The following is a 72089-nucleotide window of genomic DNA, read 5'->3' on the forward strand; positions in this document are numbered from 1 at the left end:
AATGAGATCTCCAATTTATTTGACCAACACACGATATACTTATGCAACATGATATATATGTTTCTGAAGCAGGAACTTCATGCACTTAAGTATCTGCAACCAAATGCACTGCATTCTATTTGTTTTTTTAAATCCTTTTTTATAAACACATCAGTGGTATAGTGAAGGATTAGCTGAATGTATTCTATCCCCCTACATACTCAGATCCTTGGGTCACCCAATAACTACAAGTATTATGTAATGAAATATTCTATGTTTACCTTAGCAGATAATTCTTGACTTTGTACTTATTTGATCTCAATCAGTGCACGTTCTTTGTTTCAGTTTTATGCTACTGTCTTTTACATTATTGAACATATTCAAGTTGTTTTTCAAAGCAATTTTAGATGAGATCCCACTCTACCCTGACAGTGGCTTGCACCTAGACCTTTTCTTGCTTTGATGCTACTGCACCTGGCCTTGTAACTGAGTGTCCTTTGGTGGCAATGAAAGCATTATTGTGTTTTGAACACATAGCAAAGCACAAATGGAGAAAGAGACTAGTTACACGTTTCCTGGATGTAATTTTCATATGTGCATTTGGGGGAAATATTTTCAACTTTTGTTTCTTGTGTGTATAAACGAAAATTCTGAAGCTAGATCCTCTGCTTCTGAGTCAAAAACAGCATCAGGGGCTGAATATATTGTACATGATGGGTTACAAAGGCTCCAGTGAATAAATACAAATGGGTAATTTGGAGCAATTTAAGTACATCAGTCATTTTTATTGAGGAAATTCTGCTTCAGAGCCATTGAGGACATAGAAAGAACATGGAGTACTTGAGTAAATTGAGCCTTAATGTTTTTGTAAGCTGTCCATTATATCAGGAGGGGTCAATGATTTATTTATTTTGAAGTATGAACTGTTCTTCACCATGATTATTCTGGATCTTCTGCCAGTGTATACTACTGCAATGCAAGGGTATAGGTACCATGGGAATAAAATAGGCAGGAAAAGGGTTAAAGGTGACCTATAAAAAAGTGCGGGAGATGGGCCCTTATCCTGGTTTTCTTTCTTTATGATATATAAAGAAGTGCTGAAAGGATGGTGTCTTTTTTGTTTTCCTTCTCACTGTTTGTTACACTACATATTCAGGTCTTATCTACCCTGCAAGACTCTATGGGCAACTAGAGAACTAGTTCTATTGTGATTTCACAAATATTAAAGAAGTTGAACTTCTATAACTGAGAATAAAAGTAATTAATAATCCAACTATTTAAAGCTCTATGCTTTTGTTAACACCTGTTTAACTCAAACACTTGGATAAAAGCTCACTTTGTTAAGAATTCAGTACTCTCACTCTGAGTTAAGGACTAAGAAACATGTCTAAGTCCTTCAGCAAGGACTGGGAAGACAAGATTTACTTTGAGGGGGTCAACAAGCATGTGGACAAGGGGATCCAGTGGATATAGTGTACTTAGATTTTCAGAAAGCCTTTGACAAGGTCCCTCACCAAAGGCTCTTAAGGAAAGTAAGCAGTCATGGGATAAGAGGGAAGGTCCTCTCGTGGATTGGTAACTGGTTAAAAGATAGGAAACAAAGTGTAGGAATAAATTGTCAGTTTTCAGAATGGAGAGAGGTAAATACTGGTGTTCCCCAGGGTCTGTACCGGGACCAGTCGTATTCAACATATTAATAAATGATCTGGAAAAGGGGGTAAATAGAGAGGTACCAAAATTTGCAGATGATACAAAACTACTCAAGACAGTTAAGTGCTAAGCAGACTGTGAAGAGCTACAAAAGGATCTCACAAAACTGGGTCACTGGACAACAAAATGGCAGATGAAATTCAATGGTGATAAATGCAAAGTAATGCACATTGGAAAACATAATCCCAACTATACCAGGATGGGTAGGGATGGTGTCCCTAGCCTCTGTTTGTCAGAAGCTGGGAATGGGCAACAGAGGATGGATCAGTTGATGATTACCTGTTTTGTTCATTCCCTCTGGGGTACCTGGCATTAGCCACTATCGGAAGGCAGGATACTGGGCTAGATGGACCTTTGTTCTGACCCAGTATGGCCGCTTTTATGTTATTATGTTCTTACGTTTCAGGTATTTCTAAGGGGGACGGGGGTGGAATCCAAGCAGAAAAAAAAACAACACTTTAAAAAACACTTTCCGGTAATTTTTATTCTTCATAAAAAGAAAAATGTTGCAATTGAAGAAGTACTCAAAAATCAGGACACCCGCAAGTTAAGTTTGCCCAGACAACCTTCACGTTCTCCTCTTGTGTGTATTTGTTAGAGTACTGGCTCAGGTTCTCCCATTCTTTACACCCCTCAGGAAGTGGTAGAATCAGGCCCTAACTGGCCAGCTGAGAATTCCCTCAGTTTATGTGAGCTCTTGGCTAGCACAAAGCGGCAGAGACAGCTCCTATGCCACCTCCCCGCACTACCCCCCATCCCCGCACACATTCTGGCATAGGGAGCAGGAGGGGCTGTGTTGGAGGTGGGGCACAGGGTATCTGCTATGCCAAGTCACAACTGGAGTAAGGTTTCTAGCCAGTTGGTATAAGTCAGAGCACCTTGCAGGCTACCCTAAACTATATTAATGGGCCAGGGCTGGTACAGATGAACTCTGAGAAGCAGGGAGGTACAGTTTGCTCCCTGGGCCCTCTCTCCCCCTACTCCAAGCAGATCTTAGTGCAGGAGAGAATATAGGCCACTGTATTTAATCACATGATCACATACCCAGACCTGTAGCCAGCCAATCAAAACTGAGATGGCTGGAGGAAGCTTTGGGGAGGCTAAGAAAAAGGAGGTTCGGGGGAGGGTCAACGTCAGAAAATTCTCAGGTCAATGGTGTACTTTCCCAGTGTTTATCTCTATATCTGCATTTGTCTAACTTGTCATCATGCCAAACCTTGTTCCAATACAATGTCAACAAACATACCCTAAAAGCACTGTGCCCTACATGCCCTCTTGCATTTCCTAGTGGCTGCACAAGAAACATACAGAAAAGATATTCAAAAGCCAGCCATGTTTTTGTAGAGAAAAAAACAAGCCTGAGAGTCCCAAACTCATCACCCAGTCCTTAAAAAAGCATGAAATTAAAATAAATAAAGAAATGTGAGGGTTCTTTTTTTTTTTTGCCTTCTGACTTTTGAGCCTTTAGTTTGCACTTGGGTCACATTTTCAAGCTTTCCTACGCAATCGGGAGGGCTGGAAACATACTTATTGTTTTAAATAAATGCTGAGATTGTTTCCAGGACTTTGGGGCTTTAATTAAACCATCCAATATGCAAGACTCACAATAAAATAACACTCACAACACCGCAAAAACAAACATAAAGCTAAAAGCTGTTGCCTCTTCCCATACACAGAGCTACGGAGCTTCCATATTCATAGGAGTGCCGCCAGCTTTTCTGCCGCCCTAGGCGGCGGAAGGTCCCGCCCCAAAATGCCGCCTCCCACAGAGGTGGCGGAAGGTCCGCCACCGAAATACCGCCGCGGTCGTCACCCCCCAAATTATAGTGCCCTAGGCGACCGCATAGGTCACCTAATGGGTTGCGCCGGCCCTGCATATTCACTTTCTACCCACAATCAGGTCACTCCAATCTCCTTGTTTGTCCACATTCACACAGCCTGAAAGGTTCCTGCTGTATAAATCTGATCAAAACAGCAGGGCCCTGATCCTACAGCCAGATCCATGCAGAGGACCCCTGTGCAAGCACCCAGGGTAAGGGGCTACTTGTGTGGATTAGCTTGCAGGATCGGGGCCTAGCTGTACAGTTTTAGGCAACGTTTTGGCACCAAGTTGTCTAATAAAAAATTAATAAATAAAAATGATCCAAACAGAATGCCACATGCTCCACTTTCTATTCCAGTCATGCCAGCTTTCACTGCTGCCTGCTCCCTTTCATTGGCATAGTGTGTATTTTATTTAGACCACAACCTCTTCAGGGCAGGCCCTGCCTGATGTATCAAGTGCCATGCAGATTGCCATATAAATTAGTAAATGACAAAGGGAACTCACTGGGTCTCCCTGTATTTCTCTCCTGCTCCCTCCACAGTTTTCAGTCCCATCTCGCTCTTCTGTCTCCATCTTTTGCAGTTTAATTTTCTGCTCTTCTGTCTTTCTTCCCTTTCCCTCTCTGTCTCAACACTTTCCCCCTGGCTTGGCCCACTCATTTGTTCCCCCCAGTAGAGGTTTCTCTCCCCATTCCTCCTGGGATCTCTCTGCTCATGTCCTGTCCCCCTGGGGCTCACTCCAAATTCCTCTCTCCACTAAGTCAGGGGTTGCTAGTTTCTCTGTCCTGCCCCTTACTCAGGGTGGGGGTGTCCCTGCTTCTCCTTGAGAGTCTCTAGCCCCCCCTCCAGGGGGCACTGACTTCCCCTGTGCTCCTCATCTGGGCTATCCCCACCCCCTTTGTTGGGAGGGAGATGTATATGTGTCTTTGCTCCTTACCGTCTTTCATTGGGAGAGGTTACTAGATCCCCTCACCCACCCCAAGTCTCCCTCATGTTCACACCCAGCTTCCTCAGGGTGGTGGGGGCTAGCTGTCCCTCAGCTCTGCCCTGCAGAGAGGCATGCTGAGTTGGAGGGGAAGCAGCAGCCATCAAACCCAAGGCAGAAGCAGTACCACAGCAAGAGGCCAGGCAGAGCTGTGAAGAATGAGGGAGGGATCCCCCCCAGCCATAGTTAACATACCCCCTAGCAACCACCTCCCCTAACAACAGGACTGGTGCTAACACCCACCTTAGCAATAGTACCAGCCTCCGCTCCTGTGATGAGTTGGCCATGACAGCTCTGCTGTGGTCTTGGGAAGCAGCTTCTCTGGATGCCTGTTACTCACAGGTGCTGCTGTGGTCGTTTTGCTGTTAACTCTGGGTGTGGGGAGCTGTTGCTCTCACTAGTTGTAAGTGGTCTCAGGTGACAGAGGCCTGTGGCTTTAGAACTAAAGGACTAGGGTTCTAGTCCCATTTCCCTCAGTGGGAATCCCACACACAGTAATGGTGCGTGTACTCTGTGGCCCAAGGATACCCTGCAAGGAGATACAAGATTGCCCTACCCAACAGGCCATGTGACTCAGAGTTGTTGATTCTCAAGCTTCTCATCTGTAAACCCACAGGAGGGCCTTGTTTACAAAAAAACCTCAGTTAAACTGGTGTGGATACTCTTATTTTGGTTTATCTCAAACTGGATGTCAGTCGACTTAAGCTAAACCAAAATAAGCCACACTGCAGCTTGAACCGAAATGAGTGACCACACAGAGATTTGCATCAGTTTGATTATGTTGACGTTAATTCACACTGTTAACTAAAAGATACTACTTTCTGTTTAGACAAGCTCTAAGACTTGCTCTCATATGAGGCTCAGTAAGTAGTAATTCCCACAGAGTGACAGGGTACCTTCAACCCCGCACACCTTGTCTGTTTTGGCAGTGCATGTCCAAAGGGCCAGGGACAGACATTTCTCCCAGTGAAGTCAATGCCAACTCTCCCATGGACTTGGATGGCAGTTGGAGCAGGCCCAACAATAACTACAGAACTAAACTACGGTTCTTCCTTCTCACAGAAATGCAGGGCTGGAAGGGATCTCAGCAGGTCATCTAGTCCAGCCTCAGCCCTGAGGCAGGATTAAGTAAACCTAGACCATCCCTGAGAGGTGTTTGTCCTGCCTGTTCTTAAAAACCTCCAGTGACGGTGATTCCACAATCTTCTTTGGAAGCCTGTTCCAAGTCTTAACTAACCATATAGTTAGAAAATTTTTCCCCAATATCAAACTTAAATCTCCCTTGATGCAGATTAAGGCCATTACTTCTTGTCTTACCTTCAGCGGACATGGAGATCAATTGATCACCACCCTCTTTATAATAGCCCTTCACATATTTGAAGACTGGTCTTAAGTCCCCGTCCCCCCTACCCACAGTCTTCTTTTCTCAGAAAAAAAACATGCCCAATTTTTTAAACCTTTCTTATAGGTCAGGTTTTCTAAACCTTTTATAATTTTTGTTGTTCTCCTCTGGTCTTTCTCCACTTTAACCACATCTTTCCTAAAGTGTGGTGCCTAGTGGACACAGTACAGTGGAAGCCTCACCAGTTCTGGGTAGAGGGGGACAATTACTTCCCATGTCTTACATACAACACTCCTGGTAATAAACCCCAGAATGCGATTAACCTTTTTTGCAACTGCCTCACATTGCTGACTCATATTCAATTTGCAAGCTGCTATAACTCCCAGGTCCTTTTCAGTCGTATGACCACCTAGCCAATTATTCTTCATTTTGTAATTGTGCATTTGAATTTTCCTTTCTAAATGAAGTACTGTGCACCTGTCTTTATTAAATTTCAGTTTGTTGATTTCAGACCAATTCTCTCATTTGTCAAGTTTGTCTGAATGCTAATCCTGTCCTCCAGAGTGCTTGCAATCCTTCCCAGCTTGGTCTCATCCACAAATTTTACAAGCATACTCTCCACTCCATTATCCAAGTCATTAATAAAAAAATATTGAATATTACTGGACCCAGAACAGATCCTTGTGGGACCCTCACCAGATTTGTCCCCCGCGTTTGACAGCAAACCATTGGTAACTACTCTTTGAGTACAGTCTTTCATTCAGTTGTGCAACGTACCTTATAGTAATTTTATCTATACCACTTTTCCCTAGTGTGCTTATGAAAATGGCATTTGTGTCAAAAGCCTCATTAAAATTAGGATACATTGCGTCTTCTACTTCCCCCCATCTACTAACTAGACCAGTAACTGATTAACAAGGTGGGTGAGGTAATATCTTTTATTGGACCAGAAAGATATTACCTCACCTACCTTCTCTCTCTAATATCCTGGTACCGACAAGGCTACAGCTACACTGCACATAACATACTGATAGTCCTGATGATTAACATACTACATTTTTAAATTATAATGGATGCTTGTTCTCTCTCTGCTTCCTCCCTTCCTAATTCCTCCCACTCTTGCCTCTCAATTTGCCAAATCCAAATGAGAGAGACAGTGTGAGTTGAAGGTGCAAAGTGACGACACAAAAAACTAACGGCATAAGGAGCTTTTATCACTGTCTGATTAATTTATTTGTTGTAAATAACACGGTCTAGAACTCCAGCTTCATGATTCCACATCTTTGATGGCAGGATAACATAGAAGTGGAAACAAGACAGCACAAGAGCAGCATGGGACAGAGGCAAACTAGGGGTCTAAAGTGGGTGACATACCTTCTACTGAAGGACAGTTGCAAGACATGCACCTAGCAGGGCCAGTTCAGCCATGCCGAACACGAGTCTGTCTATTCTGGCTCATATTCCAGTGCTACATGGGGTGCAGCAGGAGAGGCATCACACGGACTGAGTACACTGAACTGATAGTCACTTGGCAAATCAGGATGTCTCCCTGTGGCTGAGACATAATGCAGACTGCTCTCAGCTCCTGTTTAACATGAATCCCTCATCCTGATCCCTCTAACTGCTGCCACTAACCCACACCCCAGTCCTGAGCCTCCTCCCAATCTGGCATGACACAGACATTGGGTGGAGGTAGGCACAAAAGGTTGCACAATGACCCTTGGGCCTTGTAGCAAGTCAAATGGCTTTGCAGGGCACCCCAAGTTGGCTTGAAGCAGTCAACTGATTTATTTAACATGCAGTTCCTCAACTCTGTTGATAAGGGAACCCCAAGAGGACTGCATCTGTGGTTTGGTTTGTATAATTACCCAAAGAGTTGATTACACAGCTGAATATCATCCAAGCAATCTATCTGAACCTTGAGTCTGTAAAAACAGAGCTGGAGTGCTCTGGGGAAGAGGCTCACAATAGAAATACTCCAAGAACTAGACTTTTTCTGGGGGTATTATGGAACCTTCCCTTCTGATCCTGGCTGGCAAGTGGAAGTGAAAAACCCGACTGGAGGATTTCAGAACCTTCAGAGCAATTCCACGTGAGTTCTGCTCCAGCCAGGAGTAATGGTCTGAAGGAAAGATGGCATTTACTGTTTTCTTCTGAAAATCTTCCTTTCCCACTGTCCTTCATGCAGTTGGAGCCTGCCCACCATCAATTATTTTTACTCCAGAGAAACATTTCATTTAAAAAGCCAACCACTCCCCATCCCTCATTTCAGGCTGATACCAACTGGCAGCACCAGCACGGAACCTAAGGAGCCAAGCAACTGTGTTCTTTGTCACATTTTGGGGAGGTCTACACTTACAGTGCTGCACCAGTGCAGCTGTGCCACTGTAGTGCTTCAGCGAAAATGCTACTATGCCGACAGGAGAGCTTTTCTTGTCAGCATAGTTAATCCATCTCCGCAAGAGGCGATAGCGATGTCGACGGGTGAAGCTCTCTCATATACATAGCACTGTCTACACCAGAGGTTAGGCTAGTACAACTGCATCTCTCAGGGGTAGGGATTTTTCACACCCCAGAAGGACGTAGTTATACTGATGTAGACCATGCCTTAGAAACCTGATCCATTCACTCAGCATGATGGTGCCAGAATAGGCGCCCACTCTGTGCATGGCCGGCTTTAGGAACTGCAGGGCCCGATTCGGCAGCGGTCCAGGTCTTCTGAGGTGGGTCCTACTCGCTCCGGGTCTTCTGTGGCACTGAAGGACCCGCCGCTGAAGACCTGGAGCAAGCGAAGGACCCACCGCCAAAGTGCCAACAAAGACACAGCCCGCCGCCGGGTGAGTAAAAATTAAAAAGTTAGGCGCTCTTCCTTAGGGCGGGGGGCCCTCTTAGGCACGGGGCCCGATTCGGGGGAAATCGGCCTAAAGCCGGCCCTGACTCGGTGGGTGCTCCCACAGAAAAAAATTAGTGGATGCTTAGCACACACTGACAGCCAGCTCCCCCGCAGCGCCTCCCATCTGCCGAAGGCCCCACTGATCAGTTCCTCCACCCTCCCCTCAAGTGCCTCCTGCCTGCCACAGAACGACTGATTGTGGTAGGCGGGAGGTGCTGGGGGTGGGAGGAGCAGGGATGGGGTGTGCTTGGGGGAGGAGGTGGAATTGGGTAAGAAGAGGCAGGAATGGGGCAGAGTGAGGGTGGTAAGAGGCAGGGCAGAGGGGTGGAGTGGGGGAGGGGCCTGGGGCTGACAGAAGTTGAGCACCCCCGGGCAAAGGAAAAAGCAAGTGCCTGTGAGTGCCAAAGTGATCTGGATACGATACCAACAGGCAAAACGTATGATCCCGAGGCATCTTTGCAGAGTTGGACTCTCTCATTAAAGGCGGCTTTGGAACTCATTTGACACACCAACTCTTGCACATGCAGATCTAAAAAAGCTGTGTGCATTTAAAAAAAAAATCCTCAGGCTCTACCTTGCCTATGGGAGGACTAATAAATTTGCTGTTGTAGCAAGTGTTAGTCTCGGGGGGAAATACTGGATGCTGAAGTTTAATAAAGGATAATTCTTAAGCAGAAGAACTGAAAGGGGAACCAGTTCCGATGACAAAGCAAATACAATTTAATTAGCAAAGAAAGTTCTGCACACATAAAACAAGAAAAGCACGGCAGTAAAAACAGTCACTACCCATTTGCACCTGTGGGAATTATAAAACCATCTATTACCAATGTATAGTCAGTCTGAGGCTTCTCATTATCAGTGATATCAGCTCTATGGTCAATTCTGATACCATTGCCCTCTGTTGTGTATATTGTTATGCTGGAAGGTGTTAATGGCTGCCACCAAGCAGGTCTTTGATCTATAGAAAATCACAGGCCAGAGTAAAGCTAAGGGGTGTGCTAAGCACCCTTATTTCAAGCTAAATGCAAGAGCAATTAAGCCCTTTTATGTAGTGATAGCTGGAAACAATGGGAGGCTATCAGCCAAGGCACAGGGCTGCATGGCAAAATATGACCAGAGCAAAGTCTTGTGGGCTGAGTGGTTTCAGCAGAAGCTAGAAGACAGAGGCCTTGGCTACACTTGCGAGTTACAGCGCTGTAAAGCCGCCCCCAGCACTGTAACTCACTCCCCGTCCACACTAGCAAGGTATTTGCAGCGCTGTATCTCCGTGGTTGCAACGCTGCATGTACTTCACGTCCCTGAGAGGAATAGCATGTATTGCGCTGCCGCTTCAGCGCTGCGGTGCTAGTGTGGCTGCCCAATGCGCTGTGACTGACCTCCAGAAGTATTCGGCAGTATCCCACAATGCCTGTTCTAGCCATTCTGGTCATCAGTTCAAACTCTACTGCCCTGGCCTCAGGTAACCAACCATGTGACCCACCCTTTACATTCCCTGGGAATTTTAAAAATCCCCTTCCTGCTTGCTCAGCCCAGTGTGGTGTGGAGTGCTATCAGCGAATCTTTCCAGGTGACCCATGCCTCCACGTGCCAAGCGAGCCCCTGCATGGAGCAATGGCGAGTTGCTGGATCTCATCAGTGTTGGGGGGGGAGGAAGCTGTACAGTCCCAGCTGCGCTCCAGCCGTAGGAATTATGATACTTTCGGGAAGGTATCAAAGGACATGATGGAAAGGGGCCATGACCGGGACTGCCCTGCAATACACGATTAAAGTGAAGGAGCTGCGGCGTGCCTACCGCAAAGCCCACGATGCAAATGGCCGCTTGGGTGCTCCCCCCACGACCTGCCGATTCTACAAAGAGCTGGATGCGATACTTGGGGTTAACCCCACCTCCACTCCGAGCACCACCGTGGACACTTCAGAGCCGGGGGGGGGGGAGGGGGGCGGCAGAGGAGGAGGAGGAAAATGGGAGTGAGGGTGGTGGGCCGGATGGAGACACCCCAGAATCCCTGGAGCCATGCAGCCAGGAGCTCTTCTCGAGCCAGGAGGAAGGTAGCCAGTCGCAGCGGTCGGTACTTGGTGGAGGACAAACAGAAGAGCAGGTTCCCGGTAAGTGTTTTTTTTTTCGGGAAGGAATTTTTTCGGTGCGGGCTGTTTGAGAGAGGAGGGTTAGGCATGCATGCCTAGATGCGGAATAGTGCATTGATGTGGTTTATCACATCATGGTAATCGGCCTCGGTAATCTCCTCGAATGTCTCATCCAGAACGTGTGCAATGCGCTTGTGCAGGTTTATCGGGAGAGCCACCATGGTCCTTGTCCCAGCCAGGCTAACGTGTCCGCGCCACTGTGCTGCGAGGGGTGGGGGGGACCATTGCTGCACACAGGCAAGCTGCATATGGGCCAGGGCAGAAGCCGCATTGCAGTAGAAGACCCTCCCTTGCTTCCCAGGTCACCCTCAGCAGCGCGATATCGTCCAGGACGAACTCCTGTGGAAAATGTTGGGACAGTGTTCAGTGTAGGTGCCCCCTGAAGCTGTTGGCTCTCCCTAAGGCACAGAATCCCAGAGGACAGTGCAGCCCTGAAACAATCAATCCCCCTTACTCACCATTTTGAGGCTCCCGTGGGAAATGTGTGCTCCCCCCCCCCCCCGCCCTCATCCCAGAACTCTTTCCGTTGTGCCCCACTGTCACCTCCAACGCACTTTCCCCAACCTCCGTGTTCTTCACGCCACCTGCTGCCTCCAACACCAGCATCTTCACCACCCAGCCCTGAAAACCACGACCCTTACCCTCTGCACTCAACCCCCATCACCATGCAGTATAGCTATCCTGAAGTGCAGCACTCACTGCACAGCACACCAGACAGGACATACGCGAATCTGTGATTGTACCGTTCCCCACTCCACCCCCTTGTTTATTTTCAATAAATAATTTTTTTTTCTTTTCAATAAATGGATTTTTTGGCTTTGAAAACATTCTTTATTATTGCATAAAGTAAAATACTCCTTAGCCCAAGAAATAAACAGGCACTGCAAGTCTGCTTAGCAAACACTGATTCCCAAAGATTGGAACTACTGCACTTCACTCCCATGCAGGGCACCAGATATCACTGCTGGTTTTCAGCCTCAAATTGCTCCCTCAAGGCATCCCTAATCCTTGCAGCCCTGCGCTGGGCCCCTGTAATAGCCCTGCTCTCTGGCTGTGCAAATTCAGCCTCCAGGTGTTGAACCTCGGAGGTCCATGCCGAGTGAAGCTTTCACCCTTCCCTTCACAAATATTATAGAGGGCACAGCACGGGGATATAACTGCGGGGATGCTGTTTTTGGCCAAGTCCAGCTTCCCATACAGAGATTGCCAGCGGCCCTTTAAACGGCCAAAGGCACACTCCACAGTCATTCGGCACCGGCTCAGCCTGTAGTTGAACCGTTCCTTGCTGCTGTCAAGGCTCCCTGTGTAGGGTTTCATGAGCCACGGCATTAACGGGTAAGCGGCGTCTCCAAGGATCACAGTGGGCATTTCAACTTCCCCTACCGTGATCTTCCACTCTGGGGAAAAAGTCCCAGCCTGCAACTTCCTGAACAGCCAAGTGTTCTGAAAGATGCGTGCATCATGCACCTTTCCGGGCCAGCCTGTGTTAATGTCAATGAAATGCCCACGGTGATCCACAAGCGCCTGGAGAACCATAGAGAAATACCCCTTCTGATTAACATACTCGGATCCTAGATGGGGTGGTGCCAGAATAGGAATGTGTGTCCCATCTATCGCCCGTCCACAGTTAGGGAACCCCATTTGTGCAAAGCCATCCACTATGTCCTGCACGTTACCCAGAGTCACGGTTCTTCTGAGTAGGATGCGATTAATGGCCCTGCAAACTTACATCAACACGATTCCAACGGTCGACTTTCCCACTCCAAACTGGTTTGCGACCGACCGGTAGCTGTCTGGAGTTGCCAGCTTCCAGATTGCAATAGCCACCTGCTTCTCCACTGGCAGGGCAGCTCTCAATCTTGTGTCCTTGCGCCACAGGGTGGGGGCAAGCTCCTCACACAGTCCCATGAAAGTGGCTTTTCTCATCCGAAAGTTCTGCAGCCACTGCTCGTCATCCCAGACTTCCATGACAATGTGATCCCACCACTCGGTGCTTGTTTCCCAAGCCCAAAAGCGGCGTTCCACGGTGCTGAGCATGTCCGTGAATGCCATAAGCAATTTCGTGTCGTACGCGTTACGCGGCTCGATAGCATCGTCGGACTCCTCACTCTCACTGTCACTTTGGACCTTAAGGAAGAGTTCGACAGCCAAACGTCACGTGCTGGAGAGATAAGTCAGCATACGCCTCAGCAGTTCGGGATCCATTTCCTGTAGACAGATTGCGCTGCACAGAAACTGCTGAAAGATGGCGCCAAAGGTGGACGGAAACAAAGGGATTTCTGGGATGCAAAGCGATGCATCACGGGGCGTTGGGACAGGACCCAGAATGTCCCGCACCCACGTCCCCTTCCCCCAGCCACGGCGCCAGAATGGGAAGAGGTGCTTTGTGGGATAGCTGCCCATAATGCACCGCTCCCAATAACGCTGCAATTGCCGCAAATGTGGCCATGACAGTGCGCTGGGCAGCTGTCAGTGTGGACAGACTGCAGCGCTTCCCCTACTCAGCTACACGAAGTCAGGTTTAACTTACAGCACTGTACATCTGCAAGTGTAGCCAAGGCCAGAGCTTCTTGGGCACAGAACTTGCTGGAGAGGCAGGCTTGAGGATTTCTGAACACGGAAACCAGCTATTGTTGTTTGTGTTCAGGGGAAGCAGCCTTTTTCTGTAAGTCTTCATAAATAAACTGCCTCATGCCAAAGTTATATCTGATTCATATCCATTTCTTCAGGCCCTGAATACTGGCTAAAAGCTCGGGCAGAGGGACAAAATAAGCTGGAATTAAAGACCAGCAGATCCTGGCTCCCTGTCCTGTGCTCTAACCACTAGACCAAGACTCTCTGTGTGTGGTTCCAGAACAATGCTTTGAAAAGAGAGCTCATATATCTTTAGAAGATAATTCTATTCCTTTCCGTAGAAGCTTAAAACCGCATGGTATGCCTTGACTGGTAGCTCTGACATTGATGATTTACACTAGATGTCTCATATGCTCTTTCCTGTCCCTTCCCTTTATTTCTGTGGTCACCCATATTGCTAATTTCTTCCTGCCCAGCGATTTCTCAGGGGCATGCTTTTTCCTTGTGCTCATCTAATTAAACTCTGATCGCTATCCCTTTCTCATCAGAGTCATTTCTGCTCCAGATTTCTCCTCGGTGAAGATGAACATCTTTGTCCATGCAGAGTTGAGGCAAGCCTGGCCTTTATATAGGAGCTACCTGGCCTCTGATTGCTGCTTCCTACATGTTCCCCTGTTTTGGGGGATCAAATTGCAGGGAAACCAGGGAACACCTTCTTGTTAAAATTAGAGATGAGCTAAATTCATATCTAAATTCCCACTTTCCCAGTGCTCAGACAGGTCAGAGTCAGGATTTTGTTTTGACCCTTTTTAGAGAAAAGGCCTGAACCAAAGTCTGGATCTAGATAGAGATCTCCATCACGCTGCCTGGAGTGGGGCAGACAGTCAAAAGAAGGGCAGACACCCCAAACTGGTGGTATGTTCTATAATTAGATTTCACTAACACAATAATAAGTGTAAACTCCTGGATCACTAACAGCCTTACCCGGTAAAAAGCAACAGAGGGTCCTGTGGCACCTTTAAGACTAACAGAAGTATTGGGAGCATAAGCTTTCGTGGGTAAGAACCTCACTTCTTCAGATGCAAGAGCCTTACCCTGGAGTCGCAGACAGTTCCCTTGGGCTCTCCAGTCTATCTTAACATAACATCAGAACGGCCATACTGCATCAGACAAAAGGTACCACTAGCCCAGTATCCTCTCTTCCAACAATGGCCAATGCCAGGTGCCCCAGAGGGAATGAACAGAACAGGTAATCATTAACTGATCCATCCTCTGTTGCCCATTCCCAGTTTCTGGCAAACAGAGGCTAGGGACACCATCCCTGCCCATCCTGGCTAATAGCCATTGATGGACCTATCCTCCATGAATTTATCTAATTCTTTTTTGGACCCTGTTGTAGTCTTGGCCTTCACAACATCCTCTGGCAAAGAGTTCCATAGGTTGACTGTGCATTGTTTGAAGAAATACTTCCTTTTGTTTGTTTTAAACCTTCTGATTATTAATTTCACTTGGTGACCCCTAGTTCTTGTGTTATGAAAAGGAGTAAATTAAATTACACTTCCTTATTTACTTTCTCCACACCAGTCATGATTTTATAGATCTCTATTACATTGAACCCTTAGTTGTCTCTTTTCCAAGATGAAAAGTCCCAGTCTTATTAATCTCTCCTCATATGGCAGCTGTTCCATACCCCTAATAATTTTTGTTGCCCTTTTGTGAACTTTTTCTAATTCCAATATATCTTTTTTAAGATAGGGCGACCACATATGCACGCAGTATTCAAGATGTGAGTGTACCATGGATTTATGGAGAGGCAATATGATATTTTCTGTCTTATTATCTGTCCCTTTCTTAATGTTTCCCAACATTCTGTTCGCTTTTTTGACTGCCACTGCACACTGAATGGATGTTTTCAGAAACTATCCACAATGATTCCAAGGTCTCTTTCTTGAGTGGTAACAGCTCATTTAGACCCCGCCATTTTATATATATAGTTGGGATTATGTTTTCCAATGTGCATTACTTTGCATTTATCACCATTGAATTTCATCTGCCATTTTGTTGCCAGTCACCCAATTTTATGAAAAAAGAAGAACAGGAGTACTTGTGGCACCTTAGAGACTAACAAATTTATTAGAGCATAAGCTTTCGTGGACTACAGCCCACGTCTTCAGATGCATATAGAATGGAACATATAATGAGGAGATATACACACACACATACAGAGAGCATAAACAGGTGGGAGTTGTCTTACCAACTCTGAGAGGCCAATTAATTAAGAGAAAAAAAACTTTTGAAGTGACATGTCTGTACTCGGCTAGCTTGATTATCACACAAGTACCAAGGTTTACAATGCAAACACGCAATATAACTTTATACCATGGGCTATAGAGGTGATAAGTGAGATCAATACATGCAGCATCCTACAAGCATATCATAATGTCTAACACTAGCCACATACTTATCAACTTCACATCTAATATCTATTTTAATAATGCTAACACACAGGTAAGCAAAACTGGTTTCTAGCTGCATATTTGTAAGTGTTCAGTGAGGCCTGGGGCCTTGGTATGAGCTGGCACCTGGTCTGCCAGCATTGCAGGCTGGATCCTGATTTCCCCAAAGGTCTGGGGATGTTTGCTCCAGGTCCGGCTCCAGGCACCAGCTAAGGAAGCAGGTGCTTGGGGCGGCCAATACAAAGGGGCGGCACTCCGTCTGCTATTGGGGAGGCACGTCCGGGTCTTAAGCGGGAATTCGGCAGCGGGTCCCTCAGTCCCTCTCTTCCTCTTTGAGCTGCTGCCAAAGTGCCGCTGAAGAGGAGGAGAGGGAGTGAAGGACCCGCTGCTGAACTGCCGCCAAAGAATGGAGCTGCGTGATTGGCTTTTTTTTTTTTCCCCCCCACCACTTGGGGCGGCAGAAAACCTGGAGCCGGCCCTGGTTTGCTCCATGACCAATCTTGTGCGAAGATAAATCACCTACTATAATATCAACAAAAAGAGTTTGAAGGCAAGAGACAGAAGTCCCCTTGTTACATATTTACTAATGCTCTGTAATAAAGGGTGGTCCTATTGGGCTGCCCCATTCACATCACCATGCCTTATATGTTCTTCCCCCAGAGTACACCACAACATGCATCCTAATTAGTTACCCGTCTCAGGACTGCTGTTTCAATCGCCATAGGCCCTTTAGATACTGCCTCTCATCTCCTCACGCTTTGCCCACGCAAATGTGCATGGTCTGTCGTACAGAGAGCATCACTTGAAATGGGGCAGACCCATCAGGGTTTTACAACATCCCTGGGAACCTGTCCTCATTTGGTGTTCGACCCTTTTGATGGATGTTCACTGCTTGTTGCTCCTGCCCCTTCCCAAGGTGCCTTCCCTTTTCCTGTGCCCAGTGACCATGCTTACCTACTTGCCTGAGATCCCCAAAGAGCAGCCAGAGGATAACTGTTTCAAAGATTCCCCTGTCTGGCACTTGTCTAGCTCAGCTGCTCTGACTGTGTGTGCAATAGCAATGTGAAACATCGACAGGCAACCACAGTGACTTGCTTTTTATTACTTAGCACTTCCTTAGAGCTCCCACAGCACTGGCTGTAAACATGGCCTTGGCCTGGGTTTGAATACGTCAGATGCTTGGGTCACCCGTTAGGAGGCTGAAGCATCATCTCATGTGTTTCAGTGCAGGACTCTTCCATTCCTATATCAGCACCAGAGATAGTCTTTTTCTCACAGCCTTGGAAACAAATGACTCCTATGGATTTCTGTGGATATGAAGAGCAGAAACATAAAGATAAATAAAGTATGCACCTTCAGGCTCAGAGGTTAAAGTAAGGGAGTGGTGGGCATATGGCTTCCCCTCGTTTAAAGCAGAGGAAGATCTCACCCTCTTCTCTGGCCAGAGTGTTGAAAGCTCCTCCTTAATCGACTTTAACCATTGTTCAGACCTCACTACCTAGATACTGTGGGCCTGATTCTCCTTGGGCAGTTATTTATACCATATGGGGAGTAAGATGCACTCATTGCACTGGTGTGAACACTACAGAGTGCAGGGCAATGGAGAATCCGGCCTTTTCTTTCTCTAACTAGCTAGGTCACTAACTGCATGGCGACCTAGCATCAGAAGTGACCAAGCCACTCCATGAGGATCTAGCTAAATATGTGGTGACCCCCCAGTTGTGCTGTCTTGTATAGTGGCCCCTAGAAAGGGTCATACTCTGATCCCCAGGGCACTCCAGTCTAGCTCTATGCAGAGGTGTCCATGTAGCAGGCACCAGCAAGAAGCCACCATGTTGACTAATACTTGACTTCAATGGGCTTTGAGGAGCAGGACTAGACCGTGTTCATTATGTGGCAACTGAACTTTGCGGCTAGCTAGTGGTACAAAGATTATAAGAGGCACCCAAAGGTTTGTGGGCAAATGGTCTATCCCAGTGACAAATTATTACCTCCCATGTCATACTGGTTCAGCTCTCCTGGCTGGGACATTGGGGACTGGATCCAAAGCTTCACCTACTCCCTGCTCCTGTAGTGGTAGTAGCAGGTACATAGTGCCCTTTCCCCCTGCCCGCCCACACACCTATCTGCTGGTAGGCCAGGTAGTTCTCAGGGTTTCATCCAGAGGCAGGGATGCAAGCGGCACAAACGCCCAATGGTAATAATGGCCCTGGGCAGTACAGCTACAAGAGTCCAGCTTTGAGATGAGCTCTGAAATTCCCAAGTTGCTTTCTTTCTAAACAGACACCCCTTTTTCTTTTTATTATTCATTAACATTTGTATCAAAGCCTCATTCCTCAGTAATCAGAAAGCTTTAGTAACCATTTTGACATTTTCCATGAAAAATGTCATGAAATTTTTCACAAACAAGAAAAATACTGAAAAAGTCAACCGCTTTTCACAAAAAAACCCCAACAAAACAACAAAAACAACGAGGAGTCCGGTGGCACCTTAAAGACTAAAGGATTTATTTTGGCATAAGCTTTCGTGGGTAAAAAACCCACTTCTTCAGATGCATGGAGTCACTAAACCAAAAATATCGCCTTTGAAATAATTCAGCCATGTTCACAGGGATGCCTGTAGATACTGTTCACGGGGCCTCCACCTCCAAGAGCAGGGACTGCTCTTATTTGAGGTAATGACCTGCATCCTGCTGGACTTTTAGTAGCAGACTCATAGCCGCTTCCTGTGCTTTAGCCACTAGAGGGGGACAAAGAGCCACACTGTATTATGGTAGATCACACAGAGACGCAGTCCAGGCACAATCTAGTTCTTAGTTATGGTCCTTATTTACTAATAATTCAGCAGCTTAGCCTATAGTTTAGGAGTGCTCTTGGATTCCTCACTGATGCTAAGCTCTTTCATAGCAGCAGCCACAAGTAACATTTTCTATCATCTCTGGTTGGCTAGGAAAGTCCATCCCATCCCAGCAGGTGCCTGGCTCAGTTATTTGCTCCTTTGTCACCTCTCAGTGGAACTACAGAAATGTGACATAGCTGGGCATGAAGGCATCCTCCCTTAGGAAACATTAACTAGCACAGACTGCTGCAGAACATCTCCTCAGCAACGCAGACAACCACTAACACATCAAAACTGGCTTCTGCGCTCTGCACTGGCTTCCCATGGACTAGAGAGTCTAGTTCAAAAGTCTCAGTCCATATCTTTGAGGAACTCCACACCCTGAACTCAGGGTATTTAAAAGAGCTTAAAGCTGTGGGATGGGTCCCATGGTCAAGAAGTGCCCTCATCAGGCCCAGTGGAACTATCCACCTCAGGGCGTGGGCCAAGGCTGTGGAACAAACTCAGTTAGGAACTAAGCACACCTTCCTCTCCATGTGCCTGGCGCACTTCTCCAACCTGCCTTCACTTCACTAGTAGAAACACAGGGCAGTACAGCCATTAAAACAAACACCACCACCACCCCCCAACTCAAAACAGAGCCCTACCAAAACAAAACACTCACTGCACACACATTTCTCCCCCTGGAGAGAGGATGAGGAGACTGAATCACACCCGACAGATGTTAGTCACATTGCTTAATGCACTACTGGCTGGAGCTCAGATACTAGAGTATGGTTTAAGAGACTTGATAGAATAACTTATTTTCCCAGTATGTGAGGCTGACTGTGACAATATTTTCCTTTGAGAGCCCACTTACTCTTATAGCTATTTCTGCTCATTTCTCTTCTCTCCCACCCCACATCCTCTTTTCTCAGTTTCTCTCTCTCTCTCACCTGCCTGACTCTTCTGTTCTTCCTGCATTTCTTGCCCTGCAGCAACTTCCAAATTCCACCATGTCAGCTTCACTCCCACCCACTCAGTCCCCCAGCTGCTGAAATGATTGCCAATGATGTACTTAATGCTGACAATTACTAACCCAATTACATTCATGGGGCGTGATGAGTGTTCACACCTCTCAGAGCTATTGTTTCAGGCTGTCTGCAGACTCTGGCAAATGTCACTGTCATTTATGCTTGGGTCATATACAGAAGCTTTTCTTTGCAATAAAGAGGGCTAGAAGTTTACTTTTTAGATGAGAGAAAACAGAGATTATGCAGAATCTGAATGTGTCATGCAGGCCACATAAGTACATCAAACAGGTCAGATCTGCCAGGGGTTTGACACTGATTACGTCTTGTATTTGTTTTTATTTATGATTAGGTTTATCACAATTGTTTGTTGTTTGTTTTTTTAAATGTCTCGTAGAGCCATTTATGGGGCTGAAATAGCATGAGATCTGGTCTCCTCTCAGCTTTTCAGCTGAGGTAACCCATGATCAGACCTCATGTTATTTCAAGTGGTAAAACAATCCAATGAAAAACAAACTCAAACCATCCACACTTGGTTTTGTAGGAGTTCCCACTGCATCTGCCGCTGATTAAACTGAAAAGATCCTCTTCTCACCAACACTTGTACCAAACTCAACCACTCAAACCTCTCTGGAACATGAACCCAAACAATCAGACCCGCAGCAAGCTCATTTCAAAATCAGGATGAAAACTGATGGGATATTCTTTGAATTTCACCCCCATCTCCGAGAAAGACACAGACAAATGAACCAAGACCATTCAATATTATAATCCGACTTTCAGTGGCCATTCGTCCTCCTCTCTTCACGGGATATTTCTTCCACACATTTCACTCTATACTGGATCCTGCTGTTTCCCATGTAGTTACCCAGGAGACAGAATGAGCCAAGGGGACACACTTCACAGGCACTCCTGAGGGAGCTTGTATTTGTGCTGGTTTCTCTGAAAATTCATTAAGCCAGCTGAGGTGAGGATTTTAAAAACCAATGTTCTTCACCTATCATGATGGCATCCTGTGGCTGACAGACATACCAGAAGCCAAAGGAACCACAGAACAGTGAACCTTATGTTGTGATCTTATCAGGTCTCTCACACTAACCAGGCTTGGGCCTGATCGGGGCTGGGCTGGGAAACTTCCAAGACAACCCAGATGCTGCAGAGGGTGGGATGGTTACTTCAGCAGGTGGTGCTATTCCCTCCAGTCAGTCCTGAACCAGTCCCCCAGCAGGGTGCTCGGGAGCACTCTCTATCCAGATACTTACATGGCCCTCATCGCCATAGTAACTAAGCACCTCAGGACCATGAAGGGATTTATCCTGGTTAGTGTGAGAGACCTGTGAGGTGGGGCTGTATTAACCCCATTGGGCAGATGGGGAACTGAGGCACAGGGCAGATGAAGTGACTTTCCCAAGATGTCTGTGGCTGAGCTGGGAAGTGAATCCAGATCTCCTGAGTCCCCAACCACTAGACCATCCTTCCTCACCTGCTGCTGCTACAGGAGTTGTTTTTCCACACGAAACGCACCACTGAAGTCCCCCGACCACTCTGAGCTCCGAGGCCATAGGTGTTAATTCTGCCCCAGGGGAACATTTATATGCTGCCTCCTTGGCATACCCCATCTTTTCCATCGGGTACTGGCCTTTGATCTCCTCTCCCTTCCCAGGGATGCAGCCCCTAGGCTTCTTCAAAAGGAGTGATGTCATAAAGAGCATAGCACCCTGGCAACTAGGGCCCTCCCTCTGACTGCCAGACATCCTCTTAACACACACACACACTCTGCCTGACTCCCATTGGCCTGCTTTCCAAGCACACTGTAAACCAGCTGTGTGCTGTTTAAGGACCAGACCGCGAAGGCCCCTTCCTGGCCACCGAAGGAGACACCATGGCTGGGCCCTCGGTACAAGGAGAAAGTGGAAAGCCAGCACAACCTAAACACAGGTCAATGAGGAGTCAGGCAGCACCTTAAAGACTAACAGATTTGTTTGGGCATAAGCTTTCATGGGTAAAAAGCCCCAAAGAAGTGGGGCTTTTTACCCATGAAAGCTTATGCCCAAATAAATCTGTTAGTCTTGAAGGTGCCATCGGACTCCTCATTGTTGTTTGTGGATACAGACTAACATGGCTACCTCTCTGATACTTAGAACACAGGTACCACTCTTCCTCCCAAATGCCAATTAGGGCTGTCAGAGCGATTTGTGACATTTTATGCAAATAAATTTAGTGAGCTCACTTGCATGTTTTGCAACAAGTTTGCATATAACCATAAACAATCTAACTAAGGTACTTCAGTGGCCCCTCCATCCATCACCTGAGCATCTCACCATCTTCAATGGCTGTTATCCCCATTTTATAGATGGGGGAAACTGAGGCACAGAGGCACTAAGTGACTTACCCAAGGTTGCACAGGGAGTCTGTGGCAGCAGAGACTTGAACCCATATCTTTATCTAGCGCCCTAACATCTGGATCATTCTTCCTCTGCCAGATTTAAAAATGCAAGTTTAAAAAAATAGTGCTTATACTCAGAGCTAGTGAAAGGCAGGGACCAGAGAGCCCTCGCCAATGAAGCCTTCAGTTTATCTACAGGGCAGCAGCAGGACAAGCTTCCCAGACATGCTGCTCTGCCAGCAGGCATCTGGTGCTCCTCCTCTCTAGCACCCCCTGCCAACAGCCGCCGGCTCTGCGGCGATCAGCCTCTTCTTACTCAGCCTTCCAACCAGGTCACACACAGTCCCACCTCTTCTGGGAAAACAAAAAGTCCAACAGGTAAGAGTCCATCGTCCTCAGCCCCAGCTTTGGGGCCCAGGATCCTTCCACCCTTCTCTCAGGGCTTTAAAGTGTCCTTATCTCCATACTGCCAGGGGTGTCTGGCCACTTTCCTGCTGGCTGGCAGGGGATCCCAGGCTCTCTCACTATGCTGGGTTCCAGTCCAAGGACCGAATAACCAACAGCCAAGGGCTGCTCTGTCAGACTCCTTGAAGCTGTCTCCATGGACTCCTTCCTACTGCAGCCTGTCAGTAGGCCTCTCCCACGGCCACGCTATGGTCACCCTTCTCTCTGGGCTCCCTCCACCCTGCAATCATCCAGTAAATCCCCAATTTAACCCAACTTCTATCCTCCTCTGGTTTCACTGTTAGTCCCTCATAGATTTCCCTTGCTCTGTTCCTCTGAACACCTCCCAGGACTCTCCCCATGGAAGTCCAGATCCTGCCTGTGGCTGTGGTCCTGATTCACCGCAACCCTCACATCCAGGCTCCTGACAGCATTCCACTCCCCAGGTCCCTCTGCCTGCAAGTCTTACCCCTGCCACACCCCTCCAGGGTCCTCCTGTTCTTGGGCTCTGTCTCTCCCTGGGTGAGTTAATTCTTCCCCTTTACCTCTGAGCCCCGCACGAGGCCTCAACCCGGCAGGGTATCCCAGCTCTAGACAGCTCCATCACAACCTGCTCTGCACCAGCTCCTGCTGCTCCTTTGTGTTCCTCCACAGCCAAGATATTGGCTGATGAATTCTCCCTTTTTTCCTGTACCACCCTCTTCTGCTCCAGGCTTTGTGCCTTTATAGCACCACCCAGCTGGGCTTCCTCTTTAATTAGGCCTGCCCCTCCCCTTCGGATGCAACCAAGTGGGTTAATTGGCCTTTCAGGCCCCCATTAACCCTTGCAGAGCCAGGATGAGGTCGGTATAGACCCCATCACAGTGATACTTGGCAGATCTGGATGCCACCAGACAGATGCTCCCATGACATGACACTAACCCCAACCCTGTTAACAGCATCATCCCCCAGAACAGCAGCCAGCCCAGTGCAACCACCACTGCACTCAGTCACCATTGACACTGCTGTGTCATTACACATTGATATTGCCACTGCCCATCTCTTACCTACTATCCTGTGTGCCCGACACTTATTGCTCCCCCACAGGCCCAGGACTCTGTCAATCTCACCCTTCCTTCCTCAATCCTGACCTGCCTTCTTTGGGAGTTACTTGGGCAGATGCTCCTGCTTCCACTGACTTCAGCACTAGAGGGAGGGAGGGATCTTGACACTGCTGCTGCTGGACTCTGGAGTTGGGGCTCAGGATGGGAGCAGTCCTGGAGCCTAGCTACCCATGCTGAGTGGCATGCTAAGCCACTTTCTAGCTCAAGCTGTTCCTGCTTATCCAACTGTCCAGACCTGCAGGCAACTGGTGGCTGTAATGACAGCAGAAAAGCACCTGCGGGCAGAGGAGGGTGGTGTAACAGCCAACCAGCCTCACCATGAGTAACTGACAGCAGCCATGTGGGCCAGTTCACATGATTTACTCCCATCAGAGGTCACAGTGCCGAGGCCAGGTGCAATGTTAGCTAGTTATGAGGGTGCACTGATTGATTCAGGAGAGGACAGTATTAGCTCTTTCTGAAATACCACTGCAGCAAATCAGAGCATGCCTGCCAATCTCTCCTTCCCAGTTGGCTTGGTGAGGATCAGAGATTTCTCTGGAGCAGCTGCATCAGGGCCCGGTCAAAGTCAATGGAAATACTCCCATTGATCAGCCTGGATAGGCTTGGATAAGACCTTTAATTTGTGGCTATAATAGAAAGGTTCCCTGCTATCCCTGGAGCAGCTGCCCCCAGTTTTACCCAACATGGGGGAAGTGGTAATGGCCTTCTCTGTGAGTGAATCTTCTCCCACCTCAATAGGGCTCCACTGGCAAATTACACCTCCCAAGCATCAACAGCAATTAATTGGGACCTGTGACAGGGCCATGCCTTGCCCTCATCCTCTGATGCCCCCAAAACTGCTCTGACCCACTTTCTTTTTGGGTTCAGGCTGCATGTGATTCTAACCCCATCCACCAACACCTGTGTAGTGCAACACCACAGTTTTAACCTCTACTCCAGTCAGCCCTTCTTTGCTAGGACCCTAGGAGGTCTCCCTCTCTCTAGGGAGCTCCTTCATTGCAGCTCAGCTAGCCTTGTCCTCATCCCCCGTAACAAGTCCGTCCGGGGTTTTTATCAGATTGGTTAGCTGAGGGCTAATTAGTTCCTTACCCCCGAGCCTCTCCTTCTGGTTAGTTAATTATTCCATCACCTGTGACTGGGGAAACTAATTGAGGCTACCGTGATCAGAGTGCTGACCCACCTGTCAGATCTCAGCACTCTGACACAGGACTCTTGGTAGAATCCTGGACTGGAATAGCGGGGGTGCTGGGCAAAATGGAGGGAGGGATGTTGATGGAGCTGCGAGTGTGGGGGGGAAGTAAAGTCTGGGATAGTAGCCGAGGGGGAAGCTACTGGGTGGGGTTGAGGGACATCATCTAAGCTGTGTTCTGGGTCAGGACTAAGGGGCATCAATATCTCAGGACTGAGGTTTCTTTGCCAGGATGATGTAGCTGAAGTGTGCATTTAGCCTGTTCGCACTACACCTGGCTGACACAGTGATATCAATTAGTGAACAATTAAATCTCTTGATCGACTTTAGCCCAAACTGAAGTAAGTCGTTTCAAAAAATTATTTGCATGTGAAATGCCTCCCAAACCTGAGGCTTCTAGTTTTCATTCCCAGAACTGAAAAATATCATCTGTGCTGGTTTTGAATTGTGTGTGTATAAATCATTCCCTGGGGGTAGGGCCTTTTGTGCCAGGTTTCAGCCTGAGTGACTTTTTATAGCTGAGTTATAAACTTTTAAAGGCCAGACTTAATCATAGCGATACTGAGACAACCGTTACAGTAGTGGTTTAAGGGGCATGGCTCTGATATATCTATGTGACATCTCCAAGTACACTTAGCACAGACGGCAGTTGGGTGTCCCATTAGCAATGAGATTCCCCAGTCTGGAAGAGAGTGAGGTCTAGTGTTTAAAGTGGGCCCCAAGACTCAGGACTCTTGGATTCTAGCCTTGCCTCTCCTACTGTGTTATCCTGTGACCTTGAGAAAGTCACTTACCCACTGTGGGACACAGGTGTAAATCCAAATAATTCCACCAAACTCTGGATTTACACAGCTGTAACTAAGAGCAGAATTTGACTCGCTGTGTTAAATGAGGATGAGAATATCTACTTTCTTCTAAATGAAGTTTCAAGAGTTGTTTGTGAAATGCTTTGGGGGTCTCAGCTGGATGGTGTTCTGTAAACCCAGGAAGTGCAAATCCAAATTCCACGTTTAATGCTGCTTGGAGTTAGCACCTTAGCATAATATTGGAATCACAGAATTATCCGAAACTGGGGCGTCAAAAGACCTATTGGGTCATTCCTCCTGTGGGTGGCCAATGGAAGTTTGTTCCCTACAATATACTCTGCAAAGCTCTGAGCCACCTAGTTCTGAAAAACTGCAAGAGAGCAGGGCTTCAACCACATATCCTGGAGTAGACTTCCCATTCCAATAACTTTGATGGTTAAGCAGAATCAGTATTTGATCAATATGAGAACAGAATCTTTCATGGAGAAACTGTCATGAATGAAAATAATACAGAACTCTTCTTGGTCTAGTTTTTCTAAATTTATTTGTTTATTAAACAAACAGAAACTACAACATGCATCAGATACTTTTCTTTATTGTACAACAAAACTACGGTGTCATTTGTAATTGCAGCGTTTCCAGCAACATCAGGCAGACTTTTTGATGTTATCCAGTTTTGCACAGTCACTAGAGTGTCGCATCATGAATTATTAAATCAGTGCTTCGTGGTAATACATAATTTCTTATCAATTATTCATGCTAATGTGCGTGTAGTTTACTTAATTGTGTTATTGACGATCAAAAGTAATTTCCTGAAAATCCTCAAGGACAGAAAATTTAATCAGCGTAACTACTTTTCAGATGCAATGCTGTTAAGTATTCTTAATTTGCTCAACAATTCACTTATTTATGTACCTTTCTGGAGGAAATACGAGTTTAATCAAACAATTAGATTGAAGAGTTAGTGTACAGAGGGGCTGGAGTGTAACTGAATGCAAAGTAATTATGTTGAAATGAAGTTGGGTTTGCCCATTTTAGACAGATTTTTTTTTTTTTTTTTGCTCCAGAAATCTAAAACACAAACTATGACTGGAAAGATCACTAAGAAAACAGTGATTTCCCCTGTCCCTTAGGACATAAGCTCTTTTTTCCTTTGGTGGTAGGAAGGAGTTGGTTTGTTGCTGTTGTTTAAAAGAATAATAATAGCTTGAATTGACAGGTTTCAGAGTAGCAGCCGTGTTAGTCTGTATCCGCAAAAAGAACAGGAGTACTTGTGGCACCTTAGAGACTAACAAATTTATTAGAGAATAAGCTTTCGTGGGCTTCTTTCTTCGAAGAAGAAGTGGGCTGTAGCCCACGAAAGCTTATGCTCTAATAAATTTGTTAGTCTCTAAGGTGCCACAAATACTCCTGTTCTTTTAGCTTGAATTGAGACATAATTTATAGTCGGTGAAATCTTCATTACTTACCGTTCAGCAGCATTGGAACAATAATGATCACAAGCTATTGCACATTCCCCCTTTGATAGGACATGGTTTTAGCATCAGTGCAGGAGAAACAGTTCAAGAAGGGCCAAATTCAAAAATGAATCCCATTCTACCAGTGCCAGACCCACTGGAATTTTCCTTGTGACCAGACTGACGCCAGAATAAAAACCGTACCCCGGATCAGCCTGTGTCAACAGGAGCGGGATTGCGCCTTTTGCCTGCGTTTGCCCTTCACTCATGGCCCATAGGTGCTGCGGGATCTCAACTCCCTCAAAGTCAATGGGAGTTGAGGGCATTTAGGACGGCAGGATTGAGCCTGTAGAGACCAGGCCTGCATGTTTGTTCCCCCTCTCCGCTTTCTAACGAGCGATGGTTTAGGGCTAACAAAATCCTGCCAACACCGTAAGCCAATGGAGAGTCCCTTTGCATCCCAAAGAGGTCATGAGGTTCTGTGAAACTCCTGGACTGAGATCCTACAGGCAGGAGCAGGAATTTTCCTGTCAATAGCAGTCAGCACAGTCCTATTCCAGGCCTGGCTCACTGGAGCACAGCTCCACAAGAGTCAAGTCCTGCAAAGTGCTGAGCACTACCCCGTCTAGCTAAGGAGGCTCTCAGCACACCATCACACAGGGTGATAGCACAGTGTCTGGGTGGATAATGCAGCACTGCAAACAGTGCTTGGCTGAGATCGTGAGTCAAATTCAGCCCTTACAATAAGCAGCACAGTTCTGTTGACTTCAGTGGAATTTTCCCCATTTGCACGAGGGCTAATTTTAACTCTGTAACCTGATTAATTTAGGCCCTGAGCCAAAGACCATTGAAGTCAATGGAGTCTTTCCATTAACTTCAGTGCAATTTAGATTGAGTTCTAGAGTATTAGTTCATATGCTACTATGTTTAGGGTGAGTTTCGGGCTGGAGAGGAGACTGTATTTCCAGTAGGGTCAATTTCTCCTTCTCACTGTGCATACAGCCAACAAATTAAGACGTACTCCTGGCTTTCCAGTAAACTGACCAGCATCAGGAGACAGGACAGCCTGTTTTTGGCTCGAATAAAGGACTATCCAGAGATCCTTTCTTCCTCTTTATTAAAAATACAACACACAAGGAAGCATTTGCCCTTTTGCAACTCCGTTTGCCACCTTCTCTTTCCAAACACGTTTGCAAAATGGCATGGAATTGTCCTAGAACTTTTTCAAAGCTCAACAATCCCACCTAAAAAAAGCCTTTAAATTCCCAGAAATTACTGCCATCTCCAGTACAATGCTGACATTGCTGCTTGTGAGTTATTCATGCCGCCATGGTACTTCCAGCATTCCCTATAGTGGATACAGGGAGTACCACAAACAATGGAAAAAACATTAACATGGAGCCCGGCTCTGGGATTTCAATCACTAGCAGTTTCATTTTGCCGGTGATCACTGTATTCTGCTGTAACGCTCGATGGAAGTTTCACTCATTTTAGTACGATTGGAATGTGTTTGACTGTTTTCTGCTTTTCAGACCGAGGCTGGCTGGGACAGATTCAGTGAAAGTTGGTGACAGTGGAAAGTAGCAGGCAAAACTGGCACACAAAGGGTTACGAGCTCTCCTAGGGGTAGAGCTAAATAGGCCAGGGCAGACCCCAAATACACGATGCCTCTGTGGCTTAGTTCCCCCATTGAACCAGAGGCAGCAGGAGCCACGCTGTGTGACAGCCCTGCGGCTCTGTGGTTTTGCCTGGCTTGTCCAAGAGCAGAGCTGGGGAGTCCCACTGCAAGGCACTGCACTAGTTAGCACTGCTGAGTCTCCCCATCAGCCCCCTGTGCCCAACTCCCTCCCCGCCAGAGGTGAAGGTGTGTGGCCAGTGGCAGTGATACGTGGCTTTCCACCCCCTGAGCTGTCTGTCTTTTTCTAGGCACCACCATTTTGGGAGGCAGATGCTCTGTGAGAGGCACCCAGGGAATTCCTGAGTGCTGCTACTCCTCTGGGAAGTGGGGGCTCGTCACGCAAAGGAAGCTCAGAGCCAGGTAAAGACCTGCCTGTCCCTGACTCCAAGCTGGGAAGGCCCGGGCTACCCCAAGGCACTGTCCCAAGCCAGGCCAAAGGTGTTTGGGGTCAATCCTGCTCCTCACAAAGCCAATGCCAGGGGGCATCGCTGAGTTCAGCAGGAGCAGGCCAGAGCCCTGGATGATTTGGTATCACTGGGATGCAAGGAGGCTAAAGATGGTATCACGGACGGTTCCAAACCCAGAAGGTGCCAGTAAATCAAAGGAATAAATCTACAGCGGCATCAGGAAAGCAGGGATGTGTGACGTGCAGCCGGAGTTCTCTCGTATTTGCTCTGGATCCTCAGGATCCATGGTGGCCTCATGGCATCTGGTCTGGAGGGGCCCACGTCACAGTCCATTACATGGCATTTCCCGAGGTTGAGGCCAAGGGTTTGTTGCAAGGATCTGGTGGGTGGGGATCATCCATCCTCATACACTCTTCTCCCCATCCATCTGTTCCTTGGCCGGAGACGACCTGTTATCCTGGCTGTTCTCCGGGCCAGGTTTGGCCGGGGGGGTGGGACTGCTGCTGGTGGATGGCAGGAGGTTGGCGGACTGCAGCACGGCCTCTGAGTGTTCCCGCGCTTTCATGCGCAGTGCTGCCACGCTGGCTGTGCGGTTGCTTTGGCAGCCATAGGTGGGGAGGAAGGAGAGGCCCATGGGGTCTGGAACGCAGCAAGAGCACAGCGGGCTCCCTGGGGGAGGAAAGAGACAAGCCACTGTCAGCTTCTGATAATGTGGTGTCACAACCAGCGCCAAATCCCCAGCTGGCATAACCCCCACAGCACCATTGCCTTCAAAAGAGGCTCCCTTATTCACAGCAGCTGTAGATCTGGACCTTCACTGGGTCTAAAGCTACAATCAGCTTCATGATAACTTAGAGCTGGGAGGAAAATGGATTTTCCATTCCTGAAAAATGTCTAGCTTTTGAAAAAACTATTCGTCACCATTCAGGATGAAAACCCAGCATTTAGAAAATCCTGTTTCAGTTTGACCATTTTTTGAACTTTTTTAAAAAAAATGTATATAAAATAAATTACATTTTGAAACAGAAAAAGGTTGTGAAACAAAAAGTCAAAGCTTTTCTTTCCAGAAACGTCAAAATGTTTTTTCCCCACGATTCTTTTTCTAAACAAAATTTCATGGAAAGTGAGACAATGTCATAAAAAAATTTCATTTTAATCAAAATGTCATTTCCCATTGAAAAACCAGTACGACAAAAAAATTTCAACCAGTTCAAGTTGATGACCTAATTCAGGACTGATTCCCAGCTGGTGTAAACCTCACCGTGCCATTGGCAGCAAGGGAGGTTCCCTGATCCACACCAGCTTGGAATCTGGCCCTTCCTTAGCTCTGAAGCTAAAAGTCTCCATGAACAATAAGGTGAATCCAACACCCTGAAGTTGGGATCCAAACTTTCTCCAAAGCTGGAGAGAACAGATGCTTACATCTCAGGTATTATTCTGGCCTCTTTATAAGGCCTGGTCCTTCCAAAAGTTGAGTGCACTCAATTGCTGTCAGTGGGCGTTGTGGATGCTCAGGTCCTTGCAGGATCAGGACCCATAAGAACCAGAATCTGCTGCCCTTATTCTGATTAGTACCTTGCTTCGCACGCTGCCCAGGGCAACTTGTAAAGTAAGTTATTAATCAATGTGACTGAGGGCAGCAGAATTTGGCCCATAGATAGAAGTTGGTCGAGCCGTTTAGAGTCATATGTGGTCTTCTTCCACAAATTCAGCACCAAGCCCCAAGGGGCAATTTGATGCTGCTGAATTTGTTTCCCTGTGCTTCATATGGGAGATCAACCCCAATACTGAGATCCTTAATACTGAGATCCCTGAAATGAAATTCTGAGCTCTACAGGCATCTTTGAACTTTAACCCTGGATATTTATTGTGCTAAATGGGCAGTCGCCTCAGCAAAAAAAAAAAAAAAAAAACACCCCCCCAGAAACAGGAATAAGATTAAAGTGTAAAAGCACCCGCGCCCAAATGATGCCAGAGGCGTGTGCAAATCACCATCATTTCAATTTTGTGCTGTATTCGTCTTCAAACAAAGAGCCAGGAGATGCCTGGGAAATCCCCCTCTCTGTGTTTCATGAGTACTGCCCATGACCTTCCAAGCAAGACATTATTGCCAGTTATGAGAAGTGTCCGAGGGACATATTGAACATGCTGCTTTGGTCAGGCCTGATCAGGGCAATTGCGCTAAAAGCATTACAGTTAACGTTTAAGGCCAGAAGGGGCCATTAGATCAACTGTCTGACTGCCTGTATATCACAGGCCATTTACATTTCACCCAGTTACGCCTGTAGTGAGCCCAGTATCTTGTGTTTGACATTAAGAGCTGGGCTCTAAACTAGCTAAACTGGTGTGAAATGTCCATGACTGGGATCAACTGCAGGAAACTGCAGATTGTGTGAGTGGGTTCATTAACCCCTTTGATCCTGGATCTATTTTTCTTTTCAGGAATGAGGGGGGAAATTATTGGCAGCTGGAGGGGGTCAGGAATTCCTGTGCCCTGGGGGAAGTGCAGATGCCAGAGCACTGGAGTAAGGGTGGAGTTGAAAACACAGGCGATAGGCTGAGAAAGAAAAAGTAGGAAAGGAAAGGGGCAAGCAGGGCTGTGGGGCAGGTATTAACTGCTTAACCCCAAGTAACACGCACCCATTAGCCTTGTTAGTCAATTACTGTGTCAATTACATCTATCTGTGTTGTAAGGATCATTTTGCTTCATTGCACCTGCCATCCCACAGGGCACTGCAAACCTTGCCATCTCTAGCAAGAAACCACTTGTTCCACCAGTTGATCTGCAGTCTCATGAAATGCAGATGTTCTGCTACGCCACCCAGCAGTTCAGGGCAGGGAAGAATCCCACATCCACATGAAGGCGCAGGGGGAGTTAGGGAGATGGGATGGATGGAACGGAGCCATTCCTACTCTTCTAAAAAGTGCTGTGGGATCATTGATGAACTCAAGTGGTGAGGACCTTGGCTGTATGGCTCATCAAAAGGCAACACAGCACCCCCAGCCATAACACACAGCAACAAGCACTACTGACTGAATAGTTAGCACTACCTCCTGGGTTGTCCTTGACAAGGCCCCACATCCAATTCTGATCCCACTTGTTCACACTTAGCTTAGGAGAGACAACAAGACACCAGATAGGGGAGTGGGTGTCTCTTGAAATACAAGGTGACTTGTTCCATACTAAAAACTTGGCTCCTTTGTAGCTAGATGGGCACCATGTTTGCCTTAACAGGCTGTACCCACACACTGAGGGGAGCCCTCGTGGCCAGGTTTTCCTGGGACAACATCTCTGGGGCAGAGGACGTGACTCCTGAGGGGGAGTGGAGGTCTGGGGAAGTGGTCTGAAGTTGCATACCTGGCTTTAGGGCCCGAGCCTGGAGTTCCATTAGCTGGTTGGGCTGGAGCTGCCCTCCTCCAGCAGGACTGAGAGACAAGGCAGGAGATAAAACAATAGGGAGAGTGTGGAGCATGGCTTTCTCCTCCCCACCCCAGTGCTAAAACCAGAAGGGAGAGCCCCCTCCTCTCCCTAGCATGGGGTGCCCCCACTCCTTGGCTGGAGTGATGAGAACTCCCCCTTCTTGTTCAATTGACTTTAAACCCTGGATGGTTCCCAGCCAGGCTCCTCCAGAGAGCCAGGACAGCAGGTGTGATGGGAAATGTAGTCCCTCCCATTGGTCATATTTGTAATTCTAGATTCTTGTGAGGCCTGCTGGGAAATAGGAGGGGGAGCTTTGGAAGGAAGTAGGTTGTGCTGATGGACTCACCTGGCGGCTATGCGCCAGGAGTCCCATTACATCAGTGCAGCTGTATTTTACTTTGGGAGGATTTGGGGGCAGATGAAGGCCAGTGGGGCCAGGGAGACATTTATTTACTGGCCTGGGACAAACTGAACGAAAGCCCCTCTCCCCTTTGTCCCCAGCAGGGCAATGTGTCTCTGCCTTTTCTAAGTTCCAGACAGTCCTGCCTTTTCTGTCCCTCTGCCCCATGCTGCCACTTTGCCCCTCAATGTCCTGGCAAGTGTGTGCTAAATAACCCATAGCAAGTGCTGTCTAACTCCCTCCCCTTGTACCACTGAGCAAGCAGGAATCCCACCGGGGGGGAGTGGGGGGTGGAATCCCCGTTAATGCCTCCTTGGGTCATGTCTGAAAGGCATGGGGAGTTCAGGGACAACCTGAGGGCAGAGCCATGGCCCTTCCCCCTCTGTAGCGATGGCTGAGCTACAGTTCCAACATTCACTCCCCATGGGGAGCTTCACAGCCAGAATTCCTCCAAGGGACTCCAGCAGCCCCACAGCTCCTGTGTGCCCCCTTCAGTACTCAGGGCAGAATCCTACCCTCAGCCAATCCCCAGCAGGCAACAGCACGACAGACCACTACTGATGCAATGCAGCGTCTGCGTCTGATCTTTCCAAGCCAAGGACTTGCGTTAATTTCAGCAGTTAATATCCAAGTTAAATGGCTCATGACAGAGTGATGGATTTTATAACCTCCATGAAGCAGGTATTCTTCATATTACAGAGCTAATCTCAGTGCCACTTGGTCAACATGAATCTAGACAGTTGTTTGTTTTCTGGACATTAGCAAAACTTCCCAGGGACAGTTATTGGATATTAGTTATTCATAGGAAGGCTTCTTGAGAAAATGCTTTCTGAAAAGTCAGGAGGAAGTGTGGAGAGTTTATTAATATAACTGAGCTGTCTTTTTAACCCCTGCAATTCTCCTAGACGCAGAGCTTACGATCGGTGAAGTAACACTTCTGCCGTGCCTTATTTCCAAATTAATCCCACTGTGCTTGCAAGTGTTACTAAGGGCTAGTCTACACTAGAAGCGCAACAGCAGCGCAGTTTCACCAATGCAGCCGCGCTGCTGTAGCGCATCTGGTGAAGACGCTCTATCCCGACCAGAGAGCTCTCTTGTCAGCATGATAAAACCACCTCCAGGAGAGGTGATGGCATGTCAGTGGGAGCAGTCCACACCTGCGCTGGGGTCAGTGTAATTTACGTCACTCAGGGGGCAGCTTATTCACGCCCATTCATCCGATGAAGTGGGTATTCACTTATGCTCCATTACGTCTGTTAGTCTATAAGGTGCTACAGGACTCTTTGTCACTTTTTACAGATCCTGACTAACATGGCTACCCCTCTGATATAAGATATACCGACATAAGTGGTAGTTTAACAAATTTATTAGAGCATCCGAAGAAGTGGGCTGTAGTCCATGAAAGCTTATGCTCTAATAAATTTGTTAGTCTCTAAGGTGCCCACAAGTACTCCTGTTCTTCTATAAGTGGTAGTGTGTACGAGCCCTAACCCATTGCACAAACCCCAGATCCTAAACCTCCCAAACTGACATTCACAATCCAAACCTGCAGATGTTGCTGTCTCTAGTGGGCTGAATATCTCTACCTTGAGGGTGTTTGATATCGGACACTAAATTTGGTAGAGACAAGGTGTGTGATCACAAAGATCACACTAGATCTGATCTCTCAGTTCTCATCCTCAAAGGAAACCTGCACAACACCTCCAGAAGATGAGCCTGGGAGCTTAAATGCATAACTTAGCTAGACACTAAAAATCATGGACTGAATAGAAACACTGGATTTATGGCTCATTACAATAATCTATAACCCACTAACCCCTTCTGCCCCCAGCTTTTTTTTTCTCCTCCCCCCCTCCCTGTGACTAGAGAGGTGTTAACTGGCCACTTCACCTTGAATGGTCCCTTGAAATATGTGTTAATTACTTATGCTAAACAATCTGTTCCAACTTGTATTTAGCTGGGACACTCTGAGTATATTTCCCAAACCTGAAGAAGAGCTCTGTGTAAGCTTGAAGCTTTTGTCTCTTCACCAACAGAAGTTGGTCCGATAAAAGATATTACGACAGCCAGCTTGTCTCTCTAATATCCTGGGACTAACATGGCTACAACAACACAGCATACTGAATTTTGTGGCTTTCAAATTTAAATAACAAGGTGAAGTTTTGAGCACATGAAAAAGGGCATTTATAACAAAATCTGCACAGTATATAACATGAAGTATAATTTTTTCTACCCACAAACAAATACATCAGTACACTTATCCCCACTGAAATGCAGCCATCTCTGGGGTGAAATGCAGCAATGGTTTAACAGCACAGAGCGACATATCATGACAGTTTAGGAAAGGAAGCAGGACTATGATGTTCTACAATAAAAAAACATGATTAGGTTTTTCCAGGCTTTTAAGAAATGTTGCTGCTTTTTCTCACTATGAAAAAGAAACAGATAGGGAAAGAAAATATCCAAAAATTAGATCTCAAAATGAGATCTGATCCAAAGCTCAGCAGGGACTATCATTCATTTGTTTATATGCACTGCACCTAGTAAAATGGGAACCAATCCAGATGTGGCGACTGCCAGCAGATTCTACCACAATATCAATGCTAATATTCAGCAGTTCTTTTAAAAATCCAGATAGTAATGCTGTGTTATTTCTGTCACTGTCATTATTTCCCACTGGCCATCAAGTGCTGTAACATTGTGATTTAGGGCATGCCTACACTACAAAGTTAAGTGGACGTAATGCAGCTTACGTCAACCTATGTAAGTGTACACACAACAGTGTTCCTTCTGCTGCTGTAACTCGCTTGCTATGCCAGCCTAGTAAACCCACCTCGACAAGAGGCGTAAGGCTTAGGTCGACACAGTTCAGGTGACACAGTATCTATACAGACACTGTCTGTATAGACACTGTGTTACTTGCATCGCCTGTTGGCTGTCAGGGTGGCTGACAGCCAGAGTGGTGAAATTGACAAGAATGTCAATTTCACTACTGGTAGGATCCCTGTTTTGAAATTGAGGTGGGAGGAGATGTTCCAGCTCTGAGCCCAGCAGTGCTGACAGTTGCAGTCTTGCTGCCTGGCACTGAGAGCGCAGGCTGGGGCCTCCCTGCAGAGCTCCCAACTGGAGCCCGGCTGCTGCCCAGCCTCTCAGCTCCCCCCTCCACAGGGAGTTCCCTCTCACGGGGAGTTGAGAGCCTGGGTGGCAGGTAGGCTCCAGCTGGGAGCTCCCTCCCATGGGGACCGGGGAACTGAGATTATGGGCTGTAGCCAAGCTGGGAGCTCTCAGATCCCCATGCTGCCCCTCTGAAGTCGCTGCAAGCACTCCTGGTGAGGATGCACACCACCAACTGAAGGAGGGTAGTGTGAACACGAAAAAAATGCAGTAATTACTGCGGTAGCTGAATTGTGTAGTGAATTGGGAACATAGGTCGACTTAATTGTGTAGTGTAGACATGGCCTTAGTCACAGAGCACCTGACACTGCCTACATTGGAATCAACAGCAAAACTCCCACTGACTTCCGTGGCAGCAGGATTAGGTCCCGAACCGAGAGAGGGAAAAGTCCTGATGTTTCATCAAGTTCAGCACCCAGCTCAGCTAGTCATTTTTTGCAACCTTTTTGTGAGAATAGTCGACCTCCCGACACGGCCACTCAGAGTCCTTTGGAAGGGAAGGAAGTGGGCCCAGGTAACACAAAAGCGAGGCTAGCATTAATTTGGCCAGCTGTATGGGAGGAGAGGGGAGGTAGAAATTAGTATCTCCCCTTCTGAGGCCACCCTGGCTGAGTTCAGATGAGTGTGAATAGACTCAATCGAATAAGAATAATTTTTGCTCTATGGTTAGCAAGGGATAAAATATTTATCAGTTTTCAATACCAATCTAGGTTCTTTGCTTAATAATTAGATCTGCTATTACCCAGTGGCTTTCTGCAGTCGAATGCAGTTGAGCTACCCCCGGTGAACACATGGATACCCCCATCAATAATTCATCCATGAACTGCTTGCCTAATTTTCTTTGCCACTAAAATGCCTGTATGATGGTGGGTCAAATTCCATTCTCAGTTATCCTGTATAAATCCAGAATAACTCAATTTAAACTAGTGTCGTTGCTCCGGGATCATGCTGGTGTAAATGAAAGCAGGAACTGGCCCTTCATTACAATACACAGTAGCAAGTCATGTGAAGGCAGATTTGATTCTAACCTCACCTGTGTAAATGGGCAGTAAGTGCAATGGAGTCAGTGGAGCTATATCGGAATAAAGCAGCATAAGTGACTTTGGAATCGGTTCCCATGCCTTCTACATGCTTGTCAGTGGGCCTATGGTGGAAAAGCGCATTGACTTCACTGGTATATGCATCCACGCTTGCCAGGGAAGATGTTGGCCCATTATCTCATTGCAATAGCCTGGGAGTGCCTGCAACACTACTGGAAAATAAACAGTTGTTCTTAATTACTGAGGGTACATCTACACAGCAAACAAGCAGCCATAGCTGGCCCGGGTCTGGGCTCGGGTTATTGGGCTGTAAAATTGCTGTGTAGAGGTTTGGGCTCCAGGACCCTGTGAGGAGGGGAGTGTCACAGAGCTGGGGCTGCAGCCCAAGCCCGAACATCTACACTGCAATTTTTAGCCCCACAGCCTGACACCTGTGAGCCTGAGTCAGCTGATCCGGGCCAGCCGCGGCCATGCCACGGATCTTTTATTCCAATGTAGATGTACCCTTAGTGCCTGATCCACCTTCCACTGAAATCGATGAGAGTTACTCCATTGATTTCAAAGGGAGTTGGATCAGGCTGCTCCAGTACCGCATGTGAACTGTTTTAGTTCAAGAACTCTCTGCCTCCTGTATACTAAATTAAAATACACAATTAGGTTTCCATTAAGTTACAGCAAATTCTGCTGAATTGATCGAAGCCTCCTTGCATTCCTATATGACATCATGCTTTAAAGGCTCAGCCTGAACATAAATATTTAATGTAATAAATACAGTCTGAAATATTTGATCCACTTGGCAGTTTAATTGATCTACTACAGAGACTGACAGGAAAAATTAAATTAATTCTGTCTTGTCTCTGCCAACAGCACATTTTAATTGTAAAGGTACTTGAACTACAATTTGGGTTACACACAGAACCCTTTGGCCCAGGCTGTGTTGTTTTAATGTTCAGAGTCAGCCTAGGAAAATGGAAGTGGAGTGGCGCATATATTGATTTAGGAATATTCAAAAATATATATCGGGTATATATGATTTTAGCTCAACAGTTTCAGAAATTCAATAGATCTTCTTCTTGAAAGCCAAAAACCAATTCTCCTCCTCTCACAAACTCTGTGTGGGGATGAAAATCTTAGCTGGAACCTGAAATTGTAGGAAATGGAGTATCTATCTACCTTCTGCTCCTTTGAAATCCTCATTTAAAATCCTGGGCTGTGGCACGTCACTAAATGCTGTTTAATTTACAGTAAAGGGGTGGGGGTGGGGTAGAGTTTTTTCTTTATAATATTCAGCTGGGGTTTTTTTTCAACTTATTTGCACCCACATGAACCCCACACAGTAAAATTGCCTTTACCAGGGATGTATGGCCAGCCAATACCCAGAATACAGACTTTAAATTGCTATTGAGATTTGATTCAAAGGGGGCCTAACCCAGTGTTCCATGATTACTACAAACAGCCAATATACCTAGTTGCACTCAGGACTGATCAGTGGGAGGGTAAAAGTGGCCTTTTGCTAACTTTGTAGCTCCTTCAGACTAGAGCTGGTAAGGGCCCACCTGGCCCCTGGTGTAACTTAGAGCAGCTTCACACCTGCTATAAATTCACATTCCCAAATTGCCCTAGTGTAGGGGAATGTCACCCACATCTCTTTTCCTCCAGCCACGCCCTCTGCATTGGAGGCTGGGAAAGGGTGGTACAGAACAGGCTACGCTGGCTCTAATAGTCTAATGCCACCACGATTTCAGATCTGCCAGGTTTGCCACTGGAGCAGCGCAAAGCAGGCAAAACAGGGCTGAGGTGGTGGCCCGGTTAATTCAATGCGAGCTTTGGCTGGCATACAATACAGCTTTGGGTCCAGGGTATTTCATGTTACATGAATTGTACTCACCCGTTTTACATTAAAGGGAAGCTCATTTTTCCATTATTCCTGTTATTAGGGCAGTATGTGTGGTGCACTAAGCATTGCCCACACACGTGAGAAGAGACAATCCCAGCTCCAAGGAGTCCATATCCAGCCTTTATGTGCTGTTAGTACAATTCCAAAAATAATTTAGGAACCTGCGGCTGGATTCTGCCTTTGGCTGCATGGGCAGGGCAGCCCACAAGGGCAGGGCATGTGTATCTGAGAGCAACAATAATTCTTAGAAACAACCAGAATTTAGCACCTCCCCCACCACCTTTTCCCTAAGCATCTTCAAGTCCTCTTCAAACAGGTACAATCCTTCACCTTGTGGATGTGTGCCACCCTGTGTGAGGTCGGAGTGAACACCTACACCAGTAAGTATCAGTCTCACCACCAAGGCTTGGCAGGATTCAATCCTCCCACCATCGCTGTCATCCCCCATGAAGAAAGCCATGCCACAAAGGGCCTGATCCTTCTTCCCACTGAAATCAACAGCAAAACTTCCATCTACCTCATTCTATCTTAGCTACTTATCTGGCCCCCATTACCTTGGTATCTAAGCACCTAACACTCTCTAATGTATTTATCCTTGCAACATCCCTGTGAGGTAGGGCAGTGCTAGCATACCCTTTGTACACAGGGAGCTGAGGCACTGAGAGACCAAGTGACTGTCCAAGAGCTCCCACAGGGAATCCGTTGGAGATCAGAGAACTGAGCCCAGGTCGGCACTCTGACAACTGCACCAGCCCTTCCCCCATAAGGCAGCAGCGCTTTTACCTCTCTGCACGAGATAAGCCAGGATTTGAACCTGTGTTCACCTGTGCACAAAGCAGCAGCTTTTCCACTTTACCAGATCACTGCATTGGGTTAGCAGAAGGAGATCCAGACAGATTAAATGAGTTGTCCAAGGTCCCACACCGAGGAAAGCACTTAAGCACGTAATTAAGTGCTTTCCTGAAGCAGGGTCCAAATTGCGACAGAGCCAGGGAAGAGTACCTGGGAGTCCTGATTCCCAGTCCCCTATTTTTTACACTAGATAACATTTCTTTCATCTTGTAAACACCTGTTCAAGCATAACTCAGGATCTTGCATGTTTCATTCCCAGTCTCTCTCTACTGAAGTGACATTTGACAAATTCTCCTCATCTGTCCATAATAAAAATTTAAGCACAGTGGAGCTACATTTCTAGCCCGTTTACTGGACATTACACAATTAATCCTCCATAATGCTCCCAGCTGCAAGCACAGCAGCAAACCAACCATGAAAGACCCTAATCAATGTTGCTTTGGATTAGCCGCTTTGGTATATAACGTGCAATGCTGGTTCTCTATCCATGGCGTGGGGCTGCTAGGAAAACAGAGTCAGCTCTCACTCGCACGGGAAGGAGCTGGGAGTGAATTATGAAAGTAATTCCCTGGCAAGTGTAATTATTTTTCTCCACATACGCTGCACTATGTATCGCAGGTTCTCAGGAAGTTTCAGCTGAATCTAACGGACGCGCTTTTGGCCTCAGCCGCAAGAATAGCAGAGCACTTCCGCTAAGAACGGAGATTCTTGTTTACACGCATTAATAACCTCTTCTCCATTAATGAATTGCATTCATACTGTCATCCATTAAGGAGGTGCTCTGAGGTCTCTCCATTTAGAACACTAGCTTCTCCTGATGACTATTGTTATGCAGCCCATAAATAAAGCTAGTATTTCCCCTTCATATTTGAGGCTCTGCAATTAAATCTGCTAAATGGACTGCATAGGCCTGGTTTACGGTAAGTGATTTATCTTGGAACATAGGGGAAACATAGGAATTGCTATAGTGGACCAGTGCAGTGGTCCTGTCCAACTAGTCCAATTTCTGATGGTGCCCAACCCCTGATGCTTTGATGGACTAAAACAAGCTATTTCCAATCCCCAGGAACTTAGTGGATGACTAGTATCCTGAAACATGAGGCTTCATATCTCTCATAAAGGCTGATCCCATTTATGAATGCAATGGTGATTCTTCAACTGATAAACCGTATCATCTTGATTAATAGATTTATCAATTCCAAGGCCAGAAGGGACCATCGTGATCATCTAGTCTGACCCCGTGTCTAACACAGACCAGAGAACTGCCCCACAATAAGTCCTAGAGCAGAGCTTTTAGAAAAACATCCAGTCTTGATTTAAAGATTGTTAGAGATGGAGAATCCACCATGATCCTTGGTCAAGTGTTCAAATGGTTAATTACTCTCACCTTTAAAAATGTGACCCTTTTTTCCAGTCTGCATTTGTCTAGCTTCAACTTCCAGCCATTGGAGTGTGTTAGATCTTTCTCTGCTAGATTGACAAGCCCACTATCAAATGTTTGTTCCCAAATGTATAGCTCTCGTGGTGGCTTGATGATGACTGTCTCAATACAGTATTTGATGGGATAAACACCTAGGAGGGAGAGGAATTGTCCCAGATGATAGAAGGGGTTAATGGAATACAATTAATATGGGGAGAATATAGGCTGAAAATCAAGAAAACTTCCTGATGGCAAGATGAGCTACTCTGCGGAATAGTCTGTGTTCTGCACCATGATTCTCTGATGTTATAGTACCAATGGCCTGTTTCCTTCCTGGATGGCCTTAGAGTGGGAATATTCCCTTTGGAACAGATCTGAATTCCTGAACCAGCAGAGGTCTGGAGGCATGGGGCTCTTTTCCTGAGAGAGCAGGGTTGACTTTGCTTTGCTCTACAGCAACATTTCCTAGTCTGTCAGAAATAGCACTCACTGTGCTCAGGCCAGGGCCGCCCGGGGGGGAAAAGGGAGGAAAGTGGGGCAATTTGCCCCAGGCCCCGGGGCCCACAGGGGCCCCCACGAGAATATAGTATTCTATAATATTGCAACTTTTTTTATAGAAGGGGCCCCCAAAATTGCTTTGCCCCAGGCCCCCTGAATCCTCTGGGTGGCCCTGGCTTGGGTCAGAGTTGCAAAGCTGTGCTGAGTGAATAGTAATCTCTGAGAATGAAGCTCATCTTGAATCCCTGCACCATACGAGGCTAGTCCTAAATCTCTTGTCTCAACTGGGTTGCCTTCCCCTAGGAAGGCCCCATCCTGCCATGGTTTGTATCACAAGGTGTCAGATCCAGATGGCATTTGTGGATGGCTTTGGAGAACTTGGGCCAGGTGATCCAAAACCGAGAGGAGAAAACGTTTTGGTTTCTTTACACAGGCTACCCCTAGTTGTAGAGCTTTCAGGTGATGGAATGAAAATGAGCCTTGGGGGGTAGAATAATGGTTAACTAGGCGAATCATCATCATTTATTATTAGCAGCATTAATTTTTAATTGTCTTCCTCTAAAACATCCATTGAATATTGTCCACTGATACCGGCCTGTTGCTGAACTAGATGGCTCAGTGGTCCAATACAGGCCTGCAAATCCTTTTTCTCATTAGGAACTGTAAAATAACCTAAACTTTCCAGTAATGTTTGGTTCACTGGGCATGCACCACTCATCTGTGAGTCACTGCTTGCCAGGCAGGCTGCTTTCACTGTCTTATCAAGGAACACATTAGCAGGGGCTGTTCTCCCAATCATGGGCATGCACAGTCCTTGCTGCCATTCACAGGACCCACCACAGATGGATCCAGAGACACCGGTAACATTGTTCTGGGGAGATTCATGCTGGATGGTGTATGACTATGGAAAAGGCACCTTGATTCTGGGGGGCCTGTTTTACCTCCACAGGATATAAATACTTCTGCTGACTCAAAAGCTGTCACTCATGGCCAGCATGACAGAGATCCTAAGAGTTTTAGGTCACCTGACTCCTGCACTTTGCAAAAATGCTTCAGATCTTCCCTGCAAATTTAGACTCTCCTTAATTCTCCCCTTTCCTCCCCGCCCCATTCCTCAAAGAAAAAATGGAAGGCCTGATTCTGCCATTGTTACTCACCCAGACTGGCATCTTACACCCCTCATTGATGTTGACAGAACTACTTGCAAGATAAGGTCCTACTCAGTGTGAGTAACTGTGGCAGAATCCAGCCCTGATTCCTCTTGCAAAGTGATTCTAAAAGCGGTTACTAGCCATGTAGGCCACTTCAATCGTCTCCAAAGATAAAAATGTAATATCTACCCAGGGGATTGAAATATCTACAAAGTAATATCTACCCAGGGGATTGAAATATCTACAAAGTAATATCTACCCAGGGGTTGGATTTTCCCCTACTTCCCCACTGTCCTGGTTACAAATTAACTCCCAAACCAATGTAAGTTACTCATAGTTTGTGGGGCACAGGACGAGAGGGACAAACCAAGCCTCTGGCTGGTTGAATTCAACAAGATGTTAAAATGATTTACAGACTTTCTTAAACACTGTGTCTCTCTCCCCTTTCCTTACTTCCCCTCCAAACTGACATCTGGGGTTTGGTTCTGCTTTCACACTGGTGTAAATCAGGAGTAATTCAGTAGCATTCCACTAGTGAAAAGCTAGCATAACTGAGATCAGGATGAGGCTCATGGCTATTTTGCCCAGGAGTTCTAACCCAACACCGTTTGACCATGAAACTAATTTACCAGCTGAGGACTCAATCCTGCAAATATTGAGCTTCTGTTGATGTAAATAGGAGGTTTATCAATTATGCAACTGAAATCTGCAGTGTGGTCAGAAACCAGTATTTTACCCAACATAGCTAATCCTAATAATGAGGATGTCCACCTAAAAACTGGTGATATGATATGGTCCAAGATTTGCAAACCTATGTCCTGAATCAAGAAACAATTTAAAGTCACAGACTCATCAATTTTTAAGGCTACAAGGGACCATTACAATCTTCTAATCTGACCTCCTGAATAACAGAAGCTAGACAATCTCATCCAGTAAACACAGGCTTATGTCCCATTGAGTTCAATGGGAGTTAAGCACATGCTTAAGTGTTTTCCTGACTCAGGGCTCTAGTGAGCTGGGAAAGTGTAAGCAAATTTGCTCCCACAAAAAATCCAGAGTCAATAAAAATTCAGCTTGGCTTCCGTGCTGCAGATCATGTCCTGAAAGGCCAGTGGACTGGGGTTTGTTTGGGATCACACAGCACAAACAAGGGGAAGAAGTTTGTTAAATTGGCCCCAAACCTTTTGTTACTCAAGTCCTTCCTGCCTGTTCAGACATGCCTGCTTTGAGATTTGCTTTATGACTAATCCTACCAGGTAAATCTGTCTGCCTTTCATCACATCCATTGTCTTTTTAATGCACCCATCATCACAGCATTTAGATGCCCTGCACACCCGTTAAGAAAGGCTGAGATGGATGCACATGTTGAACCGCCACCCTGTGCATAATTTTCTTAATCCTGTTGCTTTATCTCCAGGGCCACTTCTGCAGTCACTGATCTTTGAGGAGTCTTTGTGGCACCTTAAGAGACTAACACATTTATTTGGGTATAAGCTTTCGTGGGCTAAAACCCACTTTTAGCCCATGAAAGCTTATGCCCAAATAAATGTGTTAGTCTCTAAGGTGCCACAAGAACTCCTCATTGTTTTTGCTGATACAGACTAACACAGCTACCCCTCTGAAACCTGATCTTTGAGGGAGGCCTTTGCAGAGATGCAGGTGGCAAAACTTGGTCTCATCCTATCTCCAGTAATATGATGTGCCATAGTGGATGCTGACCAACCCCACTCTCTAGGAGTCTCTCCTTACTCTTTGCCAACTGACACTCCCATGGAGATCACAGCAGATATCTTAGGTCAGGGAGAGAGCTGTGTTCTTCTCTGAGAGACACCTTTGTTGTGTACCACTTCCAGGTGCTCCCCTACCTGCACAGTCCCTTCCCACGCCATGTGGATTGCAGTCAGTGCTGCAGAGAAGGGGAACACGCTGGAGGTGGGAAGGAGCAATGTCGGGGAAAGGTGACGATGTTTTGCATGTGATCACCATAAAGGGGATGCTACAATTATTTTCCAAGGGCTAGAAATCAACCCTACCACATCAAACGACAATAACCAACTCCCACACACATACAATAGAATACAATGCTCCCCAAAAGGTAACTGTACAAAAATGTATCCTATGCTCAAAGCAGCATCTCAGGTCACTAGTTCATCTCTGTGACTGGCAATGTCGTGACATACCAGGCAGAACAGACCCTTCCTAGCCCCCCACTACAGACAGATATGCAAATCCATCCTGGATTTCTTAAGTAACGCCATTCTGCAGTAGCCCGGAGCTCCTAGCCATGCTCAGGACTTTCCCCTGTGCACGGCAGTAAATATTAGCCATGCGTCTGAGCCATTAAATCTGGGTCTGGGTGCAAACTTCTCCAAAGTTTGTGTGGGAAGGGAATGCTCGGCTACCTAGCTTTAGTTCTGACCTGCCTCAATTCAAAGCACGTATTTGGAGCCAAATTCAGGGAGCCAGTCCCCAGCCGGGGTAGCTGACTGTATATTCTGTGTCTCTGCAGGAAACTAGGGAAAGGGAATCCTCCTGCCTGGAGGCCCTGGTACTGCTCCAGGGAGGCTGTTTCAGCCCAAGGGATGAAGCCAACCTCCACAGCCCCAACCTGCTACTGCTGCCGAGGATTTGTGCAGAAGATCTGTCTAGCATCAGATCGTCTAACTTTTTATGTCTTCCTGCCCAATTCCTGAGAACTGTCATGCCAGCTGCCTCTCTGGAGCTGGGGTCTGGTCCAGGGCACACCCTGTGCGACTCCTCCCAGATCCAGTCCCTGGCCCTTTGTTCACCAGAACTACACTGGCTTCGTGACTAGTGTGGATTCTGCAGCTGTAGAAGCAATGGCTGGATTTGTCCCCGAATGCCAGACTCAGCATCAGCAAATATTAACCTGCTTTAAAATTCACCAAAATACATTTATTGAAATGATAACACTTGCTACCAGCCCGAGTGGCATGAACACAAACCAAGAGAGTATTCTGAAGGGGACAAGGTTCAGTTTTTACTCCCAGGAGATGCACTTAAACTCTCGGTAACTTTCCTCATGAAATGTATTTAATACATAGATGCATGTGGCACAGAAATGTACCACTTTGTGCTTGGCAGTATTCTGGGACTTCATGTTTTATAAATCTATAAATTGAATTCATCCTGGTTACACCCATAGCCTTATAAATTGCTAGGCAAAGAACAGCTAATGGATCAGCTGGTAATTTATTTGTAGAAGATGCATACTGCGGCATTTTGGCAACACTAAGGGGCGTGGGTACGGAGTGTTCCCATCTCAATGCATGGACCTGAAGTAATGGGAAATTACCTTTGTATATCCTCACACACTGACGCTCAAGTAATGTAATTCTTTAGAGAGGTCCTGCCAGGCAGAAAGATAAAGATTGGGCTTTACACAGAGATCTGCTGCAAAAGCAACTGCACACAGAGAACGGGTGGGGCACTCAGTAATAGTGCCAGGTAATGTATAATGCAAAAGGACATGTAGAACTAATTTATTAGTATAAATTTGAATCTAAAAAAATGCATGCAAAGTACATCTGAAAGGGCCAACTCTTGTTTGCCTTACTCCTATGAGTAAACCCACTGACTGCAATAGGACTAGCTGCTAGAGTAAAGAGAGCAGGCTTTCACTCAAAATCATGCAAAATATTCAGTTAAGGACCCAATACTGCACCTGTTCCTCCCCATCAAAGTCAGCGGGGTTAACCGCATGAGTGCAGAGAGGCAGGATTTGGCTTTTCATGGGAGCAAGCCCTTTAACCTGAAAAATCCACTTTTGTCTTTCACTCCACATTTAAACAAAGAGACTCTTTACCTTTCAGAGAAGCGACGTGAGATAAAGCTTGAGCATAGGTGGCTGTGTTGAGAAGAGTCCCAGGTAGACATGAGGGGAAGAAAGGCCCGGTGGGGCCAACTGATCGGCTTAGGCTGAGAGAGAAGAGAAAGTAACTTAGAAAAACAGAATTGTTTGATTCAAGACATCAGTGAGTGTGTGTGTGTACGTTTAGAGAGAGAAATTATGAATGCATTCATTACCCTTACCTCTGCTGAATCTCTAGGCTCTCCTTCTTGTTCCTAGTTTGATCAACTGGAGAGGGGGAATTTAAGTTCCTTACTGGGGGTGCCACCTCAGTCATTGTTTCTTTAGAGCCTTCCTGGTCTGATGCGCCTCGTTCCGTCTTCCTCCATTTAGCCCTTCGATTTTGGAACCATACCTAAAAGAGGAGAGAAATCAATGATGAATGCCCTGTTTAACCAGACACGAAGCAATAAAGCTGCCTGTGAATTACTATTTCAGTAGAGACAGTTGTCTGAAGCTCGCCGAAAACTTCTCCTTTTCTCTTGTGGAACAATCAAGTGTGTCCTCAGCAGGATTTTTGCTAAGCCCTTACAAGCACAGTTACTTCTGTCTCTGAAAACCAAACTGTGTTTAAAAACACTCAATAGGAATATTTTAATGACAATTTTCTTCAATAGTAAGGCCCCAATCCAACACAGTGCCCCTACTGACCAACACCCATCAGCAAGTGCTTAACTTTAATTTCCATTGACTTATTTGGGACTTAAGCATGTAACTAAAATTAAGCGCATGCCAGTGTAGGATAGATGCACATAAGGACTTGTCTAAGTGCTTAGTTGATTTCAGACCCAAATCCTTACTAAGTTTCAGCTAGGATCAAAGAAGTCAGAAATGAAAAGGCCCATGAGAGGTCATTTTCTCCATCCATTTTTTAGTGGTGGGATGTTGCCTACAGTATATTCTCTGGCATTGTTGCCTACAGTAAATGTCTCAAGGGATGGTAGATTATCTGTTAGATTCCAGTCTAACAGATCTCACTGTCTGAAACTTTTTCCTGACATTCAGCCTAAACATTCATGTTCTTAATTTCATTCCATTATTCCTAGTTCTCTCCCTCCCATCCCCATATCATTCTTCTTCCCCCTTGGTGTTTACATCCTTCAAATAGTTAGGCAGGTTGAAAATGCTGAAAACCCCCCTTGAGCCATGGGGCAGGCAATGCACCTCATGATCACAGAATGGCCAGCATTGTTATTATAATTATTATTCTCCTACAACTTCATTTTTATTTAGCTAGCTTTTAATTGCATGTATCAGCAAACGTTGAATAATGATTTTATCTATATTCTAAATTTAGGGCAGTTAAATGCAAAGCAAAATGCAGACACTTTCTTGCGTCTTAATTGAATGAAGGTCACAGCTATAACAACATTTAATTGAGCTATTTTTCATTATCATATTTTAATGACTTTGCACTGACAGTTGCCTGCTTCTGAGGAAAGAGCATGATGAAGTCGTTTATTTCCCTATTTAGTTATTGTTTGACAACATCATCTTCGATTAAGACTCTGCTTTATAGCACATTAATCATATTTGAATGAGCAAGGGGTATAAATGTAAACATATCTCCCATCCTCTGTGTTTCCCCATGTCCCTGCATGAAAGCAGACTAAACAAATGCTTGCATCTATTGTCTGTTTGCATAATAGCCAACAACAAGGCTAAACACCAGTCCTCAGCAATCTAATTGTCACCACCCCTATCTCACCCTTGCACCTTCCAGAGAGAAGTTATGATCTTCCACTTCTGAATGCTCGATAATTGTCCCATTTATCTCAATTTGCAGTTCAGTCTTTAGGCACCAATAGCCAAAATGGCATTATTTAAACAAAAAAGCAAAAAAAGACAGCACCTACAATGCACTGGCAAAAGGGGATTTTCATTTCCAAATAATAATCAGTTTAATTTGCCTGTATATGACCAATGATTCATGTTCAGATTTAATAATCAGGATCGCATAATCTGATTATAGGAGAAATAATTTGTTTACAATCCCCTATTTACTGCGGTGAATTCCATTATCGCTCTTCAGCCATTGGGTTTTAAGAGATACTAACATGACCCTAGGGAACAAAAGGCAAGCTATTATATTTCCTACAATTAGATCTTTGCATAGTCTTAACCCCGAGCACCTACATTGGGGGAAAAAACAGCATGCAGAAAAGCTCCATAAATAAAATGAATACATAATTGTGCTCAAAGAATGGCTTGAAAACCAGCGGTGGATGCTTGCAAAACTATATGCATCCATCTCATGCGACTGCAGGACTGCAGCTCTCAGCAGAGTTTGAAAACACTTAAATAAAGTTAATCTATGGATCTGGGGAATTTTTTTAAGAAGTGGTGTTTGTGAACCATGCTAATTATGGGATCAAATTAAAGGTGTTTAAATAGTATTGCAAGCTTTTTAATCCACCTAAATGCAGCATTTTGAAAGTAGTGGAAGGGGAGGAAAGTTAAAGTAAGGATTTCTATTCTGGCAACTGGACTCCTGCAATTGACTAGCCCCGTTGCTTGGTAGTGGTCATAGCTGCTTTGGAGAATCACGTCTCAGCTCTTTTTTTATTTTTTCCAAAGCAAGGAAATGGATGTGCATTGATGTAATTTAGTACCTTAGAGACGCGGACAAATTAGTGTAGAACATTATCACTAGTTAATTATGAATGACCGATTAATCAACCTAATCTAATATTCCACATTATGTTGATGTTATTAAAGTGCATCATGAAAATGACAGATAGTCTTCATTTGCTTTCTTTGGCCAAATGTGCACTCTGCAATCATGATGTCAAAAGGGAAAAAAAAGTTTGCCAGTTTTAATATCAGAGTTAAATAATTCACCAGAATGTTTACCTGCACCCTGGCTTCTGTGAGGTTGATTTTCATGGCCAGCTCTTCTCTAGTGAACACATCGGGGTAGTGGGTTTGAGCAAAAACTGCTTCCAGTGCCTCCAGCTGGTTAAAGGACGAGAGGAAATATCTATCAAGAGGAGGGGTTTGGGTTTGCTGTCTGTCTGAGTTGCTGGGGTTTATCCACGCTGGTAAAGGGGGGATCTCTGGATGCTGTGTTCCCCACAGCACAGCCACAGGGCAGACTGAGCCAGGCCGGTCAGGCTGTATCTTGCGGGCTGTAGGCAGCAGGCTCTATCCGAGGGGCTTTCTGCGCTCTGCGGGGAGGGGCAGAGGTGAGCCTGCAGGGGCAGGGACAGGGAAGGGAAGGAGGCGCCCGTACCTGCTGCAGGGTGAACGTGGTTCTGTTTCTGCGTTGTTTCCTGCGTAAGAAGCCATCGTCAAAGTCTCCCGTGGAGTGGCCTCCGAAGGGGGCAGAACCTATGGGGGCAAGGGACAGGGCAGTGCCTGAGGAATGCGTGGGGCTCTGCGTAGGTTCCTGCTGGGAACCCGGCATTGCCTGCGCCCTGCAGCGCGCGGTTCCCCCGACCAGTTCTCCCCTGTGGCCCGGACTCGGACCTCGGGGCGGTGTAAATCCGGAGTCACTCCATTGAAGTCACCCCGGATTCACATCAGTCTGGCTGAGATCTCCAGCGGGCCCTATGTCCACTTTACTTGTCCAAGCCCCAAAATACAATAAAATGTTCCAAACTATAAATATCCCCTAAACCTCTCCATTTACCCAGCGCCAGGTGTCTGACTGCAAGGCGCAGAGGTGCTGGAAGCGGACACTCTGCTCCGAACTTCTGTTCCTGAGCGTGTGAGGGCCGTGGTGCAATCAACCCATTTCACAACAGGACTCTCCGCTGAAGTCAAGGGGCGCTGCTACGGAAACCCAGAAGGCAGCACACGAGCCAGCCAGGGTGACCACTTTGGGCATAGCGAGAAGGAACGGAGGGTGCCTGCTTTCAGGCACTCAACTCCTTACATCTGTGTTTTGTGGTTTATGTTCCCTTATTGGATGGATGGATGGATGGATGGATGGATGGATGGAAGGAAGGACGACAGAAAGAAAGAAAAAGAAAGAAACCTATATTGAAGCGGTTTGGACGCAGAGGGGGACAGAATAGACGGTTATTGTTGTTCTGTAACTTGGGGCAGGTAGCTATTTAGGGTATTTACAAATACATATTAAGTCCGAACTCTATCAGCGCATCAGTTTCATTACGATTAAATTAACTTCTCGCATTATCAACTGCATATTATTTACCTGAAAGGCTCCAGCCTGACATATAAATGTGTATTCATTTCCTGATCAACCACAATGGCTATGATCTATAGTGTAAATAGAAGTAACCACTTATAGCATGAATCTGAATTAACAAGTGAACTTTTCACCTGACGGACTGCATTCATTCCCTTCGATCATTTATGCTAGCGATTCAGTGGTATGTGTTTCTAAAAGATCGGCGAAACAGTTGCATTCGTGCATAGCAGCTAACTCGTAAATATTCACATTCTGTCCATTCCCAATTATAAAAAGAATAAAACAAGAGCCTGTTCCATACATTATGGATGATTGAATTGCAAATTTACCTTTTAGAAACAAACCAGGTATTTTAAAAATTAGAATAGTATTTGAAAAGTCCCAGATCAGTGCATTTCTGTTTGTTAAACAGCAAAACTTATTTTGTTTGAATGTTTAGAAACACTCACCCGCAAGCACTCAAAGTCACCCTAGAGCTAATGCTTTGCTTACTAACCTCTACCCCCGAAAGTCGAATGATGTGTTGAACACAGGAGTTTATGGTTGTACAGCTCCTAGCACAATGGGCTCCTGGTCCATTATCTAGTCTCCCTAGGCGCTACCGTACTAGAAATAAATTATAATAATAGGAATCCCAGCAGTTTATAGAAACTATGAAGAGCGAGAAAATGCACCCTTTACTGGCTGTGAGATACTGATCTTAGACAGACGTTGCATTAGGGCAATATGTAGTACTGTAAAATCAGCTCCTGTCCATTCTTGTACAAGGATTTTCTAACAGAAGCAATGACGGCCCTTTCATGTTTTCAGATCAAACCTGGGTGTTAAACAGAGGAAATGCCCCTTTTGTTGAGGGCTGGCGGTAGGGAGACAAACAGTCTACATTTTAAATTATGCAGTCTCCCTCACTTCAAGGATAACCTTTTTTGTGTTTATGGCCCACGGAGTTAGTACTATTTAAATCTGTTTTTTATACTTCTTTTCCTTTCCCTTCAGTAACAACAAAGGAGCAATCAAGAGTTATTTAATCAGATGGCCCCTTTCCCTGCGAAATGTTTCTTTTCTGCTATTTTATGCATATTTTACACACTATATTGTTCTGAATGGTACTTGTTCAGAATTCACTAAACAAATTATTTACAAATAATACGACTAATTAGTTGAATGGCATGTTGGTATTATATGCACTACATGTAATGAGTTGCATGTTGAATACCTGTATCTGGCATGTCTTTAGGGTTCTGTATTATATGTCATCTGGCACGTGTAAATTGTTAAGGAGCTGTTATAATGTGCGATAAGGAGGTGTTTTCATCTATCCTGGGCGTGCATTTTGCATGTGTATTAATTTTGGAAATAAGAATTAACCCATAAACTAATCTTTAGTTACTTATAGAAAGTGGATTTTGACTCGGGGGAATGCTCTGAAAGAGGATCTATTTAAAAAAATAATTCATAGATTAATAACCGGGGAGTATCGTGTCAGTTTCTCTACTGCACATACAGACCGAATCTGCATGTCAGCAAATCACGATGCATATTGTGTGGAAAGTTTCTCACTCCTCATGCACAGTGGCTAATAATTTAGTACCTCAGCCAGTTTCCTAAGCAGAGAGGTCCCTTCCAGTTCTAGGAGATGGGATGGGATACCAAACGTACTAAGTAGAGAAAAGTGAGTCATTCACTAATCGATTGTCATTTAAAACAAAAAACAAAAATAGTTTTGACACTTTTGCGTGTGTGTGTGTGTGTGGGGGGGTACTAGAGGAGCATTTTGAGCTTTAAAAAAAGAGAGTTTAACTTAAATTGCCAAAATATTTTCCCCAAGTTGTTTTTTTAAAAAAAATCACATCCTGGGAAAACTCACAAAGAAAGAATTTATTTTTGAGGCTGTATCGTAGGAGAGGTGCTGGTAGCCATAACTCCAGCCCATATGCCAAGCTTCTGCTTCTTCGTCTAAAGTGAAAACAACTTTCAGGTGTCATTTTCAGGAAGGGGGTTGACAAGATCGGCTTCAGGCTGATCTCTGAACACACCACGGTCGCTTTTGAATGTGTCATTTTTTAAAAAGTCACAGCGTGTCTGGTTTTGAGCAATAAACTACATGAACAAATTGTCTGGCATGCAATGGGAGTTTGGGGGAAGCCCTGTATAAAGCACTTGGTTAGTGCTGGTCCGGTTTAATAGCTGGAATAGAGGGGGTGCGTGTACAAAACTGGGCACATCAAAGCTCGGGTGAAGAGATGGGGTATTTTCTGTCCGCTGAAATCCCTGACTCTCGGTGTTTGCAGGCTAGTTCTGTAAGTGGCTGAAAGGGGGAAAAATCCCCTGTGCTGGGTGGAAATGTGTCAGCTGGGTAGGAACCCTCCACTGGTTATTTAATCATCGGGAGCACATGCAGAGGACAATGGGAGAGTCAGCCCCACACGGGTTTTCCGCTCCGAAAATGAACTTTACATGAGTTGAATCTGGTTTTATTCCTAGCCTCTGACCAGGCAAGAGGCGCTCCTTCAGCCTCGGCCCGGGTGACAGGGCAGATCTGATACCGGGATTACAGTGGAATCGCAATTGCTGCAATAACCGTAATAAAAAAAAAAAGCCCATTTAAAGTCCTCTCCTTTCTAGCCGCTCCGCAGCACGTTTGTAAAATAGCATTAAAGATTTATGCGGCCCCTTTGGCTACAAGGGGGGGAGGGGTCCTGAAAGTGTCCCGATTACAGCCGTGAAACCAACATCTGTGCTGGTAGGGGAGGAAAGCATTTCCTTCGTAGCCTGGGGCTGATCTGTGGGCTCTCTATCCACAGAGGGGAGGCAGGTGGCAAAATGTCATGGGGGGGGGGAGGGAACACAACAAAAACAAGGCACTTCCAACATAAATCAAATTAAAAAAAATACCCCCCCCCCATCCCTGCCTCCATCCTGAGGCTGGAGGAAACACCAAGTGGTGCTATTATATTTCCTCTTCGGGTAACGCTGAGCTTTTCTGCTGTTTCCCGATGGAAGGGGAAATCAAGGAAGAAATGGCAAAATCTGCAAGGTTCACGGGGGTTCACTGCCCAGACCCACCCCCGCCCAAAGTGAAACTTCGGTACTTACACGAATTTGTGCCACAACACTCACCCTCTAACTGCGGGGGACAATGGAAGTAAAACATTGCCAGGAGCAAGGCAAAGGACGGCGGCTGTCCAGAGCTGCGAAACAAACACCAAAGAGTCATTCTCCTGATCGGAGTAATACGGATTTGCCCCCCAAAAAATCAGCCAACACCCTACCCCCCCCTCACAAAACAACTACAAACCCCAGCCGCGAGATTTCATCAGGCGGCAAATAATTATTAATGAACAGACAATAAACTGAGCGCTCCTATAGAAACTTAGTGGGGAGTCCTCACCACATCTCAACAGTATCAGAAAATAATCGCCTCCAATACTGTATACAGTGATCTTAAAAGAAGAAGAGTTCATTGCTGGTGGACAGCATTCAGAACCAACAAAAGTTTCTAAATTCTCTCTCTCTCTCTCTCTCTCTTCACAAATAAAACACACACACAAAGGAGAACTACCTAGAAATACTAATGGATTGATTTTTTTAAAAAGTTATTTTCCAATCTAAACTATTCTGACCCAAGTAAATAGCAGCAGTAAAACCTCCCATTACTCTAAAGGCTGTCTTCATTTCAAATGATCCAATCCACTGGAAGCTGCGTTCAGTTTGGGCACCAGTTTCCTTTTAAGCAAAATAACTCTTAAAATGTACATAGCGTGACATCCCAAATCCGGAAGGTAAATAATAAGAAAAAAAATTCCATACCTAAAACAAACAGAGGTAAAAATCAGCAGTGAGATTTGGGGTGATTTTAATTGGAATAAGATGCTGTGAGTTGTTGGCTGCAGAGACAGAAGGGCTCTGCGGAGTTCTGGAAGTGGCCAGATGTCTTTATATCTGTCTACAGCATGCTCTGCCTCTCAGCACTTGCCTTTATAATCTCACGCATAATTGGCCTTAATCTGATTATTTCCAGCGCTGTCTACAGTGAGTAACTTGGATAGGTCTATTGGGCCCTACAAATGGCCCACGTGGTGTGTGGAGGAGGAAAAAAAAGCGTCATTTCTCAGCAAACATCAGGAATGTGAACAAAAAATCCCATTATTTTATATGCATTACGCTTTCACAGAGCTCCCCAGACCCTCTGTACATCCCCTTTGGGTTGCCCCCTTATTGATGGGAGTGGTGGGGGACTGTTAGTACTTGTGCATGGCACGATCACACGGCATCTTCCCCTGGATGCGGAATCTGACAAAGCGCTTGTTAATTGCCCGCGGATGGTTTTTTTGGGGTCCCGCTTTGCACACGTCTTGTCTTTCCAAGCGACCGTACCAAAGCAAAGTTTGATTTTGTTCACAGCGAGGGGTCCCTGGATTTATGCTCGCTTCCCGTCTGCGGCGGGACCCTTTGCAATTACTTTTAAAATGCATCCGAGACGTAGGCTCAGCGGAGAGAGATAGCCCTTCCCTCAGCCCGGGTGAAAATTAGACTTTAAAGTACCCAGATGAAATTTTCAAGTCAGGGACGCGGGATTGGATCAAATCACATAAACTGCAAAAAAAAGCAAGTATAATGGCGCATAATTGGTTCTGTAATAGCATTACACAAGGATAATGGCCTGTTATGGCCCCCTGCACTATTAAGTGCTTCCCTGGCGTAAAGCCTTTATGATATTAAAGGGGGAATATAATGATATTTTGGTTATTAAATGCGTGTAATTAATTTATGCACCACTGAAAATAAAGTTGGTATTATGACCCACTCAAGATGCATCAGAAGATGCAAGTCAGACAACTGTTGATAAGTTCTGGTGTCTATGTTTCGTCTAGACTACTGATTTTATTTTGGAACAATTGCTTCTTGGGCAGACTACACAGATTTAATATTTTATAAACACTGTAATGTTCTGTGCAGGAACAGCAGTAAAGGCGAACAAACCTACAGAAGCTCTCACAGACCTGGTGGGAGCTTAAAGACACAGCACGTTTAAAGACAAGCAAAGGAGATGGATGTAGATTGCACAGCTGCAGAAGCAGAGATAGATTCAAAACGAAGAGGTCTTTAGGTAGTTAGTCCGCATATATGATCTCATTAAATAAACACGAATAAGCCTTTGGAAATTCGTCTATACATCTGCTTTAAACAAGGCATGGATTTGAAAATTTCTCCAAAGACGTGTACACAGACTAAAAGTCTGTTTCAGACTCGTTATTTGTAAAGCAGAACTAAAACAGATTGGCTATGGAATCTATCTAACATGATTATGATATATTTAGAACCTGCACGCGTTCTATCTTCCAAAGCACCCTCTGACAACATATATATCGCTGTTGACTTACCATCTGGGCAAGTCTCTACAGAAAAGTGTATTATGAATTCGAGCTGGTTATTACAGGACTAGGCACCAATTCCTGCAATGGTCTAGTCCAGCCTTATCCTCAAAATAGCTGCAGAGGGTCATTTTTCCCTTAAAAAGGGGGGAGAAAAAGAGGAAGAAGAAGAAGAAGAAAACCCAAAGTTCAAAGCTGAATCTCTCATCTGCAGCCCCTACATTCACTGCTTTCAAACCCAATGACAGGACTGGCACTGCAGGATCCCTATGCATGTAGACAGATGTGCCTTTTCCTTTCTCTCTGACGTCGTGTGTGTGTTTGTGTGTGTGTATCGGGGGGGAGAGGATGGGGAAGAAAGAGAAAGTGTTTTATCATAAGAACTCCTAATAAAATAATAATAACTTCATTCTGGCGCTTTCAGGCCTTGCTCTTGTCAAGGGATGCATTGCTGTTTTGGCTCCAAGTCTCACTTTCCCCAGCGGTTTAAAGTCTGCAAGTTCAGCGTATTGCAGGAGGCAGAGCTGATCAAATGGAGCAAGGGTAAGTGCTCTAAGTTGTTTTCTTTTTAAATAGAACCAGAAGGATCTCTCGTTAAGCTCCCAGTTCATAACCGGGCGAGGCTGCCTTTTCTCCAAGAAGCAGCCGTTGCAAAAACAAGCAAGATGACTAAGCAGTATATAATTCCCCCACCCCTCGCCTGTTTAATTTTAATGCACAAAACGTATATTTGACATAATGAAAAGTTATATCTGATTGGAGTCTTTTTCTCCAGTGGTCAAAGTCATAAAGCAGATTCAAGTGGAACGATTTATTTCAGCACCTGGGACAGCGCCTTTGGTATCACATACAGCACAGCTCCAGTTGTAGCCCCAAACATTCCCTTCCTCCTCTTCATTAAGATCCCTTCACTGTCGCTTCGATTTAACACTGACAGGGGTAGCTGCCGGAAAGACTATTTCTATATATCTCAGAAACTCCACATTACCTCTTGATTGTTCTCGTTATTTTCCTCCCAAGTTGGTGCAGCTGGAAAATATCTAGGAAGTTTCAGTAAGGGAGGTACTATCACCTCACTATCAAAGACCAATGTTTTAAAAATCCAAGTGTAAAATAACATCTAAGTGCGCTAAAAAAATATTACAGCACAGCTCGCCTTTCCAGGGAAGTCATGAAAACATATTACTTGTGGGTAGACTTTCTCTTTTGCCGTTTGTGTTTGAATCTTATAGCAAAACTGTTTTTGTGCTGTAGGCGGCAACTCCCCGTCCCCACCGCTATCCATGGCAGACTTAGTCGTTACAATAAATCTTAGACATGGATTGAACGGACCGAACAAAATCATGTGTGGAGAAAATCTTTTCCTTTGGAGATTTAAGCTTTGATTTGGCAAAGCTTTAAGAAACTCAGAGTGACCAAAGTTTGATGAAGCAGCTGCTGGCCTCTCACTGTCATAAACACTTGCTTTCTAGGTGATGCTCAATACCTGGCCACAAAAAAAAGGCTAGTAGCTAAAAGGTTATTTTACCTTAATTCATGTGCAGTAAAATGTATTTTCCAATTAACCAAATTTGCCGATTTGTCCCGCTTGGACACTCTTATAATTTATAATGTAAAAGTGTTCTTTCTTTAGCTAAAGACCAAGGTGACTGCTTTTAATTTTCTGTAACCTCTTTACACTTGATGTTCACCAGACTCATCATGTTAATTGGCTTCATATACGGATCATCAGTTTAATGAAGGAATAAATCCTATGTTGCTTTATGTCCCTCTGTTTTAACAGTGATTGCTTTAATGAAGAATGTGACGTGTTCAACATCAAAGCTGCAGGAGACATTAGAGCCTTTTTTATGATGACGGAAACGCTTATTTAAAGCTAAAACCATATTTCAAAAGGTTTTATTTAAATCACTTCCCATGGCAAACACACCGGATTCTCTGGTCAAGAAAAGTTTCTCTTCCCTGCAGACACTAAGGGTAACACACCTCTATTATATATACACAGCCTAGTTAGGTTATTAACAATACTTCTGGCCTGAATTTATAACGTTGCAGTCCTCAGTGAGTTCAAAGGGAGTTTTGCTAGAGAAAGGGTTACTCATAGGTGGTGAATATCTCTCTTTGTTATCCTGTTACTGTTTCATTGTTCAGATTTCAACTAAGGAGCAGATATCTTAATTCACATAAAAACTCTCCACATTGCTAGAGTCCCTTTCTCCCAGATAGGGATCTTAGAATTGGGAGTGGGAGGGTAAAGTCTAATGAAACATAGACTAATAAGGAAGCCTGCAAATCAGAGGGAGACCATGGAAAGCAGCAATAAGGTCAAGCAGTATATAGGGATGATAGGAGCTATAGGAGGTTTAAAAGGCACAGATTAAATGCACTCTGGTAATAGTATTCTTACATCCACTGACTGTGGAAGTAAACCTTGCTTTCTGTAATGGGGATTGCATATATTTTTCTCACATAAGGAGTGTTGTCTGGAATGAAAATATTTGCTCCACAGCTAAGGCAGCAGGCAAAATAGAAAGGAAAAGTTACTGTTTCAAAGTCTGGGCCATATCAGATCCTCATGCAGAGTCCTCTCCCTGCCCCCCAAAGGTATTCTCAGAGCCCCAGATAGCTCCTGAGGAGCCTGGTGTCTGAGGGAGCTGAGTTTGCCTCCCCAGGAAGCATTGTTCTTTAGATCCTCCAGGGAATGCTCAGTGCAGAGTTCACAGCCTTCCATTCCATGTTCTGAGATCCTCAGAGAAATCAGGCAGAGTCTGGCATCTGTAGATGGCTGGGACACAAGTGCAGAGAGTTAGCTCCATCTCAGTGGCAATACTTCTCCACCTGGATCCCTGCCTTTACCCTTCCTTACCTAGCCCCACGTGATAGCAGAGATCAAGGATCCACAGGGATGAATGGTGACAGAGTCAGCATAACTCCCAAGAAGTATGTCCCCATGGGTTTGCTCTGGCTGACAACATACAAAGCAACTCTCTACTGGTCATGTTCTCACCCCACCCAGCTGTGCCCCAAAGTAGGGTTAATGAGGAATGGTTTCCAAAGGGTAAGTAAAGGGTGAGATCTATCCATGTATGGTACTCCTCTGCTCCCCACTACCATAGAATTGAGCACTGCAGAGGCTTTAACATATTGATCTTCACAACATCCCTATGAGGCAGGGCAGGGATATTTTCCCCCATTGTACCCATAGGGAATGGAAGCACAGAGAGGCTAAGCAGCCCACCCAAGGTCACACAGAGACTCTGTGGCAGAGCATGGAATTGAACCCAGGTCTCCTGAGTTAGCAACCTAACTACTGGATCATCCTTCCTCTAGGTGAGGCTAAGTTGGCTCCCTTGACATCAGCAGGTTTGAGGCAATTTTAGCAGACTTTCCCCTACTTAACTCTCCTTTGCACCTAATGGCGGAAGGTGTCATTGTTTGCTTTAGATGTATTTCCACGTTTCCCTGTAACTGTTTATGGCCTAAACCCTAAAATATGCCCTGAGCAATTAGAAAATTGAGAGCTGCAGAGCTGACCGTTAGAGATCACCAGAGGCTTTGAATACTGAAAGACTCGTGAGATTTACAGTTTTAGGGCCAGATCCTGTCACTCATTTCTCATGTGAGAGTCCATATTCAGACATCTAGTCCTATTAACGTCAGTGGAATCACTCTGTCAGTGACTGGGACATGGATAGTCATGCCTAGTGGTTAGAGCAGGAGTCAGTAGGCAGGAGTAAGAGGCCAGAACTGGAATCAGAGGCCAGATGCCAGAGCCAAGGGTCAGGACCAAAGTGAGGAATCAGAGCCGAGGGTCACAGCCAGGTTTCCTGCAGTGAGGAATGGCTGGGTCCAAGCCAGGAGCAGGGCTTGGAACAAGCAAGAACTATCATAGCCATGGGCAAACACTTTGGGCAGCCATTGACCCTTTACTGCTGCTGCTGGGCTTTAGAGACAGTCTGCTGACTCCTCCCATCAATCAGGCATTGTAGCCAATCAAGTAGCCTTCTACAGGCCATCTGTGCTCATTAGTTTGCCTGGAGACTGGATTTGCTACAGGTCCTGATTCCTGACTGTGAGGCTATAGTTTGCAGGGCTAGGTCCATAGAACTGACACCAGTTTCATTATAATTTATCCCAGTTTTGCTGTTTGACGTATTTATTACTCACACAGCGTGATCATTGAAGCTAGTATTTTCAAACCTGAGGGCCTAATGTTAGGTGCCTATTTTTATATTTAGGCTCCTAAATAAGTAATCTCCTTCTGGAAATGCTGAATGTTCTCAGTGGCCACTGAAGTATTGGGGAGCTCTTATCAGCTCTGAAAAATAAAGTACTTATTTAGGCATCCAACTATCAGCAGCTGAATTTGGAAAATTTTGATGTTGCTCTATATTTGTAAATCTTACCAACACACAAGAATTACACACCGGGAAGACAAAATTGTTATTTTTTTTTTTAATTATGAGAAAGAAGTCCATGAATATTTTATAGTTCACAGAACCTCTCTTGCTTTGTATTTGCATATGGGTTCTAACACAGAGAATTCTTATGATGAGATGTGTTATGTTCTAACACAGAGAATTTCTTTTTGCTTAGGATAATGCCTGTGTTTCTCATTTATGTTACATTTGTAAAAATAATCAAAGTGGTCTCCAGAGGTATAAACCAAATAAGGCTGAAACCCAGAAATTTAGATGCAGATATTTTTGTGTCACCCAACTATTCTCCTGATTTAAGGATATTTTCTTTTTCCATTTTAAAGAAAGAAAATATGAATAAAAGAGAATTAGCTTATGGCCCAGTTATAAGGGCGATGGGAGGGACTCTCTAGAGAGGATATAGGGTGTGGGCTGAGCAGCCCTGAAGGAGGGACCCTAGGAGCAGACAAGCATGGGGAAAAGGTTTCAACTGAACTTTATATTGTATTGTTGTTAATTTCTATGTTAAGAAAGCCAAACTGCAGGAAAGGGATGAGTCTGGACACAGAGAGCACAGACACTACATACTGAGAGCAGATTGAAAACAGCACCTGCTCACAAGACATTAATCTGTGTAGTGGAAAAACAATAAGATAAGAGAGCATATAACATTATCTCCTACATCTAGTGGGGCACCCCCTAGATGTGCCTGCAGATTTTCACTATTCCTCTGTGTACTGTGTACTTTTCAGATAAATGACTTTTCTTGACTTAGTAGGTGTGGCATACACAGAGTAGTGGCCTATACTTTAAGATGTTCCCTGTGTATATGTAAGGTTGTAGAAAAAATACATAGAATATGTTGTGTTATTTTAAATATAGCATGTGATCATGCAATTGGAAACTGTGTCTGAAGTACACACATAAGAGGGCAGAATTTAGTTTGCAAAGGCAGCCTTAACTTTGGCCTCTGCTGCCTTCTGAGTGTTTAACATTGCATCCTTAACTCTGTTTTAATGAAGGTTTGTGTATGAAATGTAGTTATAGGGCCAAATGTTGCTCACTTTTACCCCTGCGCAACCCCAGTGAAATCAATGGAGTTACATGGGTTAGCCGATTTAGCCATAAGGCCAAATGCTGCTCTCATTTGTACCAGTATAAATAGTACAATTAGTACCACTAGGTGACTCCAGATTGACAGCTGTGAAACCAAGAGAAGAAATTGGCCCACAGCATTAATTTTACAGTAGATACAAGGCCAAAGCACAGTAGAGGAAATGTGAGAATAAAAGGGAATTGTAAATTACTGACTACTAGTATCAAGGTTATGGCAAAACATGTCATTACGAAGGATAGGTAAAGATACGGCACAGAAAAGCAGAAATTGCCGTAGATGCTTGGAAAAAGGAGGTGAGTTTAACCAGACATGCACAGATATGCTGCCCTCATGTATACAGCTAAGTAGGTAGCAAATGGCTGTTAAAGAGAAGTCACAATACAAAGTGAAAAAAGGGGGCTGGGTCATGTTAGAGCTCAAACTAAATTGCAGTGTGCTCCTCCAAACAAGGCACCATTCCCAAAGCTGTAAGGTAGCTTTACAATATGTGGGTGTTTTTACACAGTACAGGTGCCATACAGCTTAGCAGTGTTGTCTGGCATGGTTGTTCCCCATTTCTTTGGATCTCCATGTTTGCTGTGTGCTGAGGTATTGAGGGGAGTGAGGAGTTCACATCATATGACTAAACAATATGCGCTTGTCCTCCGGAACCTGTGTGTGTGATCCACATACGAACAGTGTACACCTGTCTAGGGAGTGCTCCTGTACAATGTTCTATGCTCATCATGTGAGCAATAAATGTCAGTTGAACCACTGTTGTTTCTCTTTGCATTTTCACATCGCCTTGTGGGAAAGGTCACAGGCAGTGGCCTATGGGATACTGCTTCTTTTATGCCAGGTTGTGAACCTGATCTTTGTGTTTCCTTTTCATGGTTCTTTGGTGCATTTGTGTGTCACTGAATCATCCCTCTGCTTGAGAAAATATTACATATAACTTTGGGAGATATGAGAATAAGAAGCAACATTCCAGCAGCAACAGCATATCACGGATGGAGAAAAAGATGGAAGAATTTATATAGCTTGAGCATTGCATGCAAGAGGGAAAGGAAGAAGTTATTATATGTCTCTTGGACTCAGAAGCAGGGGATGAAATCGTGAGCTGTCATCTTACAAACAAAATATGGAGAGGAATGGTGATGGTCTTGCTGTTCATCTCTGTTTATGCTTTATGATCTAGTGAGACTGGAATACTCAGTTAGTGGCTTCCTGATTTGTATCCATATGTTGCAAAGCTCAGACCTTGTTATTTTTGTGTCAAGGGGCATATTCTTAGTCCGGCAGTTGAAATTTTCTCTCTCAAAATCTGTGCCCACATTTTAGACCTGCATTTGAACTGCAAGTGCAGATCTGAGAACTTGTACCTTGAATCATACCTATAGAGATAACATTTTCAGAAGTCCCTATGTAGCCTATGTTCCACTGAAAGTCAATGAGACGAAGGCTCCTAAGTCATTTAGGATGTTTGAAAATTTTACCCTGGATCTATAACTGATTTATTGGGGGCAAAGTGAAAGACGGTCTTGTAGTTCTTCTTCGAGTGCTGATCCCTATGGGTATTCCACATGAGGCGTACGGATGCACGCCATGTGCCCAAGTCTGGAAATTCTTCAAAGTGATGTCTGTTGATCCATGCGCAGTAGTTTCCCTCATTCTCCCGACTGAGACTATAAGGGGTGGTGCGGGCCGACACCTTTCCAATTCCTTCTTACCGCCTCCTGGCCTGAGTTGGAATCATGTCCTCCATCAGGACCACAAGAGAGTCCAGATTACACATAAACTTACTAGAGCTATGAGCGATCCACAGTGCAAGGCCTTCCTTCCCTTCATATGCTCACTCCATGTATAGATAATGTGAAACAACAGCACCTCAGTGGTCTGTATAAATAAAGAGGGGAGAGTGAAATCTCATCAGACCTGGTGTCTCGGAAACCACATTATGATACAAGCTGCATGCCTCCCAGGCATTCACAATTTCTGGGCAGACAAACTAAGCAGAAGTTTCTTCACAGACCAAGAATGGGAGATACACAACATAGTTCTAACCCACATATTTACACAGTGAGGTACTCCTCAATGGGATCTCTTTGCATCCCAGATGAACAGGAAGCTCCGCAGGTATTGCTCCAGGGGAGCTAGAAACCATGATTCCTAGGGCGACGCTCTCCAACTCCCCTGGATGGCCGGCCTCAAATATGCTTTTCATCCCATCCCACTGCTGCCACAAGTTCCACAGATCTGTCATGACAGAGCCACCATCCTCCTAACACCCTATTGACCTAGACAATTTTGGTTCACAGAACTCCTAACCATATCCGCACACCTGCCAATCAGAATCTGCCTGTTCCAGGATCTCTGAACCCAGAATGGGGGCAAAAGCAAGCACCCCGATATGGGTGTACTCACCTCATATCCTGACTTTTGGATGGGCATCAGAAATAGAGCGCTCATACTTCATCCATGTCCAGGAAATCCTTAGCCAAAGTAGAAAGGATTCTACTAGACCCTGCTGCCGGGCTAAATGGCAGTGTTTTTCGGCCTGGATACACCACCACTAACATTCACTTGATACTGTGGATGTTCCAATTATCCTAGACTACCTAGCGTCCTTAAAGACTCCAGCCTTCCCGCTCCTTAGTTCACTGCAAGTACACCTAGTAGCAATCAGTACCTTCCTCCCTCGTGGAAGGACATTCTGTCTTTACACACCCAACTACTGTGCGATTCATGGAGGACTTTGTCAGGACCTTCCCTCTGGTTATTAAACCTATGACTCAATGGGACTGTAACCCCTACTCACAGGTCCGCCCTTTGAACCTATAGCAACATGTGCCTTGACCAACCTCTCTGTGAAGGTGGCATTCTTTGTGGCAATCACTTCAGCCAGGAGGTTCAGTGAGCTAGAAATGATGATGGCAGACACCTCTCACCCCTGCATCCCCATACACAGTATTCCACAAAGAGTAGGTCTGCCTTGGGTTCCACCCCAAACTCCTCCCCAAGATTGTTTCTGAGTACCGCATTAACCAATCAATCCACGTACCTGTGTTTTCCCCGAAAGCCCATGCTTATTCCAGAGACAAGAGACTTCACTCCTTTGACATCAAGTGTGCCCTGGAGTTCTACCTACAAAGAACCAAACCCATTAGAAAATTTCCGAGGCTCTTTGTCGCCATAACAGAAAGGACGTGTGGATGGGCTGTGTCCTCACAGAGGATTTCTAACTGGGTTTTGTATATTAGATGTATATTAGAATGCTAAAAAGTAGCTAAGAGACCTTCACCCCGTTCTGGGAGAATATTACGGCTCATTCCACGCAAGCACAAGCAGCCTCCAAGGTATCCTTACTGGGTTTTCTGCTGCAGGACATCTGTCCACACATTTGCATCACACTACGCTCTGACTCAAGCTGCAATGGTGGATGTGTCTGTGGGAAGGGCAGTATTACAAGCACCTCTGCTACCAGCTTCTTCGTCCCCTCCTCCACTCTGAGCACTGCTTGCTAGTCACCCATGAATGGAACCATGCATAGGGACCAGCACTCGAAGAAGAAATGGAAGTTACTTAATGTAACTGGAGGTTCTTTGAAATATGTGGTCCCTGTTTGTATTCCACTACCCACACTCCTTCCCCGCTGCTCTGGATCCTGTTGGATTGCAGTAAGAGGGAACTGGAGAGGCATCAACCTGCACCTCACCTCACACCGTCTCTTGGTAGCACGAGGGAAACCACTGTGCATGTGCAGATCAACCCGCACTGCTTTGAAGAATTTCAGCACTTGGGAGCATGGCACGCATGTGTACCCCACGTGTGGAATACAGATATGGACCACCTATCTTGAAGAACCTCAAGTTACAGTAAGTAATCTCTTAAGGTACTGTGTAGGGACTCAGGTGATCAATTTCTGGGTTCAGGTACTGGTTCTATCATGGATTTTCTGTCTGGCTTTGGGCAAGTCACGTAGGCCCAGATCCTCCAATCCTCCATTAAAATTACTGGGAGATAGACAACCTAAATACCTTTGATAATCTGGGTCTTAATCTCTGTGTGCCTTAGCTCCCCATCTGTACAATGGCCATTTCCCTCCACCTGGCTCATCTATGTAATCTGCAAACTTGTTAAGGCGGGGGCGGTGTCTGACTATGCGTACGTGCAGCACCAAGCACAATGGGACCCTGATCTGTGTAGGGGTCAGGTCACTAGGTGTTACTGTGCTTGTATAAAAAAAGAGGCTGGGCCTCAGCACAACTGTAAATTTACCACTGAATGTGATTTTGTTTCCATATATGGAAATTGGGGATGTGTCAAGTCCACTTTTAAAAAATTATTTATGATTTTGAAAAAGCGTTACTAAAAAACAAATTAAAAGCAGGATTGTAAAAGAAAGGAGAATATCATAGAATAGCAGAAGTAATCCTGACATACTGTACAAGATCATGAAACTTCTCAGGGTTGATAAACACAACATGTTAATTAGACATGAACTCTTTTTTCCATGCAGAAAACTACATAGCAACATCTGGTATAATGATACATAAGGCATATAAAAAGAAATCAACCACTTTCAGATCAGAATGTAGGCAATTATTCAGTCAGTAAACTCTGAGGGTGCAACTCCCATGGAGCCTTCAAAGATTCGTTGTTAGTTTTATGAGAATTTAACAATGCTTTCACATTGTCATAATTATGGAATAAACATATGTTTTTCTTATACCTTTAACGAGACAAAGTTTTGTGGGCTAAATGGAAGCTAAATAATGCAATGTGAAATATGAAATAGACATTTCTTCCTGCTCAGCTTTGGATAAATCCAGAAAGAGATGTACTCTGGTATTCAGCTAAGTAATAATTTCTCTCACTAAATTTGCTGCATAATTCTGCTGTATCTATTGAGGATAGAAAGATGCAAAAAAAAATTTCCAAGAGATTTATTAAGTAATCTGAATAATGTGGATAACCAGAGGGGAGAAGCGAACATATATAAGAAATTTTTAAAACAAAACTATTTTCACCGCTCCTTTCTGAAGTGCCTGGAAAAATCCCAGATTGCAAAGTCATTACATGTTTTTCAAAGACAAAGGACATTTTTCTTAAGAAGTGTGTTGTCCATTTAAGTAGCTGAACCGTATACAATGATGTATGAGTCTGCTTCTGCTCTCCAATTGACAAAAGGAGTCCTTTAGCTCAAGCAGTAGAAGTTTGTGCTCCTATGCAGGTCTTTTTGCTTCAATCCTGCAGGTAGCAGAACTGATCTACTTCAAATTTCTCCTTTTTCTTTTTGATTTCATCAACATTTTTTTCTGTTGATTCTTATTTTCCACCTCTGAAATTTTAACAGAAAAAAGACATAATTTTGACTCAAATGCAGCAAAGCATTGGTTTGAAAATGCTTGCCATTAAATTATACCCAGCTGCACTTGTTGCCAGTAAGAGGTCATTTTCCTAATGCCAACAAAGTGTCAAAGCCCAGATTTCAGGTCACTTGCTATTGCTTTTACAGTAAAGAAACAGGCGTGACTTAGTTTCTCCATGCAGCTGTATCCACACATGCTCTTGTAGGTACAGAAACTTCCCATTATGGTCTTGTATATTGTAATAAGGGAAAGGCCCTCTTATTTCTGTGAATGGCTTTTAATAACAAGGCACAGTTGACTCATTCACTAAACATCAGTTCACACCTGCTAAATGCTCTCCCATGGTGGAGTCCAAACAACACTAGCAGGACACTTAAATGGACTAGGTGTGACATTTTTACACAGAGTCATTGAAATGCATCCCCTTGACAATCTTCCCAATTAACTGTGAGAGCTCCTGTATATTTACAGTGAATGGCACTGTCCTATAGGAGGGAGTGCCAGCTGGGGTGGGTGGGGGAGGGATTGGGTTGTGCAGTTGGGGAGAATTGGAGGTTTTGAAATTTGGGAAAGAGCGGGGCTTGAGACCTTTGTTAGGTACTATCCTTCTCTCCCCTCCATTCCTAAGGAAAGAAATTTAGAAAAGCTGGACATGCACAAGTCCATGGGGCCAGATGCAATGCATCCAAGAGTGCAGAGGGAGTCGGCTGATGTGATTGCAGAGCCACTGGCGACTATCTTTGAAAATTTGTGGTGATTTGGGGAGGTCCCAGATGATTGGAAAAAGGCAAATATAGTGCCCATCTTTAAAAAAGGGAAGAAGGAGAATCTGGGGAACTACAGACTGGTCAGCCTCACCTCAGTCCCTGGAAAAATCATGGAGCAGGTCCTCAAAGAATCCATTTTGAAGCACTTGGAGGAGAGGAAGGTGATCAGGAAGAGTCAACGTGGATTCACCAAGGGCAAGTCATGCCTGACCAACCTGATTGCCTTCTATGATGAGATAACTGGCTGTGTGGATATGGGGAAAGCAGTGGACGTGATATACCTTGACTTTAGCAAAGCTTTTGATACGGTCTTCCACAGTATTCTTGCCAGCAAGTTAAAGAAGTATGGATTGAATGAATGGAGTATAAGGTGGATAGAAAGCTGGCTAGATCGTTGGGCTCAATGGGTAGTGATCAATGGCTCGATATCTAGTTTGCAGCCACTATCAAGTGGCATGCCCCAGGGGTCTGTCCTGTGCCTGGTTGTGTTCAACATATTCATTAATGATCTGGATGATGGGATGGATGGCACCCTCAGGAAGTTCGTGGTTGACACTAAGCTGGGGGGAGAGGTAGATACGCTGGAGGGTAGGGATAGGGTCCAGAATGACATAGACAAATTGGAGGTTGGATATTAGGAAACACTATTTCACTAGGAGGGTGGTGAAGCACTAGAATGGGTTACCTAGGGAAGTGGTGGAATCTCCATCCTTAGAGGTTTTTAAGGCCCAGCTTGACAAAGCCCTGGCTGTGATGATTTAGTTGGGGTTGGTCCTGCTTTGAGCAAAGGGTTGGACTAGATGACCTCCTGAGGTCTCTTCCAACCCCAATCTTCTATGATTCTGTGATTCTATAAACTCCAGGGCTGGTCAGCACCCTCAGCCAGACACTACTTTGGACAAGGAGGCCCTTTTCCATAGCTCTATCCTCTGCATCAACAGGGGTAGTGGAGCTGTCATATAAAATATGGGACACTGCAGAACAAGTGTGGGTTCTTAAATCGGAGTCACTAACCTGAGTTAAAATATCAGTGAAGTCATGGCAACTTGAATCAGCAGCTCCACTTCGACCCCAGGCTGCCCTATAGGCTTAAACTCAAGCTGCTAACCCAAGTTGCTGTGTCTTCACTGCTCTTGTCGCCTGAGTTAAGAATACCCCTTATTTTTTTATCCAGTGTAGACATACCTGTAGAGAGAGGTCATCAGCATCCATCTCCTACAAAGAAGTAAGTGACATCCCCATAGTAACTATCCTAGGCAGCCAGATGCAGACCTAGGGTGTTGGCTTGACTAGGATAAAATGTCAGGTTTTTTTGGCCCCTGTTAGCTAGGATGATCTAACATGTTATAATGCTCTGGTTTAGACAAAGCAAATAGTATTTCAGCGCATGCTAAGCCGGTCGAGCTGAAGCGCAGGCTCTTGCCGGATCCAACTTCACCAGCTTAGCGTGTGCTAGAGGCATCCTACCTTTCCTCATCCCCAGTCCTAGCCCATGGCCTGGGCAAAAGGAAACCACTCCTGACTGATTCCCATTGCACACACCCACACAGTCCCACCTCCCTCTCCCACACAAACACAATGTACCCAACCCTTCTCCCCCCAATAGGAGCCCCTTTTCCCCAGCTGCACTATTGTCTTCCCCTACTCTAACACAGCAACTCCACCCTTTCAAGGAGCACCGTGAAAACTCTCAGAACAAAAGAACAGCTGGGAAACATCAGGATTTGGAGAACTGGAACACCACCCTTTGCAAGGGACTCAAATGTTCCCCACCCACAGAAGAGCTGTAGCCTGTGGGGCTGCCTCCTGCCTCAGGCCCTTGAGAGGTCAACTTCCTCCTGCCCAGATCCTCGAGGCTACTCCTGCCTTAGGCTTCTGTGAGGTCACTGCCTCCTTGCATCCTATGGGGCTGCCCCCCTGCTTCAGATCTCTATGAAGTCACTGCTTGCTCCTCTAGTCTATGGAGCTGCCTCTCTGCCTCAAGCCTTTAGGAGGATATTGCCCCTGTCCTCTCAATCCTAAATCCAAGTTTTGGCTCCACTGGCATCCACAAAACTCCCACTGAACCCTGTAATTGCCTAAGCTCACTAGTTGGCGCTTACATTTTCAGGCTAAAAGCTCCCTAGGCGCCTACGTTCCTGCCGCTGGGCAAGCACGCTGCTTCCTCCCTCTAGGCATCAGGAGGCCTAAGCCCCAGGGTGATTCACAAACCAGGGAAGACAGGTGTTCATCTGCCTAAGTGTCTGCAGGGCCTAATACAACAGGCAGGATGCCTACCAGATGGGGTCCCATTCAAAGTCCAGCAGGAGGAGGAGGCCACCCACCTTCTAACTTTTATCCCAGTGGTTAGAGCACTCACCTGGGATGTGGGAGACCCAGGGTCAATTTCCCTTTCTACCTGAGGGGAAGAAAGGATTTGAACAGGGCTCTCCCATCTCTCAGGAGAGCACTGTAACCAGTCAGATTTGGGATATTCTGATCTGGAGCTTCCTCAGTCTCTCCTGTGGCACTGTGGATAAATATTTAAATAGTCACTGAAGGGGAGAGGGATGGAGAGAGAGACAGGCTGACTTTTAAAACACTTAATAGTATCAGTATAAAAACACAGTAAATTACAGATTGAAAAACAGTCGCTCATCCTAATACAAAGTACATTTCCAATAATCCACTGCTAAATAATCTGATCCAAATTGCTTATGAGAGTAAAATATCTAAACTCTAACCGAAGGCATAAAAATCTAAAAAACTGAATAACATCGGCAAGCCCAGTACCAGATCATTTACATGGTCCGTTTTGTTAAAATGGCCATGTTTGCTTGACCCAAAATAAGTTTGCAAGGCATACCACACATCTCTTTGTGAGCCTATATTTAGCAGTAAAAATAAATACAGTAGGGGGGAAAATCAAGGGACAATAACCAAAAAATACTCTGAAGTAAAAGAAATAATGGCTGTAAACTGGAACAAGTAAGAAACGTATGAAAAGCAGTCTCTTCCATGTCACAAAAAGGACAGGATACCTGTGGAGCCAAACGATGTACAAACATATGCATGGCTATAGCTCTGTGACGAATTCTCCATTGGAGATCACCCATCCTCTTCACAATTGGAGGCTTGCATGCAGTTTGCCAGGCTGGATGGATGGAGTCAGTCACCATCCATGCGGTAACAAGCATTCGAAAATGATGAATCTTTACCACAAGCACATACAAGGACTTATGCCTAAGCTATTAAAAGTAGATTCAGCAGACCCAAAGGCAAGCAAACTGCTGGGCTTGTCAACATCCTAATCCACGGGTGGAACAACAGGTGAGAAAACAGAAGCATTAGTATAATCAGGAATGGCTCACTCAAGGAGGAAACTGCACTGACCAAACTAGCCCACTTCACAGCACCCTCAGAAACTAGACCTCCTCCACCTTCTACAGCTGTTTGTCACTTTGGGGCTTTGCCTGCAAGCCAGAATCCTCAGCCAAGGCCAGAGATTCCATAGCAACAGGTCCAGCCTCCATTTCACAGTCAGGTTCAGGCCAGGAGGCCACTGAGTCAGGAGCCACGGACCCCATGATGCCGTCTCCCCCAGGTTGTAAAGTGGGTGCTAACCCCCGAACAAAAAACATCCCCACAGACATCTGGAGCCTGTTAGGACCCCGTCTCTGCCACAGCCACACCCAGCCCTGTGCTTTACTCTCAGAAACCCACACATTCCCAGGCAGAGAGTTCCCATTCCCTGCCTCATCTTAGGGCACTGACGGACCTAAAGTGTCAGACTCCCACAATGAAAACAGGCCATGTCCTCAGTGTCAGCAGCCACAGTGTAGTCACATTCTCCAATCCCGTACTTCAGGGAAACTTCTAAAACCTGGGAAGCATTGTTTAATAGCATACAAACCTGCCTATGAGAGGCATGTTGAATCTCTGGAGCTTTACAGCCCAAGGAATCAGCCTAATA

The 72089-nt window shown here is 45.5% G+C and overlaps 1 protein-coding gene across 1 annotated transcript; it reads right to left on the bottom strand.

Moving 5' to 3' along the window:
* Positions 1 to 27424: 27424 nt before the first annotated feature.
* DRGX (dorsal root ganglia homeobox) lies at positions 27425 to 54994 on the bottom strand. Its single transcript, XM_034774965.1, has 7 exons — positions 54920 to 54994; positions 54230 to 54300; positions 50186 to 50283; positions 49807 to 49908; positions 47136 to 47308; positions 46909 to 47021; positions 27425 to 29898 (listed from the first exon to the last, which is right to left on the bottom strand). Exons 2-7 carry the CDS (start codon positions 54261 to 54263, stop codon positions 29633 to 29635), a joined length of 786 nt encoding a protein of 261 aa, XP_034630856.1. The 5' UTR covers positions 54264 to 54300; positions 54920 to 54994; the 3' UTR covers positions 27425 to 29632.
* Between the last annotated feature and the right edge of the window lie 17095 nt (positions 54995 to 72089).

This window comes from Trachemys scripta, chromosome 7, assembly GCF_013100865.1.
Source record: "Trachemys scripta elegans isolate TJP31775 chromosome 7, CAS_Tse_1.0, whole genome shotgun sequence".
Classification (NCBI taxonomy): Eukaryota; Metazoa; Chordata; order Testudines; family Emydidae; genus Trachemys; species Trachemys scripta.

Coding starts and splice junctions, on each gene's coding strand:
- DRGX (XM_034774965.1), bottom strand. CDS start 54,263: ATGTTTTACTTCCATTGTCCCCCGCAGTTAGAGG. Junction 50,284..54,229: donor TTGTCCCCCGCAGTTAGAGG/GTGAGTGTTGTG, acceptor TTGCCCCCATAG/GTTCTGCCCCCTTCGGAGGC. Junction 29,899..46,908: donor TCACGTCGCTTCTCTGAAAG/GTAAAGAGTCTC, acceptor TTCCTCCCCCAG/GGAGCCCGCTGTGCTCTTGC.